The sequence below is a fragment of the Numenius arquata genome, chromosome 21 (genome assembly GCF_964106895.1).
Source record: "Numenius arquata chromosome 21, bNumArq3.hap1.1, whole genome shotgun sequence".
NCBI lineage: Eukaryota > Metazoa > Chordata > Aves > Charadriiformes > Scolopacidae > Numenius > Numenius arquata.
In genome coordinates, this window is record NC_133596.1 from 5,004,577 (window position 1) to 5,074,764 (window position 70,188).

A 70,188-nucleotide genomic window follows, 5' to 3' on the forward strand; every position below is an offset into this window, starting at 1 on the left:
GCGGAGGGTCGGTGCGCGCGCGGGGGACGGCCAATCAGAAAGCGCGGCGTTCCGCCGGGGCGAGGGGGGCGGCTGTTAAGGGGGAATCCTCTTCTCGCGAGATGTTGGCCCGGGCGCTCGCGGCCGGCGGCGCATGCGCGGCGGGTAACGGCCTCGCGCGGGGGCGGCCATAGCGGTCCCCTCAGCCGGCAGAGCGGCTCCTTCCCGCCTCCCTTCCCTCAGGAGCTGCCTCCTCGCGTCAGCTCGGCTCCTCCCTCGGCAGAACAGCGATCCCTGGGCCCATACAGCCGCACAGAAGACAGCGGGATCTCTGCACTACCGAGGCGTGGAGGGGCCGTCGTGCCGGGCCAGGCCTCTGCCCGCGCCTCCCTGGCCTTGTGGTGTCCGCCTGCTGCCTGACGCTGCTCGGTGCTCACTGCTCTGCCCGGTCAGTAATGGCTACGGGCTGTGTTTTATTACCCCGCTGGAAATTGCCATGAGCAGCCCACCCTCCCTCCCCACTCGATGACAAATTGGCCTGTGGCTTGCGTAGGCGAAACTTGTGTGTGGCACTGAAAGGAACATGAGAGGAAGGGAGGGTAATGTCACAGTTCCCTGGCGTTAATTCAGATGTATCGAAAGTAACAGCCCTGGGTTTTATCTAAAAATTTTATGTCCTTTATCTTAAAAAAGGAATTACCAGGTTCCTTTACGTAAAGTTAGATTATAAAGCACAATAGTTGTTTCCCACTTTATCAGCAGTCATTAGTAAGTGTTACATGTGAGAGACACGTGCTTTTACAGAGGTCTTTTTGGAAAATAAATTGGTTATGGGACTCGGGGGGGAAAGAACATTCTTATATTTCATCTGCTTAGGCTATCAGTGATCATACCTCTGCATTTTGCCAAACTTTGGATAGCGTTTAACTTTGCTACGTAACATTCCCGGCTCTTTGGAGTAAGGGGAAGGAGGCTTGGGCTGGCGGTGCAGGCAGTTTCTGAAATTTAGGAAAAGTTGGCAACTAAACTTGGAATTACTGTATGGTTTTGCCTGTTGAGAAATTAGGAGGACACTAGGTGGAGCTCCCTGCTCTCTGCTGGAGGGAAGCGGGCGGCGGACCCAGCCAGAGTGAAAGCTGCTGCGCAGAAATTTTGGGAAACAGGACCCAGAACTGAAAAATTGAAATATTTTACCAGTGTACTTGCATCAGTAAAGTGTCAGCTGTGAGACTGAAGGATCCAACTGCTGAAACCATAAATTCTAGAAGACTTTTAGGAGCAAGAAATAAACCCCACCTCATTCTTGGAGACCCACTGCAGACTATTGAGCATGCCCTTAGGAAAAAAATACTAGCAGTATTTCTTTGTATGACCCGCAGACCAAATGTTCTCATTGTCACTGCTGGATACAGCCCAGCTGGCACTTAGGAAAGAGAGAAACTTAAGCAAAGAACAAAGTAAGGAACTAGAAACGTTGCTTGTATCACATTTCCAAGCAAAAACGCCCTCTGAGGCACTGCGCCACTAAGGGTTCAACTTTGTATTGATTTGCAGAACTTCAGGGATAATCTCTAATGAGTTTTTTAGAGCTGTTGCATTGCCTGTTCTCTCCAAAGTAACAGAATCAGGTCAGGTCCTCGCTCTTGAGCCCCGTTGCTTTTAGGAAGGGAGGAAAACTCTGGACTTACTTAGAAGGATTAACTTCTCCCTTGGATGGGAGTTACTTTGCTGCGTAGGGTGATGGGTGAGCTGAGCTGAGCCCAAAGAAATCACAGGATGGTTTGGGTTGGAAGGGACCTTGAAGACCATCCCGTTCCACCCCCTGCCCCGGGCAGGGACACCTCCCACCAGACCAGGTCGCTCCAAGCCCCCTCCAACCTGGCCTTGAACCCGTCCAAGGGATGGGGCAGCCACAGCTTCTCTGGGCAACCTGGGCCAGGCTCTCACCACCCTCACAGCAAAGAATTTCTTCTCAATATCTCATCTCAATCTCCCCTCTTTCAGTTTAAAACCATTACCCCTTGTCCTATCGCTCCACTCCCTGATCAAGAGTCCCTCCCCATCTCTCCTGTAGCCCCTTCAGGTACTGGAAGGCCGTTATAAGGTCTCCCTGGAGCCTTCTCTTCTCCAGGCTGAACAACCTCAGCTCTCTTAGCCTGTATTCATAGCAGAGGTGCTCCAGCCCTCTGATCATTTTCGTGGCCCTCCGCTGGACCCGTTCTAACAGGTTCATGTCCTTCCTGTGTTGAGGACTCCAGAGCTGGACGCAGTCCTCCAGGTGGGGTCTCACAAGAGCAGAGTAGAGGGGTAGAATCACCTCACCTCCCAAGTCTTACACAGTCTGGGGTTTCTTTAATAGACCAATTTGCAATATCAGCTTTCAGTTGTTGTGTTGTTGGTTGTGTTTTTTTTTTTAACCAGCACGTCTACCTGATAGCAAGTCTGCACACAAAGGCAGCCAAAATGCAGATTTTTCCCAAAAACTAGGGGTTTGAAAGCGGAAGCAGAGCACCTGGACAGGGCAGGTCAAATCAGCACTGCAGCAGCTACTGTTACAGGGCAAGGACACCATGGGATTGTTCCTGGAAAACCGTGAAATCCACAGCAAATTACACAAGGCTTATAGTTGCAGTGCGGTGGAAAGCCAGTGAATTCTGTTTCTTAAGAAGGTGATTTTGCTGGGTCAGCACAAGCTCTGTGTTTTGCTGACGGGAGTCAGAACGGATGGTGGGGGCCTCCCAGGCTGTGCCAATATAAGGCAAATTTTACTGGTAAAACAGCACGCTTTGAATTGTTCTGATTGAGCAACGTTAGTGTGGTCAAGGCAGCAATTCTCCTGCCAATGATAGTAATTCTACTAACCTAGAATTGCTTATTCGGCTGCAGTGAAGCAAAGTGAACTTCATTGTTTGGAAATTCTGTAAATGGAAAGTAAACAAAATTTGCTAGAAGTCAGTCTAGAAGCCAGTAGGTCTGGCTGGTAACATTAAAAAAATAACAGTAAGATGAGGCTTATCTATTTATAAAGATCTTGATCTTGATACAGTGGAACACGCTCGGAAAACAGCCTTAGCCATCCAGAGATTGGGACAGGAGGCCAACTCCTTTGCATTTTTTAGAAAAAAAAATGAAATTGGCACCTGCAGTCCCTCCTGAATGATTCTATCAATCGCTGCTGCCACAAAAAATAACTTAGAGAACTAGGACAAGTAAAATATTTACAACAAGATTTAAAAACTTCACAAACAGCTGTCTTAATATTTAGTTTGGAATTCAAACTGCGCTCCAGTTTCATAAAAGAAAAATAATATAAAAATTCGCAAAGTAATTGAATTTAGTTTCTGCACAAAAATACCAGTCAGTAAAAAAGATCTGTTCAAGAGATGCATTCACATCTCGGAAGAAATATATTAATATTTCCCTCCAGTCCCTCGTCACTTCACTCTGAGAAGGGGCAGCTTTGTTCTGGCACCGCATGGTTTAAGGATGTAACCGTTGGTGACGTGTGACGATGTCGGGAAGAACAGCAAGTGAACCACTGCAGGACAAAAAGCTTCACAGCTGGCAGCTCTCTGTGACCAATTCAGTTAAACAAGAGCAACATTTCTCTCTACAGCTCCCAAAAAGGAGTTAAAATACCTACTAATGGTTTTCCTAAGATCTACAAAGGGGCTGGAGCCCTCTAACGGTCACAGCAGCTTGGAGCCAACTGCTGACAGGGTCTCAACACAAGACACAACATCCAGCCTGCTGTGGTACCACTGTCTGAGCTTCATGCTCTGTCCAGCCATTCCCCCAACATCAGAAGGACATGGACCTGTTGGAGCAGGGCCAGAGGAGGCCATGGAGATGCTGCGAGGGCTGGAGTCCCTCTGCTTGTGAGGACAGGCTGAGCGAGTTGGGGGGGTTCAGCCTCGAGAAAAGAAGGCTCTAGGGAGACCCCTAAAGGGGCTCCAGGAGAGACGGGGAGGGACTCTTGGAAGGAATCAGGAAGGAGAGTGACAGGACAAGGGGTAGTGGCTTCAAACCAGAAGAGCAGAGACTTAGATTAGATACTAGGAAGAAATTCTCTGCTGTGAGGGTGGTGAGACCCTGGCCCAGGTTGCCCAGAGAAGCTGTGGCTGCCCCATTCCTGGAGGGGTCCAAGGCCAGGTTGGAGGGGGCTTTGAGCAACCTGGTCTGGTGGGAGGTGTCCCTGCCCACGGCAAGGGGTTGGAACTGGATGGTCTTTAAGGTCCCTTCCAACCAAAACCATTCTGTGATGCTATGATTCTTCCTAATCCTTCCCTTCTGTCCTGTCAGGCAGCGTTTTGGAGCTGCTGTGATACAGACACTTGAGACAATCAGCCCCTGAAGATCAGACAATGTCTGTGTGTTCCCGCTCAGTGGGCCGTGAGTATCCTTGGGAATTTCTTTGTTGCATTACTGTACACCCACCACCATCACACTTGCAAAACAACATTGCTTTCGCTTACTTTCTAGAATACAAAATTTCTAAAAATAGTTCAAGCCCAGCCTGCATTAGAGCACAAAGAATTTCAGGATGTGAGTTGTGCACGGGGACTGTATAAAGCCTCGCTTGTTTATGCCTCCTTTCCATGGTTACTTTTTCGACTGAAGAACTGCTCAGATTTTGTGTAAGACAAAGCATTCTAAGGCAACTCCAGTAACGAACCTAAAGCAATTCTTGGCGTGAGAGTGAAAACCCTTAGACATTGAGTTCCTTTGGAAATGGAGAGGTTACCAAGTTTATAGAAAAATTGTAAAAATACTCAAAAATAAAAAGTAACTTTTTCTCTTTTATCTCAAACCATAGATATGTGGCATTAGAAACACAAAAGATGAGTAAAGATAAATACAATTCTGATACTTCCTGTACTATCCATCATGTATAAAATAGACTACAAACCTGTTTCACAAAAATCACAACAAACAGGGTCAACCTGACCCATAGCTCGCACGTCCCAGTTTTTCTTCCAGTTTCTCCTCAGTCATTGCAGAACAGAAAAAGCTCAAACTCTCCGAGTAAGCAAAAGCTCCACAAAATCTGAGTGTACATCTTCTCTTCCAAGGATTGGGCTTGGTTTATTCGGTGTCTCTCTACCCAGAGCTCAGTAGGAAGGCTCGCTGCGTTTCTGACCATTTCTTTGCCTCCACCAGTTGATTTCAGCCATACAAAAAGTGTCCAGACCTTTTATTTTTCCTCCCAAAGAGGGAAAGCAGGATTAATTACAATCTATAGACAAAAATAACAGCTCGTTGCTGTTCCCAATGCAGCGTCGCTTTGCTGAGGAGTCCCAGGTCCACGTAAATAAGAATTCCATCTCTCTTCCCCCGCAGGGAGGCTGAACATTCCCAGTTATCTGTTCTGCATGTGGATGTCCACAGGTATGAAGGTCACGGTGGGATGCTGAGACAGGCTGTGGCTGTTCTGCCCTAACGCCGGTGGCATTGCTGGTTTGGCGGTTTTGGGTTCCAGCTCCCGCTTCACTCTCATGCGCCTGAAAAGGTAAAAATGAAATTGTCACCGGGGTTGGCACGTGCTGGGTCTCTTCCCGGTGCTGGGAAGGTTCCTGCGGAAGCAGGTTATATGGAACAGCTACTGAAAAGTCAGTAAAAGCCAGGATTTCATCCCAAAGATACCAACTGGCAAGTCAGTGCGTCTCAAGTCTAACCCAATACCCTCAAAAGCGAGACATCAAGCTCCTCTCAGGCAGCCTTGATGCCCAGAGCAGACCTTTCCTATGTCAACAGGAAGCCCTGAAAAGAGCTTCCATCAAGCACCCTCCACCAAGAACCTCTTTCTGCTTCCTAGCAATTCAGTCACAGAGATACAGGACACTTCATAGATTCATAGATTGGTCCAGGCTGGAAGGGACCTCCAAAGGTCATCTAGTCTGACCTTCCCGCAGTCAGCAGGGACACCCCCAACTAGACGAGGTTGCCCAGGGCCTCATCGAGCTTCACCTTGAATATGTCAAGGGAAGGGACCTCAACCACCTCCCTGGGCAACCTGTTCCAGTGTTCCATCACCCTCAGAGTAAAGAACTTGTTCCTAATATCCAATCTAAATCTCCCCTTCTCCAACTTAAAGCCATTGCCCCTCATCCTGTCACTGCAGCCTTTGTAAACAGACTCTCCCCAGCCTTCCTGTAGCCCCCCTCAGGTACTGGAAGGCGACTACTGGGTCTCCCCGGAGCCTCCTCTTCTCCAGGCTGAACAACCCCAGCTCCCTCAGCCTGTCAATCAATGTGCTTCAATCAAGCACATTACAGTTCGGTTTCTCTTAGGAATTTTCAGCAATAAATATCAAAATGGTCTGTTAGATGAGAGGGCACCCAACTGATTTTGGTTCATCTTATCTCGTCTTAGTCAAATAGAGAACTTGGCCACATACCTGTTGTATGTTTTCAGTATGAGCAGAACCACTGTAAAAATAATAATCACTCCTACTACGATGGCAGCAACTATTGCTCCAGAACCTAGCAGGGAAGCAGAAAGGGGAAAAAAAGTCTTATTTACAAAGTTGTCATCGTATTGTTTGAAGTTTGCTAAGTTCAAGGTCCATTAAAAAAAAAAAAAATAAAAGCCACCACCCCACTACTTTTCTTACTTTGGTAGAGACTTTGTTCTTGAGACTTCGTGGTCACATTTACTGAGAACTGAGTGTTATTGATCAGTGGTGTGGCTGTCGTCATCTTGATTCGGCTACAGAAAAAAAAAAATAAGAAGAGTGAGTTCATAAAATATTAACAGCGATAATTCAGTGATAATCAGGCAATCACCCATTAAAGAGTCAGAGCTCACTAAGTGGAGACTCACTGAACTGGGGTTCTTTGTATTTTCTAAACGTTGAAGATCTGGCCCTGCTGAAGTCCATGGAAATTTGGCTACAATCCAGTCGTGAGCAATTTGCCTTACAGCATGCACTGCTTAGAATTAATAGGATAAAATAAGATATAAACACAATAATGCATTATTACCTATACGTTATTGCTGTTATAGAAGTTGTGGATAAATATATGTATTTTAAATGTTTTACGATAAATATATGTATTTTAAATGTCTTACGATTTTAAAATATCATCTCGGGTTATGAGATTCAGATCACTGAGTAATCAGTGTGGAGAGTAATATGTCTTTAAGGAAGGAAAAAAACACCAGCACGGAAAGGTTTAAAAACATTTTTATAGAACAGAATTTAAAGTAGCTTCATTCATCTATCATGGAGGAAAAAAAACCCCACATTTAACCCCCTAACCTGAAGCTCCAAAAGTTACATACAAACAACAGAACAGCTATCCTGTGACAGGAAAAAATATATTGCAACGTGACTTTGACAGAAAGTTGACATGAGTTCGGACCAGCCCCTCGCTCACACCAGTGTCACCCCAGGTCTGTTACTGGGAGAGGACAGGGCTGCAGGTGGATAGCTGAAAATATGCCTGCTCCTGCATTTCGGTAGGGTAAAACTAGATCTGGAAAGAGCAGCCTGTATGTTTACTGATTTTAAAAGCGTTTTCCAAATGTTTTCTCAATGTGACTGGTAACCTTAGCCATTAAAAGACTCCTTCAGTCTGAGAAGGGTGTGAAAACCACTTCAAAGAGACCTCTGAAACCATTTCAGCTCCCGGCTTCAGAGAGCTAACACCCTCAAACTATCCATTGAAAATTAAATTATTCTTCAACACCTGACACTGGAATTGAGTTGCCCATTTCAGATGCTGCCCGGCAGAACCAGCCAGGACTCTGCCCTGCTCTCTCTTATACTCCATTGGAATATCGTGGATCTGTGGCATGTTCTTAGCAGCTTTTAATTTTACAGAGCACAAGCTATACAACAGCCAGGGAATTATTAAGTGGGTAGAAATCAGTTGATAATAAGGGAAGTGCAAACATGAATGGCAGCCTTCCTTCCCTTCCCCCTTAGCAAAGCTTTCCCAAAGGTTTCTGCAAAGTATCATCCATCAAATAGAACACAGGTGGTGGCGAGGTGCAGTTTTGGGAGGCAAGGGGGACCCAGGCAGGGTGTATTTCGGGGCAGGAAATACACCCTGCTGGGTTAACGCACCACGTGTATTTGGGAGGCTCCGCTAATGGATGGATCAGGAATGAGAGAGGTCAGTCACTGGCAGGGAGGGAAACGGTCTGTGTCTGCCTGGGTATGAAGGATCAGAATTGAAAGGTCAACTCATCAAATACTTCGATCCCCTTAAGTTAAAAAGGTTGAGGGTTTTTCCTTAAAAAAAAATAAATCAAAAATAACAAAAAATAACTCTGTCTCAAGTCTGTAACTGGGTCGTTCTCCTCTGACTGAACGATTCCTTTGTTCAGCCAAGACCAAGTTAATTCAGCAACGTGATCATCAACTGTAGTCGTAGGTCTTTCCCCGCTGAAAGAAATATTTTGTGTTTAGAGTTTGCCCAGCCTTATCGTTGGGCTCAGCGAGAGGATTGACACACGCCTTGGAGGAACCTGAGAGAGGCACTGAAGGTCGGGTGACAGCGCTGTCCCCATCTGTTTCCCCACCCATCCATTTGAAACGGCGTGGGTAAAGGCTGTACCATGGAGAAGCAGAGGCCGAAGAGCCTCCCCGTCACACCGGAGGCTGGGGAAAGCCGAGCGAGTATTTTGACTATGGACATAATTCAGAAAAAGCCACATCCAACTTTTACCTTGTTGCTCCTGACTGGGAGAGCACCAATTCCACTTTTACACAAGCGTTTTTCTCCTCCTCTGGCTACTAAAATAAAAATCCCATATAAATGAGGCTGAATAGTTAGATATTAAGCCATGTAATATTCATACTGAGTAACTTCTATCTGGTTCAAACCACCTTGGTAACGGTGAGTTGTTTGTGCATGAGTCACCTGTAACCAAAGAATTTTTATTGTTGTCAGTGAAACCGCCTGTTTACAAGAAGGCTGAATTTACCCGACCGGGTGTAACAATCTAAGATGCAATTTGAAAAATGCGGCAAATATTTTTTTGGGTTTTTTTTCTGCATGGTATAGCAAGTAAGGAGATCCAAGGTCTGTGTCTCAGGCCAGGGTGGGAAGTACCAGTCCTTAGTTCTGCTTTTTTACCTCCAGCAAGTCCCGGCTCCATTCCTCCCCCGTAAATCAGCGGGGTTTCACCTGACCAAGCCTGTGCTGCGAGACTCGAGGACCCGGCAAAGTCCAGCAAAATCCATGGGAACCTGCCAATTCCAGGGTACTGCAGGCTGGACCCTACTCCGTTTAGAAAAACACTTGGAAAATCAAGAGGGCTCCATAAAAACTAGATAGGAGAGGAGAAGAAATGGACTTTGATACAGCAATCACAGGACATTCTTTCTTTATGACACACGGCATGCACTTCCCCTGTGCGCGCACACACACACCTGAAAGCACTTATTCACCCGGAGTTCTCCAGGCTGGGGCTGGGGGCACACACCGCCGGTTATTTTTGCATCCCCCGTATTATGGAGCTGGAAATGTTTCCGTGAAGTTAAGCTTTGGGCACGTTTCCATCTAAAACACCTTCGCAGATACAGCGGAGGGGTTGTTTTGGCCACCGCTAGCAATGCCCCCATTTATCCAGCTGAATTCCAAGCTGAATGGCCGTCCTCATTCGCAGCGAGATGGGGATCGGGGATCATCTGTCGGGCAGCTTCTGGCAGTGGCAGGAGAGGGGTGACGGGGAACAGAGGGGTTTGGTTGAGTTTTTCCAGGAGAGCCAGACTTTGAGAGCCACCTCCCTGCCAGGGGAGGCAGGTGCTGGTTAGGAGACACACAAATTCGGTGCTTTGCCACCCAAAAAACCCCATCAAGCTGTGTTGCAGGCTTTAAACAAAACACAAAGTCAGCTATTGTTTCTCCAGCAGTAATATATACTAGTTTTGAGCCAGAAGCTCAACTAGAGAATTAATTCATCCTTTCAAGTGCACTGCTGCACAGATAGGATTTTCATCTTACATTGCAGCCAAACACAGGCTGGAAAACAGGTGATTTTTCTCTCCTTACTTATCCAGGTCTAAGGAAGAGTGCTGGCTGCCAGCTCTACTTCTCTGGGACTTGATTCCCTTCCCAAAAATGTCTGCAGGGCAGGGTCTTAAATCACAAAAAACACTAAGGATTGGGACAACAAAACCCAGTACTGGTTTGCTTGGTGTCTGCATTGTAGAGCAGAAATTTTAGAAGAAGAAATTTTTCACTCTGAGGGTGGTGAGAGCCTGGCCCAGGTTGCCCAGAGAAGCTGTGGCTGCCCCATCCTGAAGGGGTTCAAGGCCAGGTTGGAGGGGGCTTGGAGCGACCTGGTCTGGTGGGAGGTGTCCCTGCCCAGGGCAGGGGGTGGGACTGGGTGGGCTTTAAGGTCCCTTCCCACCCAAACCATCCTGTGATTTATTTGGGCTCAGCTCAGCTCACCCATCACCCTACGCAGCAAAGTAACTCCCATCCAAGGGAGAAGTTAATCCTTCTAAGTAAGTCCAGAGTTTTCCTCCCTTCCTAAAAGCAACGGGGCTCAAGAGCGAGGACCTGGCCTGTCAGCAGACCCCAGAGGAAGCGGATGGTGCTTCAGCTCCGTTCCTCCACCCAAGCAGCCCAACCTACCCTGCCTTTGCCAGAAGGTTTGCCTTGTCTGATCACAGCAAACACCGAGCGGTTTGAACCTGCAATTTTTCATTGTTTCCTGCTGTTTTCCAGCAGCCGGGGAATCAACTGAGTATTCATGGCACGGCGCAGAAAGGAAAGTGGCTTATATTGAAGAGTCACAAACTCAGCTTCAGCTCCCCATAACCTGGCAAAGCATCCGTCCTCCATCCCAACGGCCACAGCCACGTGCTCCCGCGCTCACCTTGAGCCATGAAAACCGGGAACGCCGCCGGGGCTTTGAGGCAAACTGTAACTTCAGAAAGTAATAAGAACACAATGAGCTTCAGTGAGACCTGAAGGTGCCTGAATTTACCTTGCGAGGCTCTAAGAGGGAGGAAGGGGAGGGGGGAAAGCATCCAAGTTCAAACTGGCGGGAGCTGAGGCATAAACGTGGCCTCGTGCAAACAACCCGCTCCGTGAGGAGCCTGTGTGTTCCTACGTGTCCTGATGTCAGACCAGCACCTTTATATAAGCGTTTGTCTCAGGTTCTGGCACGAGCTCTCCAGGTTTAGCTGTTGTTAAAACACATATTTAAAGCGTTTCGCTTCCTTGCCAAGACAAAGTTACACAAACTGCCGGCAACTCTACTGTGCAGTAGCAGCACCAAGGAAAAAAACAACAGTAATTCTACCTGCGTGGCTTATATTTTCACAGAGGAAGATACTTCTATCTTCACAGAGGCTCACACAGAGGACAAGAACTGAGGAAATGAAAACAGGTCCCCGAGGAAGGTCCCCAGTTTCGAAAGCCTGGAAATTTGAACCAGACGGACGTTGTCGTTGACTTGCCCAGGAGCAATGTCTAAACCCGACTGTGAACTGCTGATTTCCCAATTCTAATTTTCTGCCTTAAAATGCTGGGCCACACACGTTTCTCCTCTCCCTCGGTGTGAATGCACTTATTCACGGGAACTGCAGCAACTCCACCACGTTCAGCAAAGCACATTCACAGCATAAAAAACACTCCAGATCCTTCAGGGTAGTTCTGTCTATACAGACAAGCCAGGATAGGGAAGCAGAACAAGCCAGAGGTATTTTCCCACTGGTTACAGGCCAGGATCTAAGGCACAGGCGGATTAGAAAACTTGTGAAATATATGTCAGAACCAGCATTTGAACTTCAGATGGAAAAACCCCGCCGTGCCACCACCACCACCACGCTGGTGGTTGAGGTTCCTGCAGCTCAGAGCTTGTGCTGCTCAAATGGAACCTCCAGCTCCCGAGCTACTCAGAGGGGTCTGTCAGGTTGAGCTCAGATACCTGTTGTTGAATTTTGTACTTTTTAAACCCCTTAACTCCCTCACTTTCACTGACAAATATCATACGTGTCATCTAGAGCTTCCCACTAGCTCTGGCCAGTTGTCAGGGTTTTCCCACCCTGGACCCAGGCACGCTTTAACTGCTGGTCCAAGTTTCCAAGCAGACCTGTGGGTGTCGGGACACAATAAAATCCCCTCCATCCAGAAATACTAGACAAAACTGAAATTTTAAAGTAATACATCATCTGAAAGAAAATGGTCTGTTTAATGTGCTGTGATGATATAGTAAAGCTCTTTAAAAGACATTTACAATAAATCATTTGGTCCAATGGTTGCATTTGCAGAAGACCGAGTTCCTTCATTATTATTTAGGCTGAAGTGATTAATTTAAGAGGAAAGGGAATAACATTTTAAAACAAAACCACCCTTTACATGCCATGCAGGTATCAGGTATCAAGAGAGACCTGGGAACAATTTTGCAGCTTATTCCTGAAAGGAATGCTAGAGGTTTTCCTTTGTGGGCAGCTTTTTTAAATTAATATTAGAAGGCTCTCATTCTACATTTTTAACTTCTGACTGTACACACACGAGATGCTAAAGTAACCAGCTACGAGTGGTGTAATCAAGGGCTGGCAAATAAGCAGTCTCACGGGATCCACCTTACTATAACGAAGCGGGAGAGGTGCAGTACCCTGCTTGGTCTTTTTTTTCGGAGGAAGGATTCCTTCCTTTCCCACAACACAGACCCACGTCTCAAGACTTAGAGCCAAATAACTCACAGATGGAGCACACCAATTTCCAGGTCCATGAGGCGGCCTCCAAGGCTCAGGCAGTGTCCATAACGTCTCCTATTTTTGCGGAAAAGCTCTTTCTAACAGCATAGCATGACACACCAGTGATTTCTACCTCCTTCGGGGCCAGAGCTAGCTCACAGTTCTCTGTGCTGTGTCAAGAAGTTCATACATTTGTTTTTTTTATGCTCCTCCACCAGAAGGCTTTGTCTGAGCAGATGCTGAGGAGTTTCTATCCCTTGGTATCTGGACATCCTCCATTTCAGCCATCACTGCACAGATTCAGTAGCTCAGAGACTGCCTGCACATCTGGAAATCATAGAATCATAGAATGGTTAGAGTTGGAAGGGACCTTAAAGATCATCGAGTTCCAACCCCCCTGCCATGGGCAGGGACACCTCCACTAGAGCAGGTTGCTCCAAGCCCCATCCAGCCTGGCCTTAAACACTTCCAGGGATGGGGCATCCACAACTTCCCTGGGCAACCTGTTCCAGCGCTTCACCACCCTCACAGGAAAGAATTTCTTCCTAACATCTAATCTAAATCTCCCCTCTTCCAATTTAAAACCATTACCCCTTGTCCTGTCACTACACTTCCTGACAAAGAGTCCCTCTCCGGCTCTCCTGTAGGCTCCCTTCAGATATTGGAAGGCTGCTATGAGGTCTCCCCGGAGCCTTCTCTTCTCCAGGCTGAACAACCCCAGCTCTCTCAGCCTGTCTTCACAGGGGAGGTGCTCCATCCCTCTGATCATCTTTGTGGCCCTCTGCTGGACCCGTTCCAACAGGTCCATGTCCTTCCTGTGTTGAGGACTCCAAAGCTGGACACAGTACTCCAGGTGGGGTCTCACGAGCGCAGAGTAGAGGGGCAGAATCACCTCCCGTGACCTGCTGGCCACACTTCTCTTGATGCAGCCCAGGATGCGGTTGGCTTTCTGGGCTGCCAGCGTGCACTGTCTGCCCATGTTCCCCTGTGCCGTAAGTCCCACGCTGTCTGGAAGGGATCAGATGCACTTTTGTATTACATTTTACAGCAGAGATAAACCACTGCATCCCAGAAATGCTGCTTCTGTGCTGGAGGCAGCTCACATGCACACAATTCAGCCAGGAAAATCAACATGAGGGACATGAGAGACAGTCAATCCATAGTACAGAACAACGCCTGAGGCTGGTTCCCAGCTCATCCGCACTCAGCGGGAGCTGGAAGCCCCTTCCGAGCACAGAGATATTAGTAGAACCATATTTCTGAGCAGCAGCTCCCACCAGTGCCTGGCAGCATAATTAACCTCTGATGAAAAATGGGAAATGGGTATGAAAAATGCCGTCTGGTGGTTTACAAGACTCACCACCGCGACGGGCGAAGAAAATCCACCCGCAGTCACGCACTGGAAAGCAATGGTTGTTGCTGCAGGTACAAAGCATCGCAGGAGCCCCGAGCCCACACGGGCTCCTCAAACACGACCTGGTCCAGGCTCTCGGCTTGCAATTAGGTGGCTCTACCCACTGCACGCTGATAAGGGCACCGTCTGTGTTCCTGGGAGCACTCAGGTGGGGGGTGCGGGAGGGAAGGATGTATAATTAGCAGTTAAATATTACCCGGGAAAAAAAATCAGATTCAGAAAGAAGAAAAATGCCTCCAGGCACCTGTACGGATCTCAAGGCAGGAGTGACTCATGGGGGAGGGTGAATGAGGCTCAAGGTGACAAATTCTAGAAGCCATCAAGGTGTGCACTCAGATGGAAAGCAAGAAAATTAATCTGAGCTGAACCCTCAGGGTCTGGCAGCGGTCGGTGGCATCGCGTCACGCAGCCCTCAAATCGCAGCACCCAACAGTTTGTCTCTGCTGTTCACAGAGATCCCAGCAAAGGGCAGGCTGGTGGCAAATTCACTGGATCTGGAGATATAAACCACACAAATAAAGCAGCTTGCCCTTGAGGTCTGTCTCCTTCTGCTCTTGCAGGGGAAAAGCAACCCTGCTCTGTGCACATAACGCTCTCGAAAAGGCTCTGTTGGTGCAGGGCTCACTTCAGCAATAGCTTTGGAAAACTCCCTACAGCTTTTCAGGTTCTTAGAGAAGACAGTTTTAATAAAACATTGCAGATACAGCAATGTTTTGGGGGAAATGATTACCAGGCTCTGTACCTTGCTGGATCTGCCATTTATTGAAAGGCTGGAGTAGTTCAGGAGATCAGAGTGTTGTAGAAATCCTCTCCCACCTGGATTTTCCATCGGGGCATCTGCTTTGCTCCAGGCACAACCCATGAATACTCCAAAGCAGGAGAGAGGGGATTAAGACGGAGACTCTGAGCGTGGGGATTGCAGCATTAACCCTTTTATTTATAGGTCAGAAAGAGGCATCTGTCTGAAAGTCCAGTGTTAAATGGAAGATCCCAAATAGTTCCCAATTACAAAAGAAGAAAGAAAAAACCCCAAACAAACCCCAAGGGGCTGTGGTACGGAACTAGATGATCTTTAAGGTCCCTTCCAACCCAAACCATCCTGTGATTCTACGAAATCTGCTCACACGTTCTCACAGAGCGATTCAAGAGTTTTCTCCCCAAGAGGGGCTCAGAGCTCAGCATCCCACCACCAGCCCTGGCACTGCCCTGCCTGCAGCGGGAAGCGCGGTCCCTCTCCCGGGGGGGGGGCTCGGCTCCCCCCGCCGCATTGCCAGGCTGGCTTTTACTCGCCACTGCGAAGCGCTGCAGGACAGATGTCCCCCAGCCCAGTTCTCACGGGCAATTCAGAGAAGAGGAACTCGGCAGCCCATTTTCTGTTACTGGAACAGGACCGATAGAAACCACAAAAACGATGACAACGCATCGTATGCAGCTGGAGAACAGCGTGAAATTAATTACCATCAGTAGCACAGGGCAGATCTGCGCTCCCGCTGTGGCAGGCAGATCTGGAATCAGATCCAATTCCAAAGTATCCCAGAGTTCAGAGAGTTTTTACATCTTGTCTGGCCGGTTTGCATCCCTCCCCTGTAAAGGGTTGGCCGAGTTATATGTGCAGCAAAGCGGCTTTGCGTGGTGGTTCTGACAACGAAGAACAGGAATGAGGATTTTGGAGACACCGAAACGTGTTTGTGTAACCCTAATGTACACACCCAGGTATCAGTGACCTCTCCCGAAGGGCACAGCCCGAAGAGAAGAAGGGAAACCCAGCAAAGACGTGCTGTGCTTTGCCCAGACATATGGGGAACTTGCCTTACAAACAAAGAACTGCTAAAATACCGTCAGCCACTTGACAAGAGAAGGAAAAAGGAGTTACCCGGAGCAAATTAAGACTCGTAAGGACAATAACAATCAAAAAAAAGAGATACACAAGCCAAATGCATTGAAATCTATAGCCTACCCTCCACCTTCCTTGCCAGCCCAGCCAAACCATGCCTGGAGCCCAGTACCGATTTGTGAATGATTTGCCCAAACCAGGACTGGGATCCCAGGCTGAAACACCACTTCTCCCAGTTCCCACACCATTGCACACCTCCCCGCCCAGTTCCTTCTATTCTCTGAACTCTTCATTGCCTGTGGGCAAGTCACTTACCCAATGTCATGCAGATGGAACAAATCCAAGGAGGAAGGGAATCCCAAACGTGCCTTCAGGCACCCCTCGCCGTGTCCAGTAGAGCCAGAGAGATGGGAACAGCTACTTCTGGATTTACCTTGTGCTGAGATTCCCACTCGCACCGTGACCCACAGCAGGCTGGAAGGAGTTCGCGCCCTGAGCCGCCTTTCCTGTCGGAGAGCGGCTCTCCGCATTTATCAGCACAACCCCAGCGCGTGAATCAACACGGCTCCTGTTTGCTGGCAGACGGGTGTTCGTTTCCCTTCTCTAAAGACAAATACATTTGCTAGGCCAAGGGTTTTCAGCCTTCCATTACAGACTAATAAGTAAATAGGAAACTTTGTCTTTCCCAGTAATTATTTGGGATTCTGTCCTGCTCCGAGCAGAAGCGTGAAACAACCGTGCAGCACGGAATGCTTTGGACTGGCACAACAGACGATGGGCAGCCCAAGTCCCCCAGCGCTGCTGTGACGATCCATGGGATCATTTCACCCTCCCCAGCCTGATCTCCACCAAAAATCACCTGCCGAACCCCACCAAAAATCCTCTTCTTCGCAAGCACACAGCTGAACGGTTACATGCTGATGTTAGGTGGGATGAATCGAGGTGTGCGTTTGGTCCGGGGGGTGGTCTCCATCCAAATGGGGGGTTGTGATAAAGGCAGAGCCCCTTTCCTCCGTCCGCTCGCCCAGCCTGGTGCTTGAACCAACGGCACCATCAACCTCGTAGCTGGCCAGGGGGATGCCCTGGTAGCCGGTCCCGAGGAGATGATGGTGAGGAAGAAGCGTGACTCCAGGGCTCTTGGAATTAGGTTCTAACCTTGTTGCTCGGTGGAGGTGGTTGCGAAAACATTAAGCTATGTATGTCAGTGGGAAACTGGATGACTCAGACATCCCAGCAGCTTTTTTTTTTCCCCTTACTTTCCTCCTCTGTGATCTCCATTCATGCCTCATATCATCCCTGCCTGCAAGAGGCCCAATGAACCCGATAGGTTTTTCGCTGTGTTTCCCGATTTCTGTGACTCTCGGTAAATGCAGCACAGTCATCCCCGCCGCATTTTTTCCCCCTTTCCCACATGCCCAACAATAGGCCAGGTCAAGGCTCACTCGCCGGCCCCCATCAAACCCCCCACCACCCACCACAGCTCCTCTTCAGCGATGCTGATCCCAGCCTGGCACGAGGGCATGAGAACCCGACACGAGAGGTACCCCCCATCTTGTGCTATCCCCCTGGGGGCCAGCACCCTTGGGCTATCCCCCTGGGGGCCAGCAGCCCTGGGCTATCCCCCTGGGGGCCAGCACCCTTGGGCTATCACCCTGGGGGCCAGCAGCCCTGGGCTATCACCCTGGGGGCCAGCACCCTTGGGCTATCACCCTGGAGGCCAGCACCCTTGGGCTATCCCCCTGGGGGCCAGCAGCCCTGGGCTATCACCCTGGGGGCCAGCACCCTTGGGCTATCACCCTGGAGGCCAGCACCCTTGGGCTATCACCCTGGGGGCCAGCAGCCCTGGGCTATCCCCCTGGGGGCCAGCAGCCCTGGGCTATCCCCCTGGGGGCCAGCAGCCCTGGGCTATTCCCCTGGGGGCCAGCACCCTTGGGCTATCCCCCTGGGGGCCAGCAGCCCTGCAGGGCGTTCAGCAGCGATGGATTCACCCCCCGAGCACAGCAGCCGCTGAGCTGAGCCCACTATAAGCGCTCAGCGTATCACTCAGGGGCTGCTCCACCAAATCCTGACTGATTCGCTGTTTATTGCCGTAAGTAAGAAGAAGAATTTGGTGTAACTTTATAGAAGTCACGCTTTCAGTAGCAGACGACAGATAGGAGCAGGGCTGGGCAGGAAACCCAATGATTTACCGCCAACAAGGGAGCCGGGTCTGCTGCCAGTAGCGGACTGGAGGTTTAGGAGTGTTGTCCTCTGCCTGCACCTCACACAACGTGCTCCCCAGCTCCCAGGCTGGATCTGTCACCATTCAAGCTGTTCATCTACCAGAAAAAAAATGGAAATCTCAACCCTGTTGTAAGAACCTCTGCAAACCCCGTGCCCTTAAGTTTTTTTCTGTGTTGAGAAAGACACGGCGAATTCTGCGTGCAATACCGAATGCAACTCCTTTCTCTTCCCAAACGGCGGGACGAAGGCAGTCCCAAGATTTCTTCCAGTTCTGCCCACGCAACCCTTGTTGAATCCGCGAGGCACGTTCCTCCCCTCCGGGAACGTCGGGTAGACAAACACGTAGGCAGCGCGGTGCTTTAACGCTTCCACCCTACGCTCCACCAGAACCCTGCAAAAAGCTCTCGGCGAGCCCTCGCTGGCTGAACCCGCGTCCCCCAGCCCAGGTACCCCGCTGTCCGTCGGCGAAACTAATTCTCCCGGGGCCACCAACTCCCCCATCGCTGCTCTGCCTTTGTCTTCTGCCTCCTAATCGCTAAATGGAACCCTCCTGCCCAAACACTCCCCCCAGCACGATGTATGGCATTAGCGAAATTTGTTTACAAAATGCTACGCTTCCTTCAGCAAGGACTTCCCGGGGCATTAAGTACATTAATTACCACGAAAAACCAGAAATCGCTGTTCAAACCTGTCAGCAGCTGCAGAGTGTTCCCGAATAATGAAAGCCGGGTGGGTTTTGTTCCGTGCCGGAGACGCTCGGCGAACTGTAACACGAGGCTCCAAGCTTTCTAGTGCTTTTCACGTTAAATATTGGTCTGCCAGCCCTTTCTAGCACGCCGCTCAGCAGATTTGGGAAAAAAAACCCAAAAAAACAAAAACAAAAAAACAAACCGACACAACAACCACCAAACCAACCAAAAAAACCCCAAAAACCACAAAAAAAAACCCCAAACCACCACCAAAACTTTATTCTGGGGTTGAATAAGTCAGGACAGGAGGTTGAGCGTATCCCCAGTGATGGGAGGACGCTGCCAGAGAGAGAATAATCTTTCGACGGGGGCGCGACGCTTCTCTCCGGGGAGGAAACAACTCGCCAGGTCGGTCCCAGACCCCGTCCCTTAAAAGGTTTCCAATAAATGAAACAACCGCTGAAGCACCGGTTTAGCAGAAAATGGGAGGAGGAGATCTGCTCTGGATTTCTTTCTGGTTTAGAGTCACCGATAAAGAACTTTGCTGCACGTAGAGGCATTTACCATGGTATATATATAAATATATATATATATATAACCACTCACACGTAAACCCGGAGTAACCCCACCGAAATCGGGATTCGCAGCCGTTCCAGCGGCAGCAAAGAGCAACCCAGAGCTTTAGAGAGAAAAGTTAAATTTATACCAATTGGAAATATATATATATATATGTATATATCGGACCCGCGGCAAGCTTTTTACCCGCCGAGGCTACTCACGGGAGGATGCTGCGGGGCTTCAGGAGCTCATCGCCGCGCCGGGCTCTCCGGCGGCGGACACCGGGCGTCCCTCCCTCCCCTCCCACCTCCTCCTCCGCCGCCACCGGGGCCGGGGCTGCCGCCGAGCTCGTCCCCCGTCGCCTCCCCGGCCGGGCCGGGAGCGCTGCCCGCTGCTGCCCGGCGGTGCGGGTACCGGCGAGCGCCGCAGGTGGTTCCCCGGGGCCGCCCCGCCCGGCCCCCGGCACCGCCCCCCCCCCCCCCCCCCCCCGGCCCGGCCCCGACGGGGGGGACACGGGCAGAGCCCCGTCTCTCAACCCGGGGGGCGGCGGGGCCGGAGAGAAGGGGGAAAGGGGTCTGACAGCGGGAACGGCTCGGGGCGGGGGAAAAGCCAAATCGGAGCAGTTTAAGAAACAAAAAGCCCCAGCGCAGCCCCCTCTGCCGTGGGAACGGGAAATTACCCCAAACCGGCACCGGCACCGGCACCGGCACGGACCGCCGAGGAACGGGGCTAAAAGAGCGGCTGATCATGGGATCAACCCGCCCCTCCAGCCTCCGTCCGACCCCCCCATCCCGACCCCCCCCCCGCCCGGTACCCGGAGCTGCTCCCGGTATGGGCTACCCCCGGGAATTCGGGGGTCCCGGTTCCTGCCGTGCTCCCCCCTCCCCGGGCCGGCGATGGCCCGTCCGTGGGGCCGGGAGGGGACAAAGAGTGACACCCCCCCGGAGGGTGATGGGGGGGACGACAAGGGGTGACACCCCCCCCGTATATTGCCGGGGGGAACAAAGGGTGACGCCCCCGAATGGTGGAGGGTGACATAAGGAGTGACAACCCCCCCGTTGGGTGCAGGGGTGCGGGGCCGGGGGGGGGACGACAAAGGTTGACACCCCCCGGAGGGTGCCGGGGACGACGACAAGGCATGGCACCCCCCGGAGGGACACAAGGGGTGAGACCCCCCCTGGAGGGTGGCGGGGACGACGACAAGGGGTGACACCGCACCGGAGGGTGCCAGGGGGGACACAAGGGGTGACACCCCCCCTGGAGGGTGCCGGGGGGGACAAAGAGTGACACCCCCCCCCGGGGGGGCGGGGCCGCGCTATCGGGCCCGGCTGCGCCGAGGACCCAACGACCCCCAGGTGGGGGGGGGCGGGACGGGGTGGGACCCCCCCCGGGCACAGCTGAGCCCCATCGCGGGACCGGGCACGGCCCCCCCTCCCGGAGCCTCTTAAACCCCCCGGGGGGCTGCTGGGAGCTACTGGGGGCTGCTGGGAGGTTCTGGGTGGCTACTGGGGGCTGGCTGCTGCTTACTGGGAGCAGTGGGGAGCTAGCTGTTGCCTGTTGGGGGTTACTGGAGGCTGCGGGGAGCTACTGGGAAGGACTGGGAGCTTGCTGGTGCCTACTGGGAGTTCCTGGGAGTCAACTGAGAGCAACTGGGAGCTTGCTGCTGCTTACTGGAGTCTCCTAGGTGCTTACTGGGAGCAGCGGGGAGCTAGCTGTAACCTGTTGGGAGCTACTGGGGGGCTGCTAGGGGCTACTGGGAAGGACTGGGAGCTCGCTGGTGCTTACTGGGGGCTCCTGGGTGCTTACTGGGAGCGACGGGGGGACTGGCTGTTGCCTGTCGGAGGCTCCTGGGAGGGACTGGGAGCCCCCGCCTGAATCCGGCCCCCCAGGGCTCTGGCTGGGTGTTGCACCCGCCCCGTGTGACAGGGGCTGCCCTGGGGCGGTGTTCCTTCCCCCCCCTCCCGGGGGGGGGGGGTCCTGGGTGCACCACCCCCCCCCCGGGTGCGGGGTCTCTGGGGTCAGTGTTTGTCTCTGCAGGTCCCGGGGGGTGGTCTCAAGGACGGAGCCGACGGTAAGTGGGGGCTGCGGGGGGGCGCGGGAGGGAGCCCCCCAGGGTAAGGAATGGGGTGGGGGTGTCGGGGGGGGGACGGACCCTTCCCTTGTCCCTCGGGGATGGGGCTGTGCCCGGGGGGTCTGACTCTGTCCTGGGGGCGTTTGGGGGTCCTGGATACCGTCCCCCGCCCCGGTGTTGTCCCCGGGGGTGTTTGTTTCTGTCTTGCCGGGGGGGGGGTGGGGTGGTGGTATTGGATGGGCCCCCCCAGTGCTGTCCTCGGAGTTCTTTGTGCTGGGGGGGGAGGAGGGTGTCGTGGATGCCCGCCCCCCCCCCCCCCCCCCCCCAGCCGCGTTTCTCTCTTTCAGCCTCGAAGCTTCGTGTCCCGGGCTCTGCCAGAAGATGGAGCGGGGTGAGATGGGGGGGTGAGGAATGGCTGCCCCCCCCGGGCTGTGCTGGGGGGGGGTGTGTGTGTCTCATTCTGCCCCCCCACAGGTCCTGGAGCAGCTGCTGGGACAGAGCTGAGCCCTGGAGCGTGGGGACCCCCATACAGGTTGGTACCCCCCCTGAACCCCTTTTGGAGTGGGGGGGGTGGTGGTGGGGGTGTTTCCCCCTGGGGGGGCTGGGTGCTGCTCCTTGGGTCCACTGAACCACCCCCCCCCCCAAGCCCTGTCTGGCTGCTGGCTCCCAGCTGAAGCCCCCCACTTTCAACCCAGGGCTGTGCTTTTTGGGGGGGGCTGCCCTTGGTGTGAGCCCCCCTTCCCGGGGGGGGTGTGTCTCTGGGGGGGCTGCTGGGCTCAGGGAGGCTCTGAGCACCCAGTGAGGGGGGGGGGGCAATCTTTATTTTCCAGGTGTGTTTTTTTTTGTGGCAGCAGCAGCAGAGTTATCCCTGCAGGTCAGTGGGGTGCAGTCCTGGGGGGGGTCAGGGGAAGGCAATGGTGGCCTGGGAGGGCAGCTTGAGGGCTGGGGGGGGGGGTCGCGGGGGGTGGCCCGGGGCTTGGTGGCCGGCTGGCAAGCACCGTGGTGGCCGTACTGGCACTCGATGCAGGAGCCTGGCAGGATGTTGGGGATCCACTCGATGATGAAGGGGGTGGGCTGTTTCTGTGTCGGGGAGGTGTTCCCTGGGTGGGGGGGGGGAACGAGGGGGGGGAGCTCACACGCAGAAAATACAGGGTTAATTATTTCTGGGGGTTGTTGGGGGAAAAGTGCCCCTTTTTGGGGCTCTGGGGTGGGAATTGGGGACAATATTCCCTTTACAGCCAACGGTGGGGGTGGGGGGGATTCAGGGTCTTGGTGTTTTCCAGCTCCTGGTGATTTGGGGGTGGGGCATTGAGGGGCTTGTTGTGCCCCCCCCTCCCCCCCCCGAATTGGGATTTGTAGAGTAATTGTGTTTAACTGTATGGTTTTTTTCAGGTGGCTGGAGGAGGAGCTGAGGATGAGGAAGGTTTAGTGGTGAGTGATTAATTTGGCTGGTTTTATTCTGGGGGGGAGCTCCTCAGGCCATAACAGGGCCCATGTGCCCCCCCCGGTGTGGGTCTGTGCCCCCCTTCCCAGGGTGGGGGGGGGTGGCAGAGGGGTCTGTCTGCCCCCCTGGGGCTGGGCTGTGTGGAATAGTTGTGTGTTTAACTGGTGTTTGGAGGATGAAGGTCTAGGGGTGGGGGGAGTTTTTTGCCTGGTTTTGTTCTGGGGTGCTCTGGTCATTTTGGGGGGGTGCAGAGGGGTTTCTACCCCCTCTGCTCCCCCCCTTAGGGCTGGGATTTATGGAGTATTTTATGTTTAATGGTGTGTTTGTGTTCCAGGTGGTTGGAGGAGGATGAAGATTTCCTGGTGAGTTTTTCTGGCTTTTCTTCTTCTTTGGTTTTTATTTTTGGCTTTTTCTGTTGGTGGGGGGGTGGGGTTGGAGAGTGTGTGGGTTCCTCAAGCTGTCCCCCCCCTCCCCAGATCCCTTCCAGCCCCCCAGGTGTGGGTCTGTGTGGGATGTTTGTGTGTCTGACTGTTGTGTGTTCCAGGTGGCTGGAGGAGGATGCAGATTTTTGGGTGGGGTGAGGTTTTTTGCCCCTTTTTGTGTTTGGGGGGGGTTCTCAGGCCAGAATGGGGTCTGTGCCCCCCGAGGTCCCTTCCAACCTTTGGGTGTGGGTCTGCCCCTTCCCCCCTGGCCATGGCTGGGCTGTGTGGGATGTTTGTGTGGGTTTTTACCTCTCTTTTTGTGGTGGGGGGGGTTGAGGGCCCCCCCTGTGCTGGGGGGTGGGTGTGTTTAGCTGGTGTTTGTTTTCTGGGGGGCTGCTGGGCCTGGGGGAGGCTATCTCAAGGGTTTGAGATTATAATTTTTTTTTTTTGGGTGGGGGGTGGGCACCAACATCGAGCTGTGGCCTGAGGGGGGAGGGACCCCCCGGAGGGGGAGGGACCCCTGAGGAGGGGGATCCCCCCGGGGTGGGGGTGTGAGGGGGGGGAGCCCCTTTGGGCTTCAGGGCCCCCCCCCGAGGTGAGGGGGGGGAGAGCCCCTTTGGGCTTCAGGGCCCCCCCCCCGAGATGTGGGGGTGTGAGGAGGGGGAGCCCCTTTGGGCTTCAGGGTCCCCCCCCTGAGATGTGGGGGTGTGAGGAGGGGGGAGAGCCCCTTTGGGCTTCAGGGTCCCCCCCGAGATGATGAGGGGGTGTGAGGAGGGGGGAGAGCCCCTTTGGGCTTCAGGGCCCCCCCCTGAGATGATGAGGGGGTGTGAGGAGGGGGGAGAGCCCCTTATGAGCCCCATGGGATGCCTCCTGAAATACTCGAACGGAATCCTCCTTGAAAGAGCCGTGTGTGTGTCCTGTGCTGGGTTTCGGCTCCTCCTGGCTGAGGGGCTCCATGGAACCAACCAGCATCTGCTGAGAAACAGCCCGACTCCCCGGGGCGCTTCAACGCCCAAAGCACTTTAGGAGAAAAATCGTAAGCACGTCCACCCCAAAAACAGAACAAGTGGTTTTCTCTGCTCGTTAGTAGAATCAAAAGGATCAAACTGGAAAGGAATCCTTCCCTTCAACCTGTACTCTGTCGGCTTTATTCTGCATTTCCTATTAACCCGTGGAGGAGGAGCGTGTGTGTGGTTTTTCCATGTGGAAATCACCAAGAGACCCGTCCCCTGCCTGGGGCCTGCTCGGAAACCACATTTACGAACCTACAGCCCCCGGTCTGGGCTCAATTCGTGGTTTAGAATTGTTGAGCTGTTGTGCAGAAGACATTTCCCCCCCCCTCTCCTGCGTCTCCGCTTCCCCAGCTGCGGCCAGAACTAACGCCATCGACCTCCATTATAAACCAACCCCAAACATGAGGATGGGACTTGCCTGGTACAGAATCCTGCTTCCGGATGGGAAGAGACCAACAGCGGCTTCGTAATCATCCACAAGCGTTTGCAGCAGATTTCTTGGGAATACCGGAGTGCAGCACTCGCAGCCACCCGGCTTCTGTCGATGACCGACTTCCCTAGAGCGGAGGTTTGACTGTGAATTACTCTTCTTTGAATTACTCTTCTTTGGTGATTTAAATCTGTGGATCCTCAGACCAGACCCTGGCTGAGCCGGCCCAGATTGTGCGGTGGGATGATGACTTCCTCGCTTATCTTCCAGACTTCTATAAGTAACAGTTAATCGGCTACCCCCGGGCTGTGTAACAAGATGGGTTTATCTGTGTGTTTCCTAACGCCTTCATCAGAAGAAGGGCTTTCCGTGTGCTGCGGGGTTTGTGACGTGCCGCTCTGCTGTGTCATGTGGGCAGCAAAGCCCAGGGTGGGGGTCTGGGCTGGCATCCTCAGCCTGGAATCTGGCCAGAGGCAACCAGTGACATGAGCAGAGAGCCAAGATTTTCCTACTGTGTTTACAGCTTCTCTGAACTTACATTCGTAAACCTAAACCTGCCTCGGTGCCTGTCACCTCGGCGCTTGCACCAAAAAGCAACAGCCGCACGTTCCATTGTGGAAGTCCATGCTCAAGTCCAAGTGAAAATTGTAAAGAACAACCCAAAGAGCACGTACTGTTGCAGTAACGGAGACTCATCTCCCCAAGAAACACCTGTGTTTTCCTAGCACGGGTCTCGCTTCAGTGTGGTGTTCATGATGGGCTGGTTCCTACACTGCACCCCAAGCTGAACCCCGTGAAACAGAACCAGAAGCTTTCTCACCGGAGTGTAAGAATTCAGAATTTCAACATCCACTTATTTAGCAACTTTGGGGTTTTTTTGCATAGCTACAAAGACCCGCATTAGTCACTTCCAGCTAAATCCTTTTGTCTCAATCGCACTAAAACCCCGTGCAGATACCACAGCTCCTTAAAACCCCAAATTGCAATCTCGGTAAGGATTACTCACCATTCATCTTTTCAAGGGAATACATTTAGCTTGATTGGTTTCTTTACAATTACTGCCTCATCCTGCATAAACAAGAAAGAACATGAGGCTCTCCTCTGGGAAAGAGGATTGGCATTCCAGCTGCCTGCTTTCCCTGGACTGACTCTCTCTCTCCCTCTCCCTAGAGTAGAAGGGGCTTCTTTCAACAGTGCACATTCCTAACTTGGAAGAGGAATAGTTGTATTTAAGTTAATAATTAAAATTAATAATAAGTCTAACTTGATTTAAATAGTACAAGAAAGGAGACACCAGCCACTGTGTCAGGCAGCCTGTGTTAATGTGGAAAGAAGAAAAAGTTCTGTGTTTTCACCAAATTCCTCTTCTGATCTCTCTGTGAATGGTTATGAGTAGCGAGGTACACTGAAACTCTTCTCAGTCCCTGCTCCTCCACCCAGGATGAAACCAGAGCAGATCTCCTACGTCTGGATCCAGTGGAAGGCACAACCGGATCCCAAACAATCCGAAGCAATGGAGCCTGTGCTGCACAGGGCCCACCAGGCAAGGTAAGGCAAGGCAGCGCCTGCACCGAGTTTATCTTTGCAATAAAACTTTCGGAGCATTTATGAGCTTACACAAACACACAGAGCGTGGCACAGCCCAAGGAGAAGCTGCCAGCCCTTTGAGCCTTCTAAACGCGTACGTTCCCTTTGCGGCAGGTATCGGAGGAAAGACAGTCACATCCTCTTCGTTTCAAGCAAAACACCCTCAAAACTCGTGTAACGAAATATCATCTATGGTAGAAAATAAACACAGAGGGTCCCACTGGAATGAAATAGAGCCAAACAAACTAGAACAAACCTAGTGTAATTGTTTCCAGGCATCACAATGTGCTAAGTACCTTTTCAACTATTAAAAAAGCCACTTTAATTTATTAAGTGCCATCTCTGCTACAATGCTTGAGAAGGGCTGTGAATATCTATAGTGAAGCCAAGTAAAAGCTCAATAAAAGCACATGTGTTCTCTAAAAGCCTATGTAGCAAAAGAGAGGGAGGGTGTGACTTTCCCAAGCGCTTGCTTGGGAAAGAAGTCCCTCACCAGGTCCTAAATTTATGGCCCTTATACTGTTAGCTGTAGCCATACACGAGGTTTATACATCGGTATGTGTAAAGCTCTGCTTTTGACATCGGTTACTCACTTTAGAGGTCATCAGCCACCAAACCTGATCTTACCCTGTTAGCAGTGTCAGTGGAGGACCAAACAAGATACTGGGATGCTCCAGAACAATCCTGATAAGGTTAATGAATGCCAAAGGACAGAAATCTCAATTAGAAACTACAGGCCCACTTTGCAGCCTTACAAAAAACATAAAGAAGTGACATAACGCACTATTAGGTTAAGTCTCACTGAATTTATACATTGGCTTTCACTTTCAAGTCGGTTTCGTACTCCTCCTGGATCATAAGGTCAGTTCACAGCACCACTGATGCCCACGTAAGCCTGGTTGTCCTCCCTAATCCCTGCTTGCTGTGCCACGTTGCTCAAACAGGGACATGGTCATTGGCTATAGAGTCAGAAAGGACACAGAATTTGTTATTTTCATATTTTATGTAACACAGCAAAACAACAGATTGCCATCAGTACCTTTCCCACTGCCTCACCCTACGCTGACATCTGGCTTTCCGCTGATACTATAGCTGGAATGTTCACTTCACCAAGGAAATCACACATTCCCTTCTGCAAGTCTCAACATGCCAACGTGCTAAAATGCAAGAGACCTTGTTCAGAGGAGGATTGTAACACAAACTAACATTTAAAATACCATGTGACTTAAGTTGTATTTGTGCTTAAAGCTAAAACACGTGAACAACCAAAGCACAGGACACCACCTGTCTCTCCATTAAGGTGGGTACCATGATACCGACATGACATCTCTAGCCCTGATCCTCAGGTGAAGGGTACGGAGACATTCAAACAGACGTTGTGCAAGCCTTCCTCGAGCTGTAGGACTGATGTTCAGAGACAACACACAGTCACTCAGATTTCAGTCAATAGCTACAGGAGAAAAAGTATTTCATCTCGCTCAGAACAAAGGTAAACAGCTACTTAAGCACAAAAGTAAACAGCTGCCTAAGCACACATTCCTCCCAGGTGTCAAGGAGCACAGTTCCCTCCCGCGTTGTTCCCTCGATGGCTCTCCGCGCCTCCGGCTGTAGAACGGAGGAGCCCCACAATGATGGATTGCAGGTGCCGCGTAAGCCCACACAGGAACAAAGACTCACAGGGCCAGCCAGGTGTGCGCCTCCCCTTTGGTTCAGTAAAGGAAATACTTCTGCGTTTTTCTCCGAGGGAATGAGGCTTGGCCGTGGTTTCTTTCCACATTAAAAGCACACCGGACCGTGAACCCCTCCTAGCGAGTTTTACACATTAAGCAGAGCAATTAAACAAAACCCAGCAAGCGTAAGATTCGTAAGACAATCTTCTGTTCTGGGCTAAAACCGATGGGAAATCCAAAACCAGACAGAAATGGAAATACAACCTTTCAGGGAATAAATTAAGCAGGAGGCATTTTATGCATGAGGTCTTTCTGGGGGGAAGCAGTGATCACAGGATTGCAAAAAGAGGGGCCATTCTTAGCTATTATAAATAAAAACAAAGCACCTCTGGCAACTTTTTCTCCAGAATACACAGTCAGACTGCCCAAAGAAAAGACCATACATTTTTTCGTCTGCCTCTCGAGAAGAATGCTTTAAAGGAATTTGGGATATTTATTTATACAAAGCGCAAGCTCAGAAAGGGCTGAGTTGGTGCCTTTGTGCAAGCCTACTTCTAAAAATAGCACTTCTGTTAATAGCAGGTCAGTGATTAGAAGAAACAGGTTCTGATGGTCATTACTGAATCATCACACGGAGTACAAAAAGCAAACCTGAATTTCATTCATTTTACAAGGAAGGCTCTGTCACCCTGGAGATTATGGACAGAACGGAAGTGGGGTAGAATCACTTCTGTTATTGATCGATGCCTAAATTCAAGTTTCCTTTCTGTACAGCCTCTGCTTTGCCTCCTCCTCACCCACCCGTGTCAGTCCTTGCCAGGAGCCAGGCACCTCGTTCCCTCCGGCTCCGGTGAAGCCCTGGCTTCGACACCACCTCCAGGGCAGACACTGCGCCAGACAAAAAGTCTCCCATTATATTGGCACTGTCACAGACACAAGGAACGGCTCCACATGCAGTAAAGGAATGTGATTTTGTAGCATTTCTAATATAATTCAATTATATTGCGCCAGTGAGTGTTGGGAGAAGGGCACCCAGCCTCCCTCTGCTGGCTAACACAAAAACTACTGCCGAAATTTGCCTCATCTGAGGAAGAGAGGGGAACCTGCCGGCAAAGGCACCTGCAGTCCAACAAGCTGATGTTTTACAGTTTTGTTGATCAATGCACACGCTGAATGTTCTGTATAAAGTCTGACCATTTCCTTCCTGTGGAAATGGAGATTTTTGGAAACAAGTTAATTATTTATCTTTACTACAATAAAAACTTACAGAGCTCAGTACTGCAGCCCAAACAGAACATTCTCTCCACAACAGTCAAACTCCCATTCAAAATTCATGTGAGGGAAACACACCCCAAACCACCATAAAAACCCTCTCAGTCCCTCCTTCAGCCCAGCACTTCCCAGGATTTTTCTTTCAAAATCCCCAACTTCTTCAGCATTATTCTTCCGACAATTTGCTTACGGAAAACCATGAACTATCTCAACCGTTCACACTACTACACAAGCACACAATACCATCAGAAAACTCATATATCAAACTTGGGCCAATATGGAATACAGTTAAAAAACCACATGTGAATGGCACTGCATTGGTTTTATTTTAAGTGTCTTTACACAGTGAGAGATGTAGGAATGCAAGTTGTTATACATTTTACACAAGATACATTGACAACGTTACTTGCTTGATTTGTGTTATAAAACTGTTTCTGAAGGTTTTCCACTTATTCCTACCTACAGCAACTTCTACAATGGGGTAGAAATTAAACAATTAACAAAATATAAACACCACAGAAAATCCCAAATGGACTTCTAGAATTTTAAAAATACACAAGCCTGATGAACAATACAAGATTTTTTGTTGTGGTTTTTGGTTTTTTTTTCTTTTTAGTAACATGGAACAGTGAGACAGAGAAGTCAGACTTCAAGTGATTTTAATACCTGAAGAGATACATAAACATCATGCCCGTGGAGGCAAGATGAACAAAAACCATCTTCCTACCTTTTTAATATATACTATTCCTGCCTCCGGAACCAGGACCTGCCTGCAGGATCCCATTTTGCAACTGAAGCTGGTGGCAGGAAGGGATCACGAGCTGGCACAAGACGGAGTTGAAAACATTTACCAAGCCCACAGCAAATTCATGACCATTACTTTTTCTCTCCGCCGTCAATCAACTGAAAACACTTCTGAAAATTCAATATGCACATCACGTAGGATGTGGACTGAAACATCATGTAGGACTGAAACACACTAAAATGAATTTGTAAAAGGCCAATTTCTGAATGACTTACACATACGAACATCAGCAGCCTGGTTTGTTCACGAATAATTTTATTCTTTTAAATAGAAAAAAGAAGAATCTGTCTAGACTAAAAAAGGTTGGTTATAAAATAGCATAAAAGCATAGGAGCGTATGTCATTACACTGAAGCATATCTTCCTCCTACTAAAACAATTAACACAAGATCACAAAATTAAAAGATCTGTATTTTAAAAGATGCATCTTGGTCACCAAAGCAGCAGATGCTCTATCAGACAGACAGGATGTCACACAGAAAAAGTCTGAATGAACAACAGCAAATAAGGGCTGAAACTGCATAAACTGGCTAAGCCAGGCAACCGATTGTCTTAAAAAAATAGGAAACAGACTGGAGAAGTTTAGGAGCACAAGTTAAAAATTAACTCTAGATGTTTTATCTCCTAATATAACTTGTCATAACATAACAGTCAATGAATTAATTTATAAACGTAGGCCATCTCTAGGACTGTAGAGAAACAAACGTTACCTTATTTTCAGAGAGGATCAGAGACAAACACATTCAATAGCTGAATCTGTATTTCACTCTACGTATTGTAATCCACTCCTAATTAGGTGTCAGTGCAAACGACTGTACCTGTCAGTGTTCCATCACAGACAGCAGCAGCAGCGCTGGTGACAGACCCAGACTCTGTCTTCTCAGGGGTCTGTGGCTCCTCCTCCTGCACCCTCTCTGCGTAGTTACCAAAACTACTTGAATTTAGCTCCATACGTGTATTTGTGCCTCATGTCAAATTAAAAACACATACTTGGTATTTCTGAGAAAAGCCAAGATTAATCTTCACCTCAGGAGATTACTAGCTGGGAAGGAATTTTAGCATTAAGAATACGTTTCACTTACATTTAACACTATATTAACTGGAAGCTGTTGTACCAGTACAGATCAGCTTTTAACTGCTATACAATGAACTTTCTTGAATCCAATCGTGACAGTAAGTAAGAGATTACTTCAGCACTTGGTACATCACACTGTACAATATAAAGAAAAGGGTAACATCTTAAAAACCAAATAAACAAAAGAAGAAAAAAAACCACAAGCAGACTTCCTATTTTTCACTACTTCAAGTCAGGTGGATTTGCTACACTTGGGGGACTAGTCCCTAAAATTAAAGTGCTTTTCAGAGCATTGGCATCCAAAATTTTGAACATGAGAGACAACTACAAGTAAAATCTGTTGTCGCTATACATAACATATAGCAGCAGTACAGACATCAACACACGTACTCATTAAGTGTCTGATTTTCGATACTATCTTGAGCATCACAGAATTTAACAGTGCATAGTACCCCCTACCTCCAGTGTACAGTCAAACGCTTTAGATTCATTCAGTATTGTTGCGGGTGGCTCTGGACGCCGTGTCTGCATGATCTTCTGTTTGGGATTTTTTATTTCGTCTTCCTCTTCTGTCTCACTTTCACAGACGTGGACAACGACACTAGGAGTTGATTCTGTTCCTGCATGAAGCTCGTACTTTTCCCCTGAAGAGCAGCAAACAAAAATCAGGCTAAGAACAACCCCAAGGAAAAGCATTAAGCCACTTTATCTCAAAAACTCCTTAATATCTGCAGTAACACAACTAAATATTCGTTTATTGCCATCTGTCCTGGTCTCAGCTGGGAAAGAGTTAATTTTGTTTCTAGTGATTGCTGTGAAAGGAATGTCAATATTACCTGCTGGGCTTAGGTGTTGCTAAGTGATATTTACACTATTTAAGGACTTTTTCTTCAGCTTCCCATAGAAGGACAGAACAATGGAATGAAATATTCCATACCGTAGATGTCATGCTCTGTATATAAATGGGGGTTAACTGGGGGGCAGGAATCCTCTTCTTGTTTGCTACTTAATACTGAGACTATGACAAAATTCAATAAATGGATGTGATGCAGCTAGCACCGCACCATCCAGTTCGGTGCTATACTTTCAATCAATTAACCAATTAAGTAAAAAACATAATGAAGCATTTGATTCAAGTAAGAAACACCACATAAGACAGACTCAGTTTCTTCGCACAGAAAGAAAAGATAAGTAGGTAAATTCCCTCAATAACTTTTTTTGAAGTTAAGTAACCCAAAAAAAGCAGGTAAATATTCCTGCCTGGTCCCAGCTTGGAGACGGCACAAAGCAAGTCGTAGTTTATCAGGGGAGTTGCATCTTCACTCTGTTTCCATCCAACTGGTGGAGATGCAGGTGGCGATATCAGGAACTGTTTAACAGGTTGTGGAGGAAGGAGGTAGGACTTGTCACCTATTTCACTGGATACGTGTACCTGAAGACAAAAGCCAAGCAATACAGAATAAGATGACAAACATTAATTCTCTTTTTATTTAGTCTAGTTCCCCATTAATGCATGCTCATTCTCTGTATTAGCAATGCTTAATTCAGCCTAGTTTTAAAAAATGAAGTAGTACAGCTTTTGTTGTTTCTTGGTATGACGCCTTGGAGAAACGCTGCAGGTGAGAAATTGGCCTCTGTAGGTGCTGACAACGTAGCTGTATATGAGACATGCAACTGCTAATCCAACGAGAAGAATATGCCTGTGAGGCACCTATTATAAAGAGATCTTTGCACCCTTTTCTTTCTGCATATTTCCATTTCTGTATGGGGGAAGGTGGTTGGTGTCACTACACAGCAACTGTTCCATACCAGTTACAGCTCTCTAAGCTCAAGCTGAAAATCAAAATTGTCCCCAAAAGCATTAATTTCTCAACAAGTGAAAATAATACATCTAAGTGTAGAAGAATGAGGTTGAAGGTAACTTCCAATATTTACCACAAATTAAACTCATGGGCAAACGTGGGATAAAGAAGAAACAGGGACACACGTACAACCTCTTAGTGTTCCATAATACCTGTGCAAAGTACAGCTTCAGCTTTTTTCCACTGAAGTCCGTTTCATGCAGTTCTATCCGTGCTCTTGCTGCTGCCTCTGGATTGCTGAAGTTTATCCTTACTCTTCTAAAGCTTTTAAACAACTGGAATGTAACTTGATTATCGTAGACTGTGAAAAGTGCTTCAAATCTTTCCTAGAGATGAAGTACAAAGATTCTCCAAACACAAAATGAACTTTTTCACTCAATGAAAACACATTTCCCTTTCACTTTCCTCTCCCAAATCCCATTCATTTCCTTAATCGCCCAAACCTGTACATTCCATACTTCCCTCAGTTACCCCGATTTGTAAATCTGTATTCAGTGTAGCACTTCTGTGTCTCACCATTTAAATCTGAATTCCAAGAGCGCATTAATGTGAACGAGCCTGTAGAACTCCTTATACGCAAACTGCCACCTAGCGACAGTTACTCAAAAGTGCACATGCCAACAAAAATACCAGTGCTTGCACGTGACTTTCACCCCAGCATCTCCAAAAATACTATGCAAATCAGTTTTTATTTTAGATAAACTGAAGTACTGAGTGCTTAAGGAAAATGTCAGAATTCTCAGGATGAATGAATAAGACTACTTTGGAAGAGACAAAAATCTATTCTTTCTAAACAACACTCCACAAAAATAAAAATGTACTACATTTTGGTAATACTGTTATTCAGAGAGATCTACACAAGCAAATAAGCAGAAAAGGAATGTTTTTTCATTAAGAACTCTTTTCAATGACAATAGCTAATTTGCTTGATTCCAATAGACACCGACCTCTTCACAAAAATCCTGTTGATGCCTTCGTTCCTCTAAAAATAATTACAGGATAAGAGGGCTTTCATTTTAAATAGGACTGAAGACATTCTTCAGATGATGCCCATGTTAGTTTTAACAAAAATATTTTATCGTGCAATTCTCTCCAATCTGTAGAATGTCGAGGCGAACATTAGAGAAACAGACAATACATACTTTCACTCTGAATTTTTCACCTTTTGCTGTTTGAACTAGGTTTGAGAAAACACTTTTAGATGCTACATAAAAGACAAAATTATTAGAAGATGTATGCCAACTTAGACATCTTATAGTTACTCTGTAAATGTACCAAGTATTTAACTTAAAACACTTAAACAAAAGTGGAAACCGAGAGCATTAAATTCAACAACTTCACAGTCAATTCAACACGAACTGTTAATGTTTAAGTGTTGCTTTAACAAATCAACAGTCAAACCAGAAACATAGCTAGAAAATGTCCAAAAAATGGATGAAAGAATTAGGGCAGAAATAGAAGCTAAGCAAAACGCTTCATAAGAATTAAATATACAGGTTTCAGATCAATAGTGTCTTTTTAGCCTTTTCTCCTCACAAGAATATTAATCATCACTCATGTATGTGAAGTTTCATAGATGAAAATGCTGAGCACAAAATATTTGTGCCTACATAAAGAACGAGGCAACATATTTTTTTTACGAGTTCTGACTACTACAAGATCAGGGAAGAGGGAGATTGATTTTGATAGTCTGCTTGTAAGTGCTGCCAGCTTTGCCAGCGTTACCAAATCAACTCAAAGAACGTTGGGTAGCAAAACTGTGAGCGCCACCAACACCCTCCTTGTGTCCCCCCAAACCAAACCCAAAACCACAACAAATTTTCAAATTGCTTTCTGTTTGTGTACACACAGCACGATTTCCACTGGTTTCATTAACTGTTTGCTGTGCATTCAGCCTTTAAAAGGAGATGTAAGCAGAAGTAAATCAAGCGATTGAAATATGTGTCCAGTGGCTGAATAAGCTTCATTTCATACAACAGATAAAAGCCATATAATGTATCAAAGCACCTCTACGCTTCCAAGCACTATAAAGAAGTCTGCATAGTAAGCATTCAATTTATAGATATAAGTATAGATATCTAAGTGGTGTGTATATATGCATACAAGTACTTTTGTAAACTGAAACTGATGAAGCCACAGACCAAAGCTCTCACATCAGCCCCTCTGATTTGCCCTCACCCATGTAGTGTACATAATTATTCCCGATGCTCTTAGAAGCAAAGGGAAAGTACAGATCCGACTGAATACAAATGTTTACAAGCCAGAGAAGATTTAGTTTATTATAAGGTCTTTATAAGCCACTTTCAAGGTGTTCAAGTCAGAATACACATCCTGCGAATTCCTAATACTCTTTTAACAGAATCCTCGCCTCAAATAAAAAATTTAAATTTGCTTTCAGATTTTATTTAAATCTGCCCTTAGATTTGGTACCTTGGATAAAGAGGAAAAAAAAAATCAGAAGAGCTTTTCACGGGAGAAGTACTGTACATCCATTAATGATTTCAAATGCCAGAGAACTGTAGTATTTTCTGCTCTTTGGTAACTGTACTCACTCTGACCTGAGCTTACCAGGTAAGTACTTTAGATTGTTTCCCCCCTTCCCCCCCATTATAATAAGCAGTAATAAACTGAAAATCCAGACAAAAATGTTCAATACCTATACTTACAATATTACACCCCAAATATGTACCTATACTTACAATAGTACACCCCAAATATGCCTGTCTCTACCTTACCTTTTCTTCCTGTACCTCAAACACAGCTTCATGAACACTGCAAGCAAAGAGTGAGGTAGGCAAGTCACTTAAATCCATCATCTCTTCCAACTCATCTTCATTTTCTCCAAAAATCATCTGTTCTTCCTCTTCTTGGTCACTGCTGTAGAGGTCTGACTGGCTGTCACTCCAGGACTTCATTGTATCTCTGAGCATCGTTCACCCAAAGCAACTCTATGTTCCAGTTTCTAGTAGGGGTCTGTCATTCCAAAAAGAAAACCAAACAAAACAGAATGTGAAGACAACACATCTTCTTGGTTTGACTCTTCTTTAAAGCAAGTAATTTTACAGAAAAGCATAGAAATCAACATGAAACTCGTTCTCATCCACAAAACAGAAGCACCATATCCCATTTCTGTATATGGGATAAAGATACTGCTGTTCAATCTATGAAAAGGAACTCACTCAGTCAAGTAAATGAAATTTCTCCTCCCTTTACTCTGACATACATCAGGAATTACAATACTGTTCTAGAAGCTTTTCTCCATGACACGCTTTCCACTTTCTTATTTAATTCCAATTTCTTATTTAATAAGTTAAAAGCATTTCCAAAGTAATCAGAGAAGTCTTCTGATATTTGAAGAAATATCTTTATTACATGTATTCAGCAAACTTAAAGCATCTGTCCAAAGACTCTCCAAGCCAGTGGCAGACACAGGAACAAAACCCAAGATCTCCTGAAGTGAGGACATCTCCATCTCCTAAGCACCAGAGAACGCCTTTCCCATAGGTAAGTGTTATCTACAGCCTTGAGTAAACATGTCAAGGAAGGAAAAAAAGGTAACAAACTAGTTTTTACACAATAAAAGAGATTTTAATAGAGCATACTTTGCTCTATTATTGCTGAAAAAATCATGAGGAGGTTATCACACTACTGTATATTCTAATGCAAATGATAGAAAACATGTAACTGTACTATATCTAGATTCGGAGGGGTTGTTAATTTGTGACATAACATTAAAAGAAAGGTAAGTAAATATATTATGTTTCATTGGCAATGATCTCATTTGAGTATTTGCTTAACTAGCTTTTCAAGCAGTCACTGAGAAATGACATCAGCCGAAACCAGTATGGATTAAAAAAACCCTCATAAATCCATGCTCACTCATGGGAGAAGGTTTAAGACAAATCTTCTAATTAACAACACCCAAACACTCTCGACACTTTGTACTTAAGGAGAAATAGCACCTGAAATGAGAAAAAAAAATACTTAATACCTATTTTAAGTATTTACAAACCACTTATGAGACACACACACACGCAAAGGGTGTGATGCTACGTTAAATGAGTTATATCAACGTAACCTCGGTGTGGACACATAAAAGCCACCTGAAGTGGTGTGCGCACACGCACAGGTACCTGCACCACTTCCCTGTCACAATTTCAGTCAAAACATTACAAAGTTATTCATAGACCTGCCTAAATTTTCCCAACAGAGCAAATTTCAAAATTTTCACAGGAAATGCTCCTGAGCATCACAGAAAGCACGGTGTAAATGCAAGAAAACATGTAGCTGCTGGAAACCTAATATTTTGTGCTCACTGATTCATGCAAAAAGGAAAGCAAAAAGGAAAAGAAAATACGCCAACACAGTAAAAACAAAAGCCGCCATCTGGCTTAACAGCACGGACTGCAAGAGAGTTCTGGGTTAATCAACCCAACATGCAACAGGACACAGACACCTACAGTCAAGCCAAGCCACTTGCAGACAGAATTGAGAGCAACGTGACAGCCTTGTCCCGGCTTTGGTTCTACTTCCCCAAGCTTCCTCGTCAGAGGGGAGCACGGAGGACAATAAGAAACACCTAACCTACACAGGACTGCTCCAAAAACCTGCTTTTCAGACCAATCAAAGAACGAAGAGACTTGCAACCAAGGCAAGAGAGCAAAAGTGGCACAGAAAAAGGAGAGTTTGGAAACGCCGGTATATAAATTCAATGACTTAAATTACCAGTGAGTAAGACAGGAAGTAAGGTAACATACAGATCAACACAAAATTTGGTCAAGTTGGCCGCGTTAGGAAGAGCTTTAAGAAGTTCAGGCCGTCTGAGCCTCACACACTACAAAATGAAGTCAACAAAGCAGACTGGAGGGAGGCAAAAGCATCAAGAAAATATGATTAACGGAGCGCACAAGTACTGTGACTTACACTGCCTGCAGTAGTACTCCTCTCTTCATTCTGTTAGTACTGTGCAATCAGACAACACAATTAAAATGAGAGAGAATTTAATCCATAGATTATCAACTGAATCCATTATTCCTCCTTTAAAGCTGTTATCGTCTATTATGTTGTTTAAGGAGCTGCAATCTGCACACTAAACACCGCAGTGACCACAGACATGTTCCTCTGTTTGGTATGTTAGTACAGAGGAACAGCACTTCAAACAAAATGAGCAGTGATGGACAAAATGAAGGCAGATCTGGGGGTTTATTTATACAAATGAGATGCCTGAACTCTATTTCTGGCTAATATTCTGTACAATGAGACTTTGCATAGTCTCCTTGATTACAATCTTTTACACACCAATGAGAAAAGCATGCAAATATCTGCTTGAAAATAAAATAAAACTGAAATTGTTAAAAAGAGCAATGAAAGACACTTTCTAAAACACCAACTTATATACATAAAGAATGCACTATGGAAAAAAAAAATAATCCCAGTTTTCCCTTCTTAGGCCAAATTTGGTTAAAGGAGTTCAGAGCATTAAAATTAAGTTCAAAGTGATGAACTTATGAGGAAGTTCCAAAACTCTGAAACTGTTGTTTTGTATTTTGAAAAAAGACATCCATGTTATTTCCATGTCTGTCTGGCATAACAGAACATGGCAATTTCGTAAATGAAAAGGTGACAACATACAGAAGATGGAGCAGTAAAAGGCAAGAACGATAGCCAGGTAAACAATACAATTAAGGAAAGGTCTTTGCCAAATCAACTTGGGAATTGGAGAAGGATCAATAACAAACAACTGCAATGTTTGCAAACAAATGCCAGGAGCTCAGGTATCACAGAACACCACAGACACTGTAAGAGAGAATGGGAAGAAAAAAGGGAAAAAAGCCACCGCAAAAGCCACAAGATCTAGCTTCTTTTACGATTTAATTTATGTAACATTACATGATTCAAGTAACCTATGAAGTAGGCAGAGATAAAGTGATGGCTACAAGGCCACTATGATTTTCACCATGCATGGACTGGTAAACAGTGAGAGAAACTGTCTCGTTAGCATCTAAACATTAAAGAAATTAAACTTGGGAGTTCCTACATCTTTAGTCCTCTGTGTCCTGATTCATTTCGTCCAGTTCCATGTGAAACAGGCAATCAACAGCTACCGTTATCTGCATATTCCCACCACCTTCAAAATGCACACAGATTCAAACAAACTACCAAGGCAGGATTGCTCAGAAGCTGGGCTGAGCTGACAGCCCTGGTGACCCTGCACTGTAGGCCTGTCCTCTGTTCACCACAAAAGATCTTCCCTGCAAACCTTTTACAGCAAAAATACCCTTGATACGAGGAAAATACTGCTTTTTGCTCAACAGCAATTTGTGGTATTATGAAACACCTCAAATTCTGCATAGGCATGCGTTACTGCCCAGAAGAGACACCCTTCAGATTTGTAAAGAAGTTTAAGAATCCTGATGGAAAACACACAGACCTGTCTAGGCACACTATATCCAGCTCTGCACACAGCAAACAGCCTCGCTGGCTTCAAGTTTCATTATATGCACATTCATCATGCTGTAACATTTAAATACAGCAACAAAACCTTTTACTGCGAGATATTTTCTGCTCCATAAAAAGGCAGCGCGGATCTCAAATGATGTGTGTAAACGATACTGGAGAGCTGGGGCAATTGAAACATCCCCCTTGCCATGAAATAGATGGCATTTGTTTTCTCAACTACTAACAAAAATTGAATTACCAGGAATTATCTTGTTCCTTTAGAGAACAAGAGCAGAAACTTGTACACTATTAAGCTGCAGAGAACAATGCAGTCATTCCCTTGAATTCCTGCAAACAGTCTGCAGGGAAAGTGATTTAACAGAAGCAATCTTAGTCAAAGTTAAGGAAATATTTCAGCAAGAAGATCAACAGTTCTGTATAATTTACAGTACAGCATTTCTCGCTAACATAAAAACAAAATCTGAAAAGCTTCTGTAGAAAGCACTGAACGATATATATAAGCTACTTGAATTATTTTTTGGTTTAAAAAAAAAAAGAATGCTTCATAGTTCTATTTTTTAAATCATAAACCTACATGATTAATTCTAGTTTTTTCACAGAATACTTGTTTTTCCTGACTTCACCCAGATCAGTAGCAAAACACCACGGTTACTGAGCGATGCAAGAATATGTTATAGCTTCCCCAAAATAAGGATGAGACAGGTAAGGCCGATGTATGAATGCTAATTAAGAAGTATTGTTGGGAGCAGCACTGTGAGAAGTGGTATTTTAACAGACTAGGCTGAACTATTTTATTGTGCAATTATCAGAAAGCAATAAAATCAGAAGCAGAAATACTCCAAGTTTGCTATGTACACCGATGTGGTTATCAGTGCAACTGCCAAGCAGCTCTGCTTCAGCTCCCCTGTGCAAAAAGGGAATTACTTCACTTACCTCCTTGGAATCTAAGAAATGCCTATTTGTAAGATAGTCTGATACAAATGAAAATATACAAATGCTAGTTATTTATTACAAACAGCTAGTTCTTACTGCAATAAACAATTTGAAATCATAAGGAAAATCGTTGTGTAGACAACTGACAATACTTGTTAGTAAGCTTTCTGATCGCTTGCTCCCTCTTATATTTTAAGATTAAATGGCCTTGCACAGCAGGACTAAAAGCATCCCAAGAACTAAAGCTACTTGGATAAGACCTTTTACTAAGTCCTTTGTTCTTCTGAGAATTAATACCTGCTTATCATTTAAACACCAGGTGACAGGTACCTCCGAAACACTCAAATGCAAACTCTTCGACTTCATACAAAGCTTAAGATCTCCCGAAATTTAAGCAAACTGTGGAAAGGCAGCTTCCACTATTGAGAGCAGAAGATGTTCTCCATCAGAGCATCGGTACAGACAGCGCTGGTGTTTTTACCTTTGCATCGCCTGGACCCGCTCTTCAGGCACTGCTGAAACACAAACAGCTCGTTTACAAACCCCCAATACTTACAAGGACTAGCAACGGCGCGGCGATTTTCACGTAAACAGCCAAATCTGCTCGGAGGAGTTTACAGAAACTCGGGCTCAAGCCTGCAAACCCGCCGAGGGTAGAGCAGCCCTGGGCGAGCCCAGGGGCCGGGAGACCGACACCCAAGTTCAGAGCTCACACGGCGAGTGATACACAGGAGGCAGAAGGGAAAAAAAAAAAAAACAAAAACTAAAAACCCAACCCAATTTTTCTATATCTGCCCTAAAGAGCAACTCTTAAAGGAGAAAACAACTTCGCCGCCGGCAGCCTGGCTCGGCCAGGCCTCACCGACTTCGCTTCAGAGGCACCAGCGAGCCGCCACCGGGCCGGGCCGCCTCCCCTCACCTCAGGACGGGACTCCCGGCGCGGGGAACGGCTGAAGGGACGGGGAGAGCAACAGATGGCGGGCGGCGGGGTGCCGAGAGGAAGCAGGGGGAGCGCTCACCGTCTCCTCGGCGGGGGTCCCCTCGGTGGCGGTGGGGCCGCGCAGGGGGCGGCGGCGGGAGCGCGCACCGCCCGCCGGTGGCTGTGCGGACCGAGCGGCGGCGGGAGGGCGGCGGCGGGAACGCGCCTGCGTGCGCGCCCCCCCCCCCCCATCGCCTCAGGGAGCTGCGGCGGGGGGGGGGTGTCGGTGACCCGGATGAAGGGGGGATCTGCGCATGCGCCAGCCCCGTCCCCTCACAGAGGGCGGCGGAGGGCGGCCATCTCCTCGCCGGTTCGCCATGAGCGGCCCAAGCGTTTCTGTGGTGGGTTTCGGGCATGTTTAGCCCCACCCCGGGTGTCCGGGGGTCTCCACAGCGAAGGGCACGAAGCGTTTTGGGGAAGTGAACGGCGTTTTATACCTCGACGAGGCGATGGGCCATTACCGTCCTGGCCTGGCGGAAAGGCTTTCCTGGGTTCTCTGAGGGAATGACTGAGCTCAGAGAGATGAGAATTGATGCAAAAGCTGCAGATTGCTCTAGGAACTGTCTCTGGAGAAGCGGTCGGCGGCTGGGTTGCTGGCAGAGCCGAATGTGGAGGATGGAGGCTTCTTCTGTTTTTTTAATTAACAACCTTGAAGAGCTGTGTGAGACCTGAGGGAGGAGGGCCTGGGGGTGTCCTGGCAGGACATTGGGGTGACCTTGAAGGCTAAAGCTGGAGAAGAGGACATTGGAATGACTGTCGGGAGTGCAATACCTGTGCCGTGGTGCTTCGTGCACAGCCTGAGGGTTTCTGCTGCGAAAGGCCCATGTACGCTTCTAGATGGCGGCTGAAGTTAATCGGTTTTACTTTGCATTTGGCCTCAGCTGGCGAACACGCTCGGGCAGTTGCCAGATGGGAACAACGACAGTTTGTGTCCTTCGTCTCTCAAATGTAAATCACGGCTTAGTCCAGTGATGAGATGATTTGAGACGGTGGTCATCTGAACTGCGTGATAAATGAATGCTTGTGTACATTTACATCTAAAGAATGCACAAACCAACATTGTTTTTTTGGCTGTTTTCCGTTTCCCACAAAATGCACACAAAACTCTCTTGAATGTCCTTGACACAAACAGTTAAACAGCTTTGTCCTTGGAAAGCCAGAAGACAGTTAGGATTTTTGACATAAATACTGAAATTTCTATGGTTGAAATGTTTTCTTCTGAAGTTCACGTACAGAAAAAAGGCAGAAAGCGATACGAAGCTGGTCTTCTTTACCAGGCTTGTAATTTGTCCACAGTGCAGACCCTTCCCTCGTAAGAAACCAGGGCATAGCAGAATTCACTTTTAGAAAGGTAAGACCACTCTTACGTGTCCAGATAAGGGATTCTGCAATTTAGATGCAGTGCAAATTTAGGCAGCAATTGGTTAGGATCAATTACCTTAGCCTTTCCTTGCTGCACTCGTGCTTTATTAATCCAATACTATGTTCTTCCTCCCTGGCCAGCAATATATTCTGCTTTAATACCACAAACTCCCAACATTTATGTCCATTTCAGGGGCATTTTTAAATACTGTCTTTTGTAATAACACTTCTTTTGTAGCATGCATTTTTGTAATCCTAACATCTGGCTTGATTGCCACCCCTTTATATTAGCACGTAACACAGTTGTCTCTGATACAACGTGCTAACCCTTAAATGATGTATGTTAACAAAGTATTACCACATTTATCAGAAACTCTGGGGTTTAATTATGCTGCTTCTGCAAGCATTCAAGAAAGCGCTAGACAGTTTTAATAGTTGCGTCCAGGGACTTGTATGAAGTGCAGCTTTAACACCAAAGTGGATAAGGCTGCTCTTTTCTTGTTTTTTTTTCTTTTTTTTCCATTTGTGGTTTGAGACCCCAAGAGATACATTTAATTAAGAGTATCCTGAGGGTTATCTTCTGCTTATCCCCTTGGACTAAAACCCATATGGTGAGCGTTAATTAGGTTGGCAAGCATTCGATTAAGCTACACTGCCAGTATTCTAAATTTATGACCGTCTGTATCTCTTAATGGCATTGTTAGGAAATGCCCTTAAGCTGTCTACTCCTGCAATCAAAGACATGATATCCTGTATCTGAAGGATGGCATCTCCTACAGCGGAGCGTTCCCGACTAGTATTAGAGGTCTTTGCTGTCTCAGAGAAGCACGCTGTTGTCTCAATTTCAGTATTGAGTTGGCAGGCACGCAAAAATCATGAGTCAGGCCACCAATAATATAATGCTTTTGGGTTTGTGATTTGGTTCATCTTGTGTGCGTGTCCCCCCTGACTCCTTTAGGCTATACTTGGATCACATTTTCAAGCTCTTCTCCGAAATAATGATGTATTTTTTTAAAGCCCTGTAAAACTTAAGACTTTAAAGAAAATTGCATGGTTCCTAAAGCTGACACCAAATACTTGGAGACTCATGTAAAATTGCAAGCATTAGTAATGCTGCAGCCCCAAACATCAGCTGTTGCAATCTGCATTTCATTTAAAAGTATCCTGCTAAAAAAGACAGTTCTTTGAATGTACATGGTACTTACGGTAGTAAACTAAATTGTCTTAACTTCTCTTAAGGTATTTATGGCCAATAAAAGCTATACCAAGAGGATGGAGCAGGCCAGAATTATATAGGTTTTTACCACGATCTTTTATTAAGTTTCATTTCCAAAGGTCTCACCTAAAAGACAAATAGAATTAAATAGACATGCAACATTGCTTATGAAAAATTAAGCAGTTATCCTTATAGTCCAATACTGTAAAGCTTGATTTATTTACACATTTTAATGTGAACAAGAGAACATTGTAGGCAGATCATTTTGTACATTCAGCCAACAGAGGAGCTGTATTCCACAGCATTAAGTTACATGTAAGTTATACACTGAGAACGTATTAAGTGCTCTGGTGCATTGAAAAGCCACACAGCGTGGAGGCAATAGATGTCAGTTCACATTTGATAAAGAAGCTAGGAGATGGAGAGTCAAAGAGCTATTCTACCAGTTTAGTAAAGGAGACAGCAGTCAGCTGATTTTTGTGCATTCTTTTTCAGCTCTCGATGCTGAAAAACTCCGCACATTTGGAAATCCAAGTGCACCCTGCTGTTTTCAGTGCCCTGTCTCCCTTGGGATCAGCCCTGGTTAAAGCGAAGCTTTGACATACACATCTTAAAGTGTGCTGTACACCAACAGATTATTTTTCATGCTGCAAGAAGGACTAGAACGTGGCATGGGGCTCCTCTCCTTTCACTCTTCATGTGCTGTTTAGTTCTAAATGTTTGCTGCAGTCTTGGGCATGGCCATTGTCACCTCAGGCCAACAACTATTCTGTAAAAAGTAGAGACTGGAGGGTACAAATAGTTTCCTGTTTTCAGCTTGTAAGCTCTGAACTAGAAGGGAGGTAAGGAGTTTATTTCAATCCTGAGCTATACCCTCCTGCTGTTAGAAAGGGCGCAGAAGTCCTATGGTCAGTTTAAACAGATGTTTGGCTCCTAGTGGCCCCTGTTCCTGCCTTCTCAGCAACAAGAGACGGCAGCTGTAAGACTGTGCTGAAGAGCAGAAAATAAAATCTTTTGCAAGCTTGAGGGAAAGAGCAAGAAAGGGGGGGACTGCATAAAATAAATAAAAAAATAACCAACCACATTTTAAAATTCAAGTATTGAACATAGGCAGCAAGCAGGAGCAAGGTGCAGTCTGGCAGTGCGATGCCGTGCTTACGGTGGCTAACAAAGACTGGCAAAAATGCAACCCTTACGATATCAGTGCATTGAGTTGAGGCCTGTAGCCCAAGGAACACCTCAGGCTCTACTGCTGTGGCACAATGGAGTAATCAAAAATACTGTGATTTATGTGCTGCTGAAACAGACATCACCTCCCTTGGAGGCCTTTGTCAGGAAGTTTCCAAAAGCAAGTCTCGCTGCAGGTAAAGGGAACTGTCATTATTAAGTAGAATTATTTAAACGCTTGCAGACTGTGTAAATAAAACATGGTTATATAAAGCTTTAGAGCAAGACTCTTGCCTTTAGAGTCTTTGAAAGAAAAGGGCCAAAATAGCACACTATTACAAAAGCTCAGGTTATGGCTGGAAGAAATTTCACCCAGAGCAGAAGACAGCCACGTGTTGACAACTGAGGGATCTCTGGCAGAGAGGGAGGTCAGGCCAGGAGTCAGTCAGTGCTCAGGCCGCAGGGCTGTGGAGAATCTGGGCATCTTACTGCAAAAAAATCCCTGAATTAGGGCAGAGCACAGCCCACAAGAGAGAAATACAGCCAGGGGCTCCACTTCAGAGTGGTTCTTTCCCCCTGGCAAAGCACTCTCTCTCTGTCTCTCATGATGTCAGGTCCCAAGATGAGGAGAAAAAAATCTAACCAGCCATTTACTGGCTACGAAGTCTGCACACCGGTCAACTGGAGTTTTTAAATACCACCGAAAAACTAAGAACCAAGAAAACTACGTTCTGTTACACATAGGACCGTTCTAATAGTAGAAATCAACAGCAAAACATTTATGTGCTTCTGATTAGTTATTACAGACGTTGCTGTGGTATAAAATAATTAAACAGAGAATATTGCCATGTAAAAGGTAGAGTTTGCAGCTATGCATGGTTTAGCACAGCTTGTTTTAAAACAGTATGTTTCTGTGGTTTCAGAACTAATAGGTCAAAACAGCTACCGCCTCATTGATTAAAAGGGAAGAGATAAGAAAAGCCAGTATTCTTGTTCCCTTCCCATTCAGCCTCCCCTGTACTACTTTATTTTGTATTGTTAATGAACAAAAGCTGCACATAAATTCACAAGCAATTGATTACTGAGGATACAAAGCCAGAGGTAGTAAATCAGTGTCACTGCAACTCCGACAAGATTAATGTTCTGGCAGTATTAGCCCATTAACATTGTTATCTTACTTAAACACAAAAAGTATTGAGGCCAAAAGAAAAGCTGTTATTTCTTGAGGTTTCATAAGCTGTAGTGTACGGGACGCCACTGATAAGATCTGAATTGTCAGACATGCCAAGTTGGTGAAGAAACTTCACATATAGGTACACGTACAGACGCTAGGCATCTATGCTTCACGGGAGGGGGAAGGTTATAATTTTTCTAGCTGCACAAAAATGTCAAAGCAGTCTCAAATATTTGCAAATTAAATTAGTATTCAGAGCTGGCAAAGCAAACATATGCAAAAGAATGGTTCTGTTGTCATATACAATAGCAAAAATCTGGAATAACTATATACAAGTCAGTGGAGTTCTTGGGAATTTTTGGTAGTGGGAACAGAAACTGGCCATAAGTCAATTTAAAAAAAAAAAAAAAAAAAAATGCAGAAAGCCACTGTTTCAAGTCCAAGATCCTCCCAAATCCTTTGGTGTCAGAGTAACCACTTCAGAATGCACGGAACACAAACTATTTGTTTCAAATAAAGTCTTCTAAGGTCATGGAGACACTCCACTATGCATACAGTCCAAGACACACCAAACAGACGTAAAATTCTGCTTCCCAGCAAAACAAGTGCTTTTAGAGAAGATGGTGATCTCAGAGTGCCAGTGTAACTTGCATATGCCAATAAATGTGGTACTTTGTCCTTTCCACTTGACAGGTTCCCCCCCCCGCCTTGTGTCTATTCTCCCTTCATATCAGCTTCTAGCCATCTCTTGGAAGCTGGAAAGATATTTATATCATGAGTACACAATGCACCATTATTCTCACAGTCCTCACTGAATGCTGAACTGTGTATGCTGCTTTTTTCTTCTGAGGTCATTCACCAATACCCTTTTTTGCTTTATTTAAAGAAAAAAAAAAAAAAAGGAGGGGGAGTCCAGCCTACTACAACACCTAGACTGAGCTTTGTAACTAAGGAATGTTGACACCTTTAAGCATTTAAGACCACTAAACAAAGCTGGAAATCCTGCCCAAACCAGAAAGAAAATAAAAGTGATAAGAGAATTAGGGCCTCATCAAGAACTACAAAAAAATTCCCACCAGATACCAGCCACGGTACTATTCTCCTTTCTTCTTGTTCTCGTACTTTACAGTGTTCCCTCTGCACCATTTAACCCAACTTGAAGCTCCTGCTATGAGACCAGAAAACGGGCAAGTGATCTTTGTTCTAAGCTGCCATAAAATCTAGTGGTGCTATAAAACCAGTTCACATACTCAGTGCATACGTTCAACACCAGTCAGAGAAAATGGTACAGGAAGTGCCCAAGATTCATGTTTTGAAGGAATAAAGTAGCTTGCTTACTGTAACCAAATATGCTGCTCTAAAGACACAGTAAGTTTCAGTATTCGTGCTGAAAACAATGACATTTTATTGCCATGTTAAGGTAGTTTGGTGGTTACGCTAGAGACGTGAGCATTTACAACTTCTCTGGAAATCCGTCACAGTCTCTATATATGAAAGATTAAATCCTGCCCTCCTTTCTCTGTGAGCAACTCCTGAAAACTTCTATTTGGAGATAAACCCACTCCCAGCAGGACTAAAAATTGCACAGTCACTTCTCTTCCCACAGCTCTGTGTTTTCCCAGCATCTGCTATCTCATCGGTTTCATACTGCCCTGATACTGCCCTCACCATTTCACGCTTCCAGACAGCAGCCTTCAACGGAGAACTGGGATTTACTTCTAAGACGAATGCTTTCAACTTCACAACTACAGAAGATTGTTTATTTTAATAATCAGCCTTGAAAGTTAAGTTTGAGACGAGCTTTAAACTATATCAAGGTTGGCTTTACACTTGCTTGTATTTTAATGGGTAAATAAATAAAGGTCATACTTCTGACGATTCAAATCAGTTCCTTAAAGGTCACTCACTCCTTTTTGCTGTGCTCCAGCACCCGGTACGGTGGAGCAGAAACTCCTTTGGAACCATGTTGCTCCTGCACGATCGGCAATGTAGCTGGAGTATAAATTTCTGGCATGTTGTCATTGTTCTCTAGGGCACCGTAGGAAAAAGAAGCTTTGAGGTCAGGCTGAACTGCAATCCCTTTATCGTGCATGTTCTGCATGCCTGAAAAGAGCAAAGACAGAGATTAAATGCTTAGGAACAAAAGTGCATTCTTCCTGCACTCTGTTAAATCAGCAAACCCTAACATCTCAGAGTTCCTTGAGCGTTAAATGAAGGCCATAATGTTTTTCTGCTTAGCACTAACGCAACTAATGGAGAAATAAGCTTCAAGTGAATGAGGGATGGCAGTCAGTTATTTATCAAGTGCTGCATATCTTTTATACAGCTCACCAAAAAGAGAGTTTAGCTGTACTTCCCTGGCCTCCACCTCTTGCAGCACACCTTAGTCCTCCCCAATAATCAGTTCTTCCTGTTGGATAAAGACCAAGCCCAGTCCCAAGAATATGCTCAAAACTAGTTCATCTTCCCAGGTAGCAGCCAACTGGACAAGGCTGTTCTGACAAAATGTGACCTCCCCACGGTGGCAGAGGACCCAGCATAAGTGGCATCCAAGTGGCACATCACCTCTTCTCTGCTCCTTGCAAAACACGCGTGAACCCCTCACAAGGCACAAACAAGAGAAGGAAAAACTAGAAAAAACACACAGCTGCCTGATATATCCGGATACTTAACAGAGCCTAAAGCTTGAGCTTTCACTGTGAAATCCAACCCTTAAAGGAGAAAGAGTGATAAACCACTGTAGTTTTACTGTTACCTGGCATAGCATCCATTGATATGTAAGGTTCAAATGGTACAGATTTCTTCCTATTTCTTGTGATCAGGAAGACACCTAGAAATGCTATGAGGCACCTGAGGGAGAAGACAAGATCTACTGAGATAACTGAAAAGCAAGAGGAGGTAATACTGCACGTGGCTTCTTGTGAGTGCCTATCAAGGAGCACCATAAAGAATTCAGAACCAGAAGCGAAAGTGCTGTGAAGTGAGAATTACAGAGAGCTGTCTCAGCTGAATAACCCTCTTTAACAGTACTGAAATCCACCTAGCAATGAGAACAGTTTCACCTTTTCTTTATCAAAATGCAGGGAAAAGTTTTCAGATTAATTAATGAATTAACCTCAACTAACTAAAGGGGAAAGGAAGCATATCAAAAGTTGGTTTTCTTTGATGAAATTCCAGGATTTAGCAGCCTGACCTTTGGAAGGTTTCCCACAGGTAAACAAACTAATAACTGTCGATCTTGATTTTTACAGTATGTTGACAGAGAAAGGCGCAGTTCATAACATTAATCTCCCAATTGTTTTTTTTCCCTGTCTTTCTGAAAGACATTGCAGAATGTCCCCTGATTACAGAGAGCTAATCACATCAAGACACTGTACTAGGACTAACTACTGAGTTACACAGCAAATGTTTTACTGATCATATCTGCATCGTGTGAGTGGCCATGCCGTAAGAAACAGGACTCCAGAAATCCAGTCACAGTTCAGTGAAGGCTTGGAGCAAAACCTGAAATATCCCTAGAGATGGCTTCTTTTGGTTATTCTGCAATTCTTCTAGATTCATGGGCAGTTAGCTTGAAAACCAGCACATATGCTTTGACATCCATTTAGTGTTTAATATTGTAGAATTACGCATAACCTAGCGTTACACAATTCCTCTAGAGCATCCAGCATCACTCAGACAAGACACTGAGCTCTATGGGCCATTGTCTTACAGAGAAAAGTTGCTTTCAGTTTGTCCTCCTCTCCAAGAATGTAGGGAGATAATATATATATGGAGAGACAGATAGGTATTTTTAAAATTTTAGTCATATGAAAAAATACTTTCCAGTTTTAAACACTTACCCAAGTGCAAACATACATATATGGAGAACATCTTCACCGGTGAAGTCCAAGTAAAAAGTTGCTCCTTGAAAAGGAAATAATACATGACATTTTTCTTCCCAGCTTACATGAGCAATTAATGCTGCATCTTCAGCACCAGTCCCTCCAGCAACCAAATCATGTGAGATTCCTGTTTTTAATAGTCTGTACCTTTGGTTTTTTAGTGATCTTAAAATAGAAAAAGGTGGCCTAATTTCCACTTTAACGCAATTTATTGACAAACCTTTTAGAATTTCTCTACCAAGATAGTTGTACTGGTGTAACTAACAGAGGTGCAAGTAAATCTGTACAGCAGCACAGCAACTGGTACAAATATTTCCACCTTGGGGTAAGGGGCTGTGAAGGAAATATTGCTGGAACTATTACAGGAAATATTGCTAATAAAGCCTGAGCCAAATTCTCACCACATGGCAGTGGTTACCGTATAAACAAGAGAGACTGTATTTCTGAAGTCTGAGTGACAAACCAAATCGGATCTCTCTAACTACAACAGGATACAAACTCTTGACCCCAAACAAGTATATACAGCTCAAACCTAGAAGATGACAAGTGTCCTGGATGTCAACAGGACAGGATTCTGGCTCCTACTCTTTACATTTCTAATTGAAGTAAGGTAATTAAGCTGATGAATCTGAGAGCAGCATATGGCTTGGAACATGACGGGAAACAAACATTAGCTAAAGAGTAGGACATACTCTCTCATGACATTGAAGAAGAGCATTAAAAGGCAATGTGTAATTTACGGGTGAAGCTATCACCCTTATATACCTCGAAGAGCATTATTATTTACACAGGTAGTATCCATCACTGTCAACAGTGTGGGGTTGTGCGTTTTGTTTCTTTAATTGGTTTTCTTTTTCCCCAGTTTTGCTCATATGTCTAACAAGAACAAAACCTTAAAAAAGGCTGCTCATCGGGTTTGAAGCGCAAGGGGTTGAAAATACTCATCTTTGTTCACGCAGACAAAGCTTTTCCCATGCGGGCAAGGGCTGAAATTGGAGTAAACTGCTCAGAAAGGAAAGTGCCTATAAAGCTGTGAGCAGCTGCATTCTAGATACAATGCAAACAAGACTATCGGGAAGAGAACTGTAATACCTTCGTACAGAGGAAACAAACACGTTCATACACTCTATCACATACATTTTAACAAAATCTGGATAAAGTTACACCAGGAGAAATTTTAGCTGTGTATTCAAGTTGCACATCTAAGAGCATACATCACCCTCTTCTACACGCTAACATGGTATGAGTAATACAGTCCCAAACCAGTCTCTAAGTTCCCATGCACTTTAAACAAAATGACAGAACTTAACAGAAAATTTTAACACAGTCTAATGGGATAATTCACATTTTTTGAAAGAAAAAAGGGAACGAAGCCAGCTGCAGAAGAGAGATGACAAGAAAATACAAGTCATCATCTTGCTGAGTATTCAACCTTCCTCACCTGTAAGTGAGGATTATTTTCCAAAAATCTTTTGCCCTTCTTTTAGAAAGGACCAACACACTGTTTCGTGCGCTATTACCTGCTGTGATTGCTGCCGTTGTGGACAGGATATAGCCGATGCTGGCAATCTGAGATGAGTCATACAGCTGTGAGGCTTGAGCTAAAAATCTGCAATACAATGACAGACAACAGGGGTTGATTTGGGAAGGATGCTCAAATTGTATAGCAGTTATCACGGACTAGTGTAGGTCTCCTCCTTTATGGAAACACCTCTCAAAAGTGAGGCATAAAGTTAAGAAACGTTATTCTCTCTCTCATTAAACCTGCAGCAGCATCCTTTGGAATTAATATAAATGACAGAAGAGTAAGCCTTGTGGATATACTGACAAAAAGGGGTAAAATTACTGCCACTGACCTTAGGGCCGGAATGTCATTCACATTTTGAATGGCTTTTTATCCTTGCTGCTACTGGCTTTTTACGTTATTACAAGTACAAATGAAAAAAAATTAAAAATAGACATATCATTGACAACACTGATTCTGCACTTTGGTTTTAGCCACTACACAGACGCTGTATTTGATTTGCCACCATTTCATTCCTAACATTGTTTTCCAAATACTTGAATGATGTACAAATTTGGGATTAAAACTACTTGGCAGTGTCACTACACGGAAAAGTAAAGAACACCACTATCCCAGGCTCCTGTGACACGGATTTAAGGACAGGTCACAGAACAGAATGGATAATTCTTCTTCTAAAATTTAAACAGCATTCTTGGAATGGATAACAAACAGCCCACTAATTACTGACCCACTGAAACTAGCACAAATATAGACAAAAAATAGAGTGAGTGTCTTACGTTGCTTGAAAGATCGCTGTAGCAATCATGCACACCAACATGATATAAAATATAGGGTAGTCGAGCTGCAGGTTTCCTTGTATGGAGACAACAATCATTCCTGCCACAGCCTTCACAGTCACAACAGTCATGGAACCTGCAAATGTTTACCGAGACTCAGCTGTAGCTTGGTTAATAAAGCTAAGCAAGTTTTCAAAACAAGAATCAGAAAGAGCCTCCTTCATTTCCATTTCTTGAAATGGAAATCAGCACCATTCAGAATTAGGATAGTTGCTTTGTCTATGATTCACACAGCCTCTGAGGCAGCGGTGAGGCATCAAACTCCAAACAGTTCAAAAAAAAGAAAAAGACAAGACAACTGCAGTGACTGAAGTTGCATAAATAGCAAAAATTGAGGACTGTGACATAGATTCAACAGCACGTCAGACTGCGTCACTGCCTTGCTGTTATTCACCTTTTTTTAAAGTTCAATTGATCACAGTTTCTTAAAAAAAGCAGATTAACGTGGAGAACGGCACAAGTGAAATCCTGGCCTTTCCAAAGTCACTGGAGGATCCCACTGAAGGCAACGAGGATATCAAAAGCATCATTTGACCCCACACCCAGAGGCTCTCCCAATTTAAATGGGGAAATACTGGCACCAGCAGAGTATTTATCATTTCTTCAGCCACACAGCAAATCTTCCCAGAGCCAAGAAGACTCTCATAGGTCAAATCCTCTTTTTCATCCACTGAATGAGCCTTCCTTATCCATTGAATAAATAAGATATTGTACCATGCCTTGCATGCACAGATTAAAATTAAGAATACTAATAAAGAGCTTGCACTTTCTGTATTTGGCAGATTATTTGTCCATATGGGAAATAAGTCTTAATTGTTCAAAGGTCATTTGCAAAGATCCTAAACATCACCACAAGGTATTAGCTTTATCTAATTTTTTCGTAACATTCCTGAAGTAGAATGGTACATTTTCTGACATTAATTAGGTCAATATAATTCCCCAGCAGCCACAGATGCCTCAGTTTCCTGTAGTTTACTGTTATAACCCAGACTTAGATGATCTTACAGGTCCATATCAACTTACCCAGCAAAGCTACCAGCAGAAGAATAACTACAATGTAGTTTGCATTTTTCTCCTTGTAAAAATAGAGTAGCAGGCAGAATACGATGATCTCCACAAGCTACAAAAGGTAGAAATAAGAATATTAAAAATGCATGGTATAGGGTGTTGGCAGTAAATGGGATTCTGAACCAGTCAAACATTAGAATTACACAATACAGTAAACCAAGGGAAAATGAGGATCCCACAAAATTATAGATCAAATTTAGCATGATCTTAGATTCTAATTAGATGAGATATTCAATAGCTTCTTGCAGAACAGGAAACATGGGACACCTTTGACATTACATTCATGGTAAAGCAAATAATCAAATAATCCTGACTGAATATTCAGATCAGAAATTTCAGCCCGCTTTCTGTAATGAGGTTCTTTAAGTGATCCCAGCAGCACACCTCTTATTTAGCAGTCTAACTTATCTCCACTAAAAACCAATACATTTCATAAGATGTTCAATAAGAGATTGATGGCTCCAGAGAAGGTCAGTCTAGAAAAAGTCCAGATGCAAACACAGTATTTGGACACCTCTGGATCAGCTGCTCTCAGCTGCCATCAGTAAATACTGCCACAGGCTGGAACTGACAGGTCAGGGAGAGAGCGAGCTATTTTAGAACTTCTGAGTTAAAGATATTTAAGTCCTAACAGAATGATTCAGGGAAGGAATGGGAGAGTTGCATATTGTGCATGCACGTGTCCATATGCAATGTGGAACTGACACCAGGAAAAGCTGGCATAGGTTCATTAGCAAGTAGAAGGAATATTGCTAGTAACCATAAGGAAAAATAATGCTTGAAATGAAACTCCCAGTCAGGCATAGAGCAGAAAACTATCCCACATTTTATGGGCCATCTTACCATATAGAGCAGAAATGGCCAGCTCACTAAATGCCTAGTGATATTTTCTCCTGTCATCTTCTCATGACTATTAGGTCCAAATGTTATCAGCAGATAAGTTCCAACAATTGCCAAACCACAGCCTACAAAGGACAAAACATAGCGCCCTTCGGCAACCAAAGGACAAAAGAAAAAAAAAAAAAAAAAAAAAGAAGAGAGGACAAAGTTAGTGGGTTAGTGTGGATGCATGGAATTAATATCACACATGCACAGTGATCATTAATGACATCATGCACATTCCTCTGAATGACTCACGCCTCTGCCCTTCGGGCCCCACTTTGAAAATATTAGAACCAAATAAACCCTAGGCGATGTGTGTGCTGTGAGTTGAGAAAAAAAGCTCATACCAGGTAGCATCTGCTAAACAAACAGGAGCTTCAAGTTCTGTATCTAGGGCTTATCCTGCCTGGCACTGCCCACAGCTCATCTCCTAGGAACTGAAAGAATGAATGCCCCAGTTCTGCAAACACTTCACATGTACAAAATTCAGCTGATTCAGTTGTGCCTACACTAGTGCAGAGTCAAGGCCTTAGGCTGCAGCTTCAGCCCAGAGAACCATGATTCTCAAATCCTGCAAACACCATTTGCAGATATTTCTAAAACCCGTGAAATTCAGATGATTTTGCACAAGTCAGAAACAACTCAAAAAAAAAAAAAAGATCCATTTTTAACAAACAGTGGATGAGATGACACATTTCTTCAAAGAGGTACCATAGCTAATGGACATCTTGCCATCCCTCTAATTATGATTCTTGAGAGGGCATGCTACGTGTTGAAGGGCTTGTAAACAGAGAGGAAAAATGAAAAGGAACTGCGGAACTTACTCAAAAAATCCTTGGGCTTCCATTTTTCTTTAATAAATATAATTCCTATGATTGCACTAGCTATAAAAAAAAAAAAAAGGAGAGAGAATCATTGAATTACCATTAGCAATCTGAGACTGGAACGCACTCCGACTCGTATGGCTGTTGCCTCTTTCCCCCTTACCTATGACAGACACCGCACTGAGCGGCACAATCAGTGAAAGAGGAGCAAAGGCGTAAGAGGAAAACACTCCCAGTTCGCCCAGCACTAGCAGAAACAGTCCACACCACCATGTCTTGGTTTTGAAGTAGGCTCGGGGGTCTTTGGAACCTGCCAGCCGGATGTGACTGTATTTCTAGAAAAGAAAATAAAGGCAAAGAGCCCTTGGCGTGCTTGATGCTTTTTAATGCAGGATACTTGAGGCAGGATCAATATTTGCTTCATGATACTCACCTGGAGGTTGAGGGCAATACTGATAACAAGATGCCCAAAAATAGCTAGTAATGCACCAATCAAGTTCTCCTGTAAAAACAAAGCAAACACACAGATATTAAATTTGGCCACTGGACCCTGAAGGAAGTTGGAGCTTTTTGCATAATCTGGAAGAGAGCAGACTTTTAAAAACAGTTCCTAGATCACCTGACAATAAAACTCTGTTTATCTTCCTCCTTTCCTACGTGAGCTAGGGCAATTCAGGCAAGTTCCCGGTAGCTACGTTCCAAATCTGTGAAACTCAGGTGAAAGATAACCCTTCCTTAACAGACACTTTCTACAAGAGACTTGAATTAGTGTGCATATATTTGCGTTCTTTGCAGCTTCTCAGAGAAGAAGATAAAGCTAAACACAACCCATTCACTCATTCTTCCCTTTGAAAAACTCTTTTCATGAGCGTGCTTGCTGCCCTGGAATTCAGCAGAGTATGGATCAGGATCCTCCGCGTTCTGTGGGTCACATCTTAAGAACTATTATGCTCTTCTCCATTTATAACATCTGTTGGTTCTGTAGGTAATTGAGCCCATTTGATGAGATAGCCCAATTATCACAGATTTTGTGCTGCTTTTTATACGAATTTATACGAAATATACGAAGTTATTCCAAAGTAATAAGCAACTGGTAGCAACTCCCAGGAAGCTCACAACCCCTTCTACATTAACACCCCCAGCTCAGCAATAATTCTCACGGTCTGAAGACAGAATTTGAAATAGAAAGAAGATGTAAAGCAGGCTGAGTCACAAAGGAAACATAAGGAGTGAACAGAAGAGCCTGAGGCTAAGCCAGGCCATTTAGCATTTGTGTTCTTCCAACAACTATCTAAATCTCATTAGATGTCATTAGCACTTTCATTTCAGTGCAGGTCTCCAAGATAGAGCGGAGTACTTGATGTGAGTGATTTGGGACAACCAAGCTCACATTCCTGTTCCTCCCTTAACAGTAAATATACTATTCTTGATTTTTCTCATCAATAGTAAGGTGAAGAATTTAAGATTTCAAGTTCTTATCAGCAGAACAAAAATCTCTTTATCAGGATGTACGAAAATAAGATTCACCTAAGCAGCTTAATTCAAAACTACTTGAGAGACCTTCCCACAACAAACAGTAAAGCTGGCAGAAGAATGTCACTGTGTGATCACAGATGTAGCCAGCAGAGTTTACTGGTTCAGCAACTGGACTTCAGTTTAGAAACACAGAGGAGATGGTGCCTCAGCTCAAAAGCCTCTAAGGGCAGCACAGGTTTGGGACTGGCTTCTGGGCTGTGAAAGTCTGCAAGCCAACCCCACTCCGGTCAACTTTTACAACACCCCTAGGACTGCATTCTCAGGAAAAGTACTTTTTCCGGTGAAAAAAAAACCCTTCTTGCTGGGATTCTCCGAGCACCTTCAGAATCAGGGATTCAGAGGAAATTGATTTGGGAACAGCTCCGTTCCCAGTTGGAGAATAGGGAGGAACTACAGCATCATGTCCTACCTCAGCTGCAGGCTCTGCGTGACTGTGGACTGACCCACCTGAAGTTCAAACACTTCTATACAGCAGACCAGAACATCTGATCTCAGTTACTGATGTACGGATTAGTCTGAAAAGGTGCCTAACAGAATTTATTGCACCTAACCACCTTTAGACATCCACATCTTTTAACTGTTAGTCCTTTCTTCAGGACACAGAATTTCTCCTCCTTTCTCTCACAGTTTATATACACACTATATAATACACCAGGGCCTCCGGGCATGGCTAAATACAAAGACAGAGCACTTTCTGCAAAAAAATAACCAAAATACAGCGGTATTATCAGCTTACTTGAATAGTTAGGGCCTTCTAGGGACAGACTGGGGTAGAAATCTGACCTTGTAAGAAAAGGAGTCGGTGTGTGGCTGCACAGAAACTGCCGCTGTGGCCAATGGGAGCTGCTGAAGTTGGAGATTTGGACTGTTGCCTCCTTCCATTTTGGTTGGTTGGTTGGAGTGTTTGCTTTTCAGCCTCTTTGATGCTGGAACTTCTCTTTAGAGAAGAGATTTGGACTCTGCTGGAACCGCCTTATCTGGGACTCGGTACCACTTCTTCCCATCCATCCTGTTTTCCTTGGAGAAGCAACAATTACTTCAGTGAAGCACAAAAAAATTTCTCTGTAGCCCTTCTGCTGCTTTTCTTCCTCCGCCAGACTACACCGAGATAGGGTAGGCACCGCAGGCAGAAGTGTAGATAAGCCAATATTTCCAGCCAGTCAGTGTGGCAGCAAGGTTATATTCCTCCAAGGTGATACTAAGGAAAAAAAATAGAGTTAGGTCAAATGAACTCAATAGTCCAAAACCTGCAATGAAATCCTGCTGAAGGATAGGCCACAGAAAACTCCCTGGGATCAACCCAAAAGCTGCACACATCAGCAGAGAAAATAGATTTTTAAATGCCTTCTTACAAAGTCTCAAAAACAGAACACAGACCTTGCTTTACAAGAGCCGGCAAACTGGCTTGGCCCCAAGGGTGACATATTCAGTTGGCATTTAACATCAGGCCTTGCCATTTGGAAAGCTCTTATCAAAAAGAGTCTCTGAAGTCCTCCAAGCCCTGCTTTTCATTTCTCTACTGCCCGCTCGGGAGGCGGCATTGCATTAGTCACGCCATCCCCACGTGCTGGGGATGACAGTGCTGCTCTTCACGTAAACTGAGGTCACGCCGGTGTAACTGCTGTGAGCAGAGTTTGGAAGCTAAATTCCTCAGGGGCAGACTCGTAATAGGTGTCTGGAAAGCACCGCACACAGCAAACCGGTCTGAAGGCCCCGCACGCCGCGATGGCTCCTTCCACCAGGGACCTCAAGGAGCATCAGCAACCCTGAGAAGGGGCGCTGGTGGAAAGACCCCTCTGTACAGAGGGGGGGGTGCTGGGGGACAGACCCCGCGGGAGTGTCAGCCTCACAACTGACATGTCCCCGTCGTTCCACTCAAAGACCACCCGAACTGGTGCAGGCTGAGCACCCCCTGGACTCAGACCCTGGACAACTGGCCTGTGGGTCACATCCCGAGGTAGCAGGACCCATCCCGTGCACAGGCCCCCGAACTCTCTTGGCCAACCTCGGCCTGTGAGGGACTACTTTAACTCACAGGCTGTCCCAGCGTCGGGGGCACGGGGACAGCACAGCAGCCTGGCCGCGAAAGGGCAGAAACACCCCGTCGTGAGGGGAGAAGGGGGTCAAAGCCCCCACCATCGTGAGGAACCCCTGTCCGGGCAGAGCGGAGCCCGGCTGAGGGTAGAGGGTGCCCCCGGACACCCTCCCCGCCTCCGGCCGCCCTGCCCAGCCAAGATCCGCAGCCGGACCCCAGCGGCGGTTTAGTTCCCCATCAAAATCCCTCCGGAATACCCGCCGCACCGAGGGGACAGAGGCGGCGGCGGCCTCCCCCAGCGGCCCCGCGCACTCACCTGCCCCCTCCGGGAGCGGCCCGCGCCCGCCGCCCGCCCTGTCCCCATGGCCCGGGCCCTCGCACCACAACTTCAGCTCCCGGCCGAGCCCCGCCGTCCGGTCCTGTCCGGGCCCTCCCATTTGTCGCCAGACCTGTCAATCTGGGGCCGGGCCGCGGCTGCCGGCGGGGATTGGCTGCCGGGCGGGGGTGAGGTCTTGCCCAGCCAATGGGCCGAGCCCGCCTGGGGCGCAGGGCTCCGAGGAGGCGGGCGGGAAGAAGGTGCCGGGTTCCGCCGCTCCTGTCGAGCGGGGCGGGCGCATACTTAAGGCGCATGCGCAAGCAATTGCCTACGACCCACCTTACCCGACTGCGCGCACGGCGGCTCTAAGAGCTCGCCTGTGATTGGGCGCTTGCCGGAGGGCGCAAAGTAACAGGCGCAGTGATTGGAGGAGAGCCGGGTGGGCCGTCGTCTCGGCAACCAGGTGTACGCGTTCCCTCAGCCGTCGGTACCGCCGAGGGCCGGAGCCTCCCGAGACGCACGGGCAGTTACCAGTAGGTACAGGCCGCGCCTGACCGCCTCACCGGGGGCAGCGAGGGACACCCCCGGCGCGCGCCTGTCTCACCCGGTCCGGTACCTGCCATTCCCAGCGTGCACCGCGCCATCACCGGGGCGGGGCCTTCGCGTTGCTTCCGGTAGTTACGAAGAGGGCCTTCCCTCAGGCCGCTGCTTCCCTACCGGTCCTTCCCGGCCCCCGAACTATCGTCCTGTGAGCGGGCAGCTGTCGCTGAGAGCGGTTCGTTGAATGGAGAAAACAAAGGTTACGGCCGACCCGTTAGATCTCTGCAGAAAACCAACCCGGCCCTTCCAGGCTCTGTCTGTCTGCAGCACGTCAGTGGTTCTGACTGAGTTGTTTTAGAAACAGAATGGTGAGGCTACACAGAGTGGTTACGCTGGATGTGCAGTAGCTCTGTGACATGGACACCTGCCTTTCCGCAGGTACTTACGGATGTTCTGAGCACGGGGCACGTCAAGCAGAAAAGCACTGCTCGGTAATCATGTACGGCCATAACAGGAACTGCACTTTAAGCCATTTAAACCGTTGTTTCACAGCTGAAGAAGGAAAACCCCAAGCACGCAAAGGTTTTTCCTTCAAAGCACAGCAAGGGTTCATTAATGAAACCAACCAATTGGAAGTGCCATCTGAAACAACTTATATCCACTGACATTTAGAGCTGTTTCAGGCCCAAAATTGCTCTCCTTGGGGACAAACCAGCACAAGGGAATAAGGTTCATCAGATCATAACCTTCCAGTTGCTGCGTGTTTTGCAAAGCAGTGAAAGTTTGCTATTTGCTCCCTTAAAGCACTGACCTCTTCATCCGTTACACCACCTCCATAAGAGCCCTCTCCCTGGCAATTACCCAGACTTCCTCCCTCCACTAACCTCTCTAATTGCAGAGCTCGTCTTAAGACCTGTACTGTCCTTGTTCAGAAGCACACTTGTATTTTCAGTGACCTTATACCAACACTTTCCTACTGCAGCACTAGTGCAGCTCTGTGACTGGTAGTTAACTAACGCCAGAGCTTGATTAGATGAGGTATCAGTGTTTTTGTCATGATATGTCTGTGCGAGACTATGCAATTTGAAAAACAGTAGTAACTTCCACCTCACCATTTCTTGGCAGCCAACAGGAGTGCCAAGACAAAGCGGTTCATTCCAGGCCTGCAAAATGCAGTGCTTCGTGAGTGGCACCGGGCAGCTTAGTGTCCGAGTTCGTCAGGAGCTGGGCACTCAGCATCTCTCTTCAGATTTTTAATTTAGAGAGGGTCAGCCCAGTGAAGGGAGTTGTGAAGATGCCTGACTCAGTAAATGAGGACAATCCGCAAAAGCGATGTAACAGCACTGAGTCACCCTTAAAGCCCATTCATCAACAGTTGTGCTTCAAAGTGCTTTTTTCCCCTTTGCTTCTTAAATAAAACAGGAAAATTAAATGCAGAAACAACTGCTGATTTCTTGACTTGAATACTGCATTAATGTTAGATTTGTCTTTAACTTACACATCCTATTTCAAATGAGAGCTGGAGTTGTAGTTACATGTTTCCTGTATCTCCATATTCAGAATTTTGTTATCATTTGCTGTTCCTTTTAGGTTTCAAGATTTCCTCCAGCCCTTATAAATACCATAGAAAAGTAATCTCAGACTCAGAAAAAGAGAGCTTTAATTCTCAATCAAAAAGCTTTCAGTATAACCAAGTGAGTAACAAAAATGTTTGAAGTTTATGTTTTTGTTTTGAATTTTTTTTGCAACTCATAATGGTCCTGTTTTGTAACAGGAATAGCAACTAAGTTTAGATCAAGGTTGTTAAATTAACTTTGTAATCACAACTGATAACAGGATGAGAAAAACGGTACAGCAGTATTATTGGTTTAAACCTTGAAATTACTCCACATACAGCACCCTCCTCTGTGCCATCTCCCCATCTGTCACCCACCCATATTTGGCCCTGGTCCCATTTCCAGTCTTCTTGAGCTCCCCAGGACACACGTACATTGCATTTCTTCTGAAATTCAGGAGCAAATTCAAAGAAATCAGTTGAGTTAATGCTTGCGTAGTGATAGCGCAAGATGACCCCTCTTATCTTTTGCTGTTCTTCACCCTGACCCTTCCCTGATTTGCAGGAATTACATTGGTACTTCTGCTATCTGGCCGGCAGAGGGAAGCAGAAAGATGTTTTAGCCGCACTGTTTTCCCAGCTTGAGCTGCCGGGTTTCTTTTCAAGTCCAGCCAACGCTCAGAGGTGCCAAGGGCCTCCTGGGCTTTCTGGATCCAGCTTTCAAACTACTTCCTCTGCTGGTGGAAAGAGGATGCCCATGGCCCCTGCTGACAGTCTTCTGCTGTCTGGTGATTACGTGGCAAGCCCAGAACTCTGGAAATTAAGTATATTAAGAATTTCTGAAACTTTGTGTGCCGGGTATGTAAAGTAGGTAAATCAAGGAAGTGTTTGGCATCTTCCCTCTTTCTTCTTCTGCCTTTGGCATCTTCTCTTTCTTCTCTTTCCTTTGATCTCTTCCTCCTTGCTTGTCTCTCCCATCTCAGTGATATCAGGAGTGTATTATCTCAGGACTGAATAACAGCAATCAAGGACGTAAAGGACAAAAGATGAGGGAAAATGATCAAGGTAGAGAAGTTGCTTAAATGTCTTCTGTAGGCGCCATCAGTCTGTCTGGTCAGCTTCCAGGAGTTCCAGATGACCTAGTGCTAAGTTCTGACTAAAAGAGAAGTGGCAGAGTCTTAAGCTAGCTTCACAAAGCACTCCCTTTCCTTTGAGAATTTCCTGCTTGAAGGGCAGAGCAGGCAGGAAGCCAAACCACAAGCTACACAAGGGCTTGGCTGATTTTTTTCTTAAGCTTTGTCCCTAGAGAAAAGTTACTGCACCAGGTAGAGGAGGGGAAGCATTAAATCCATTAACACCAGACCATTTGGGTGCTGCTGACTTAGTTTCCTCCACCAAAAGCACTTGACTGTGTTCTCTTCAGCATGGGCCATTTTGGAGCGCATTCCTTTAGCAGGGTAGTCAGGGATAAATGCCAGTACACGAAGTTTACCCACTTGTAATTTAGGCAACGTAAAAGAGCTTATTTGCTTCTTAGTACCTGACCCAGAATACTTAACAGGTGAGTTGACCCACTTTTGTAACTCTGCCAGTTCACCACCATCTTCACACATCCCTATGAGTACCAGGACACTGGAGTTTGCAAGGTGTTTGAGGGGCTTACCTCTCACTCAGTGCCCCCTTAGATTACCAGAACACAACTCAGAGCATTCCAAGGACACAGAGGTTTGCAGTCACTTTAGCAGGAGGTAAATTTCCAAGGGCGTGGAGATGTCTAATCTCCAATTACTTTCAACACCACTGAGGTGATGATGGGCACGCCGAGCCCAGAGCTGGATGCACTGGATGGGAGAAGGGCTCTGTAGCTGTTTCTCTGACACGTGCTATCCTGGAAGGCGCTAATCAAGAACGTGCTGCTGGAGTAGTAACTCCCCTTTATGGGGCAGGGCTGAGCGTGGGACTCCATCCAAGCCTCAGCAGGCTGGTCAGCAGGAGCAACCAAGCCTGGGCAACACCAGGGAACGGAGCTTGCAGATGCAGTTTTTTATCAGCTGCTTTGGAAACCTGCTGCAATTTTAATAGGCAGTTCCAGCAAATTGGACCAATCTTGCTTTCCTCAGCACAACCCTCTTGGTCCACGGAGCACAGGGTGGAGAACCTCAAGCACGTGGCAGGGCCACACGGAGATGCGAGCCGAAGACCAGAGCAGAGCAGTGTCTCTTCTGCTTCTAGTTCTGGGGGTTGATAAAAAATAGCTAGCTCAGGATCCCTGCCTGCTCCGTGTGGACAAACCCTCAGACCACATCTTCAGAAATCTGCTCCTGTAAGTTTGGCATCCCAGGAGTATCACACAGGGGCTGAACTGAAACACCGCGAAGGTCAGAGCAGCTCTGCTGAAGCTCCCCAAGTTGCATCACATACCTCAGCTTTTGGTTTGTCCTGAAACATTTCCCTGCAAAGAAAAATAGGTGGAAAAGATTATTTGTGACTATTTGCATTATAACTCTGGTGGCATTTTTCTGAGGAAGGCCAAATCCGCAAGGACTACGTGTGCAAATAACAAGAACTGAGAGACCTGGGATCTGATTCCTTGCAGTGCTCTTCCAGTTTTAATGGAAGTGGCACATGTTTGGATTTTATTATTTTTAGCATCGTAGTAGGACTGTTACACTTGTCCATGCACGTAGCAAGAAACAGCTCAGCTGCAGTAGAAAAACAGACTGGTGAAGTGATTTGCCCATGATCTCACTGTAAATCAACAGCATCTTCTCCAGCAGACAGCGCTGCCTGCCCACTCCCATCTATTCTTCCCTTTAGTCTGCTCTTTTGCAAGACCAAGCAGAGCAAGAGCCTCCATTCTTCTCCCTGCCATTCCTGGTTGTTTCTTAAGGGGGAGCGAGTCCTTCCAGGGCTGCTGCTGCTGGGTGGCCACCAGCACAGGCCCTGTCTGGATGGTGATTTTTAATTAACCATATTAAATTTTAATCAACCATATAACTCGCCCTATGCAGGCTGCCATTTCTCCACTTTTAACCTTGCATCTTTCCTGCTCTTTCTTCATCCTGCAAAAGCTTCTACGCAATCAAATCCCTTCATTCAGCCTCATGTCTTTGCATGGGTGGAATAAATCCCAAACTACTTTATTTTCTACTCTCAGCTCGACACCGTCTTGTTCTTCAATCCCATGCATCCTATTCTCTTTTGCTCACTGTTAGGCCTGTGCTGTTTTCTGGGGGGCATCTGATCGTTGTCTGATTCCAGCTCTGAATTCATCAGAATAGCAACTAAGTCACTTCCAGAAAGTTTTCCACTGGTGACTGGCAGACGAGACAATTAATGAAGTTCACGTAATGGCAGAAGGCTCTCAAAGATCAGGAACTTCAGCTTTTTCCATCCTACACACTAGAATCTTTTCACATTTATGTTAGTACAAAGCTATTTCTTTAATCTTTTGTGGTCCCAAATCCCACCTTTTTTCCTGGGATTGGCAGAAGTAGGTCATACTACCAAGGGCATCCAGCACTTCATGGGACCACGCCTGAAAAGCTGGAGGTATTGTGTACAACACAGGCAGTTTTTGATTTATTTGGCTCTATAAATAGAATCCCGCCCAGTCCTCTTTTTTGAAAAGCCCAAAAAGGGACCAGAGTTGGGAAAGGTGTGGTGGCTGCAAGTAATGCATCCTGCCCACATGCTGAATTAATGAGGTCCAACTCAGATGTTACAGGTGAGATTTTTTTGATTTGCTGGGGCTCCCAGTCTATACAAATTGCCATGAAGACACTAGGGAAATTTGATCTTCCTCATACTCAGGAAGATTCAGTTTTCCAGGCAACAGGAGACTTGCATTAAAGGATTATAATTTTGAAACAATGAAGACACCTACCTCGACGCACAATTACGATTAAGGCGTAAAATTCAGGGGTGCAAGTGACGGCATAGAAAATGATATAGGAAACGCAGTAATACCATCATTTATGCTGCTGGTACACCTTCAGCTGGAATGTTATGTTTGGTTCTGGCCGCCCTAACTCTAAAAAAAGGCTACGGCAGAAATAGACTCAATTTAGAAATAAGAGATATGATCGTTAGAGTCCTAGTAAATATCGAACACACTGAAGATGGTTAATTTAGAGAGAAGGCAAATAAGATGGCTTGAAATGGATGTGAGATAATTAAGAAAAATGAAAGTGAGCTTCTCCCATATTGGCCAATTTGGCCTAAGCCACGACACATACAAAACAGAAGAATATCATCATAAACTTAAAATCCAATAAATTTAAACTTGCAAGAAGAAAGTAGACGTACAAACAGTGTTCATTCTCCATTTGTAAACTGGGATGGTAATTTACCATGAAAGCTGTCTGGAGCAACAGATATACTACTAAAAAATAAAATAATTAGTAGTAGTTCATTTGTGGAACTCACAGCCATAATGGCCAGTAAGACCAATTGTAAGCAGGGTTTAAAAGTTTAGATACGTATGGACCGTATGGACCATCGCTCTGTTCCAGCATCGCTCTTCTCAGAGTTATTCCTAAAACTTGCTCCCGCTGTTCCCATGCTCCACGCGCTGCATGCAAGAAAATCTCCAACTATCCAGGTCTCCTGCAAGGTCTTGTCACGTTTTCAGTCTGAGCAAGACTTTAGCAAGGGAAAACTCCGGCATGTTCGAACAACCCATTGCTAGAAAGGCTGAGAAAATCCCCACTCCAGCACCCAATGAAGACTACGTAAGGAGATTTGGAAGGGAGGACAGAAAATAGCAAGGTCAGGTATTTCTGCCTGACCTGCTGTCTCACCCCAAGCTGTCGTGAACCTTGAGCACACATCTGGCAGTAACTCCTCAATACCACGGGAGGAGGAACACATCCCTAGCCCTGGGACAGCAGCAACCCCTGTCCTTGCCACACCGCTGGCTTTGATACCGAAAGACCCCGTATCATCCCAGGAGATTTCATCCCAGAAACCCGACCTGCGTTGGTTGGTTAGAGGGAACTTCTGCCAAGAAGCTCAAGGCAGGTGAATGTTACACCTGTAACAGGTACTGGGTTTTGAGGTTCAACCTCAGAGCTGGGAATCAGGTCTGCGTACGTACAACTGGTGTAATTGCCTGTGCCCTTCCACTCGCCGTGGAGCTGTGCCAGTTTATATCAGCTGAGGACCTCACCTTCAGGTTCAGTTCCTCAACCTCCTGCTGATTCACCCTTGTGTAAGTCACTTAACTGTTCTCTACCTGATGCTCCCCACCCATGCCACGGTGACCAGGCTTCACTGGGGTGTTGTAAGCTTTGGTCCACAGGAATTCAGAATGTTTTCAGATAGGGAAGATGCTAACAAAACACAAAGTGTTATTAACAATTATCAGATAGCTTATAATAATATGTGCACTGCTAATGGACTTTTCTATCCCTTCAATGGTGTCTTGCTATAGTTGTGATTACTTTTGGATTGTTTTGTTATTCTTTAGAGAGAGTTTTTGGCTTTTTCTGCACAGCCTGTCTGCATCGCAGCCATTTCCTAGTGAGCCATCCCCTTTGAAACTGCACTTTAATGCAAGACACATCCACGGTGTGGTGAGGCAGAGCATGTTGACGCTTTATAGTATTTGATGACTTTGCATAGCTGTTTAAGACAGAATGAAGACGACACGATTTAATAAGCTTAATGAGTTGCCGCTCATCAGCTGAGACATCTTAACTGGCTGCATGCATGTCCTTGAAGCAATTCGTGCTTTTATAAAGTAATTTGATATAGTTTAAACATCAGCAAAGGTGTTTTAAACAAACATGTCTTACCTCACGATCTGGGTGTGCAAAGAAGCACACGTACAGAGTTACCGAGGCTCAGCTGACATGGGGTAATCATGTTCGCTCACACAGCCCATACGCTAAGACTCTGAACTTTCCTATAATGACTCACGCCGACTGCGTACCTGCCCCAGCATGTTCTAAGTTGATTAAGCTGGTTTGCAGGCCATAATTATTTTCTATATCATACTATAATGGATTCGCACCATATTATTTTTAACATTGTAAGAATTTGCTTCTGGGAACGGCCTTCTTGAATTAATCACTGACTCATGATTTACTGTAGGAGATAATATCTAACCTACAAGAAGCAGAACAGGAAACGATCTATTTAAAAGATGGCAGTGTCTGATAATTTATGACTATAGACAAAGAGACATCTGAGAAGAAAAAGAAGGCCAGATCCTGTATATGGTCACTGCTCTCACTCAGGCAAAAAGGAACTTTTGTCTTATAACTGGAGGATCAGCTTTTGAAGCAGTGACAGCTGAAAGTTGATAAATATTGGAGAACAAATGAGTGAGAAACAAAAAAAGACAGTGTCCCAAGCTGTCCTCAAAGCTCTGGGACCAAACCCTATATTAAAATGAAGCCAGTTAAACATCATATCTATTGTAGGCATTTCACTAGTTGAATATAGAATGACAGAATGGTTTGGGTTGGAAGGGACCTTAAAGATCATCTCGTTCCAAACCCCTGCCCTGGGCAGGGACACCTCCCACCAGACCAGGTTGCTCAAAGCCCCATCCAACCTGGCCTTGAACCCCTCCAGGGATGGGACAATATATGAAACATAAGCAAAAAACAGGTAAAGAGATCATCCTTTTTGCATTTGAATCTTTTTTGCAGGTTTCTTGCTACCTCCTCACTCTTGTGCATCAACTGGACTTCTCCACTTACATCAGTGAATTAGCCTTGACTGTTAGATGTTTTCTCTAACTATAGCACCAAGGCAGTCACTGCAGCAAGTAGCTGAGTGCTCCACAAGAGCAGTGTGACCTACTCCCCCAGGGACTTCTGGCACCTCTGTCCAAGTTAATTAGCTTGGGGACCGCTAGCAGCATACCAACAGCTTGGTGCAGGCTGTAGGAGGGCACAAACACTCCAGCAGTTACCTACAGGTTTGAACCAACTGAAATACAGATTCTTCAAGTCATCCTTAGGTCAAAGGGATGCTCAAAATCCGTCAGCCCACCCTGCAGTCCCAGCAGCGACAGCCACAGAGACATCCCATTTTCTCTGCAGCGCTTTCCAGGAGATGCCACGCAGATGTTCCCTTTGGTGTCTTGGCAGCACCACCTCAAATTCCATGCTCAGTCGGTGACTTGAACAAAACCGGACACTTAGAGCTGACGTTGGGGAAGTCTGGAGACAGCAGTTAAACACACAAAGCCACATTTTCTGCAAGAGTTTCAAGTCCTTGGTGTCTGTGTAAATGCAACCTTTACACACTGGGCAGTCACAAAGAGACCTACCTACAACTGGTAAGCACTCCCAGATTTTGGCCCTAATACTGCCTCCAGCCGTATCATTAGAATCGCTCACAATGGAGACAACTGGATTTTAAATGTGGGTTCTCCTTTGTTGGTAATTACCCACAGGTAAAGTCAATTCAAAGGCATTCACAAGCCCTTTTTCTTTTTCTGAAACAGACCTCTATGGATTTCTGCAAGCAAAGCAACAACATTTCTGGCCAGACAGTGTTTGTGTTCAAAACCACAAGAGCATTACATTTGGAAAAAAATTGGAAAATGGCCTTCTCCATATAGGTGAGCCTTGAGCTGGGAGGAAAAATGTTGCTGGTCATTTTAGTTCTGATTCTCCAGGGTGCAGAGCACCGTCACACACAAATTCAGGTCACTCGGAGCTTCTCAAGGCATGTTCGGCTTAAGTAGGTGTCAGGACACCAGTGAGTCTCCCTTCCAAGAGCTGTGGGTCGGTCCCTTTGAACCTCTGCTGAGACAACCATCCGAAAACCATCCTGACAGCTTTGAGTAGCCACAAGGAATCACTCGAACACCCCACAACTCACTGTAAATGCCAGAGGCTTCAGGAGAAGCAACATTAGTGCACAATGTACCAAGCTCCACAGTACTCCAGCTGCAAAAGAAGTCTACCCCTGGCCCATTGCCTGGTGAGGTTCAAGACCTGGGCACGTTGCTTTGTAGCTTATCTTACAGGTTATCCCATGCATGAGTTCTCCTTCTGGTTGTTTGATTCTTTAAAATTGCTAATAACTCCATTTGTTCCTATGCTCAGGACAAAGTTTAGTGTTGCCTTATCAGTGTCCCTCGAAATAAGCTCTGCCCAGGACAACACATTTTAAGTCCAGAAGCGATTTCCCCACACGGTCCTGTTATACCGGTTCTTTTTCCTTCTATTACATTCACTGGCTGATGCACTCTCTTTCCTCAGTGCCACCTTTGTGGCCTTGTTTGGTATTTACATCCCTTTCCTGTTTGTCTTGTAGGTCACTACAACATCAACAATTCCCTCATCAAGGTGTCTCCCAAGGGTATAACGTCTTGCTTCAAGTCAAAGACCTCCCGCCTAACGAGGATGGAGAGATTTACTCCAGAGCCTGCAACCTGTCGGCCACATAAACCTACCAAGGGAGCAAAGAAAACTCCTTTCAAGGGAAGACATACCACTTTTCACGGGACAAAAGGACATCAGACAGCAGAGTGATCCCACGGTGTCCCACGGTGTCAGGGTTTTGGCTGAATTTACCAAAACCGGATTGACAGATGGCCCTTCCCCTCCCCACTTTTCCCCCCCCCCAAAAGAGGAGAGAGGAGGAGAAAGAGATAAGGAGATTCAGAAGTTTAGAATGAACTAAACTACTTTAATGAAGAATTAATATTAAAATAAAAATAAAGATGAAAATAATGAAATAGATACAATATATACAAAACCATATCAAGCTCCCAGGATGACAGTCACGTCACCGGCAGGCACTGGGGAAGTCCCAGACTGGACTCAGTGACGAATGGGAACCGGATTCCAGCTCTGGAGTCAGGAACACACGGATCGGGATCAAAGGCAGATGGACAGACAGAGTCCTCTCTGGACGTCG

At 46.3% G+C, this 70,188-nt stretch overlaps 3 protein-coding genes and 1 long non-coding RNA gene across 11 annotated transcripts; 1 reads left to right on the top strand and 3 right to left on the bottom strand.

The window, feature by feature from the left end:
- The first annotated feature begins 142 nt into the window (after positions 1-142).
- Positions 143-12,212, top strand: LOC141474287 (uncharacterized). Its single transcript, XR_012463618.1, has 4 exons — positions 143-427; positions 4,282-4,371; positions 5,320-5,488; positions 10,668-12,212. It is a non-coding gene; the product is annotated as an uncharacterized lncRNA (long non-coding RNA).
- NCMAP (non-compact myelin associated protein) lies at positions 5,339-8,516 on the bottom strand. Its single transcript, XM_074162115.1, has 4 exons — positions 8,509-8,516; positions 6,593-6,687; positions 6,377-6,461; positions 5,339-5,480 (listed from the first exon to the last, which is right to left on the bottom strand). The coding sequence occupies exons 1-4, from the start codon at positions 8,514-8,516 to the stop codon at positions 5,339-5,341; spliced, it is 330 nt and encodes a 109-aa protein (XP_074018216.1).
- Positions 12,213-29,574: 17,362 nt separating the features above from the next.
- RCAN3 (RCAN family member 3) lies at positions 29,575-41,558 on the bottom strand. 6 transcript variants are annotated; one of them, XM_074161952.1, is made up of 5 exons: positions 41,423-41,558; positions 35,747-35,984; positions 33,164-33,337; positions 32,410-32,581; positions 29,575-31,793 (listed from the first exon to the last, which is right to left on the bottom strand). In XM_074161952.1, the coding sequence occupies exons 2-5, from the start codon at positions 35,939-35,941 to the stop codon at positions 31,585-31,587; spliced, it is 750 nt and encodes a 249-aa protein (XP_074018053.1). In that variant the 5' UTR covers positions 35,942-35,984; positions 41,423-41,558; the 3' UTR covers positions 29,575-31,584. The 6 variants fall into 6 exon arrangements, with proteins under 6 accessions (XP_074018053.1, XP_074018054.1, XP_074018055.1 ...); XM_074161953.1 differs by having other exon boundaries at positions 41,323-41,524; XM_074161954.1 differs by lacking the exon at positions 41,423-41,558 and having other exon boundaries at positions 29,581-31,793; positions 32,410-32,551; positions 35,747-35,941.
- Positions 41,559-47,684: 6,126 nt separating this feature from the next.
- NIPAL3 (NIPA like domain containing 3) lies at positions 47,685-59,311 on the bottom strand. Of its 3 annotated transcripts, none has more exons than XM_074161883.1 (12): positions 59,208-59,311; positions 57,640-58,054; positions 55,754-55,822; positions 55,484-55,655; positions 55,321-55,380; positions 54,458-54,603; positions 53,570-53,666; positions 52,487-52,622; positions 51,706-51,794; positions 50,144-50,207; positions 49,057-49,151; positions 47,685-48,404 (listed from the first exon to the last, which is right to left on the bottom strand). In XM_074161883.1, the coding sequence occupies exons 2-12, from the start codon at positions 57,736-57,738 to the stop codon at positions 48,205-48,207; spliced, it is 1,227 nt and encodes a 408-aa protein (XP_074017984.1). In that variant the 5' UTR covers positions 57,739-58,054; positions 59,208-59,311; the 3' UTR covers positions 47,685-48,204. The 3 variants fall into 3 exon arrangements, with proteins under 3 accessions (XP_074017984.1, XP_074017985.1, XP_074017986.1); XM_074161884.1 differs by having other exon boundaries at positions 54,458-54,579; positions 59,208-59,297; XM_074161885.1 differs by lacking the exon at positions 59,208-59,311 and having other exon boundaries at positions 57,673-57,738.
- Positions 59,312-70,188: the final 10,877 nt, after the last annotated feature.

Coding starts and splice junctions, on each gene's coding strand:
- NCMAP (XM_074162115.1), bottom strand. Junction 6,462..6,592: donor AGAACAAAGTCTCTACCAAA/GTAAGAAAAGTA, acceptor CTTCCCTGCTAG/GTTCTGGAGCAATAGTTGCT. Junction 5,481..6,376: donor ATACTGAAAACATACAACAG/GTATGTGGCCAA, acceptor TTACCTTTTCAG/GCGCATGAGAGTGAAGCGGG.
- RCAN3 (XM_074161952.1), bottom strand. CDS start 35,941: ATGCTCAGAGATACAATGAAGTCCTGGAGTGACAGCCAGTCAGACCTC. Junction 32,582..33,163: donor TGAAGCTGTACTTTGCACAG/GTATTATGGAAC, acceptor TTTTGTCTTCAG/GTACACGTATCCAGTGAAAT. Junction 31,794..32,409: donor CGTCTCCAAGCTGGGACCAG/GCAGGAATATTT, acceptor GCTGCTCTTCAG/GGGAAAAGTACGAGCTTCAT.
- NIPAL3 (XM_074161883.1), bottom strand. CDS start 57,738: ATGGAAGGAGGCAACAGTCCAAATCTCCAACTTCAGCAGCTCCCATTG. Junction 55,823..57,639: donor CCGACTCCTTTTCTTACAAG/GTCAGATTTCTA, acceptor TTGTTTTTACAG/GAGAACTTGATTGGTGCATT. Junction 53,667..54,457: donor GGCCATTTCTGCTCTATATG/GTAAGATGGCCC, acceptor TACCTTTTGTAG/CTTGTGGAGATCATCGTATT.